At 35.8% G+C, this 72089-nt stretch overlaps 2 protein-coding genes and 1 non-coding gene across 4 annotated transcripts; 1 reads left to right on the plus strand and 2 right to left on the minus strand.

Moving 5' to 3' along the window:
• The first annotated feature begins 15294 nt into the window (after positions 1–15294).
• Positions 15295–15401, plus strand: LOC127108597 (small nucleolar RNA R71). The gene has a single exon (XR_007796123.1). It is a non-coding gene; the product is annotated as a small nucleolar RNA R71 (small nucleolar RNA).
• Positions 15402–28589: 13188 nt separating this feature from the next.
• LOC127100753 (phenylacetaldehyde reductase) lies at positions 28590–44937 on the minus strand. 2 transcript variants are annotated; one of them, XM_051038022.1, is made up of 7 exons: positions 44701–44937; positions 44437–44606; positions 44179–44370; positions 43924–44086; positions 43639–43825; positions 43402–43530; positions 28590–28771 (listed from the first exon to the last, which is right to left on the minus strand). In XM_051038022.1, the coding sequence occupies exons 1-7, from the start codon at positions 44825–44827 to the stop codon at positions 28756–28758; spliced, it is 984 nt and encodes a 327-aa protein (XP_050893979.1). In that variant the 5' UTR covers positions 44828–44937; the 3' UTR covers positions 28590–28755. The 2 variants fall into 2 exon arrangements, with proteins under 2 accessions (XP_050893979.1, XP_050893980.1); XM_051038023.1 differs by lacking the exon at positions 28590–28771 and adding an exon at positions 31719–31737 and having other exon boundaries at positions 44701–44936.
• Positions 44938–45411: 474 nt separating this feature from the next.
• Positions 45412–45858, minus strand: LOC127103339 (secreted RxLR effector protein 161-like). Its single transcript, XM_051040603.1, has one exon. It carries the CDS (start codon positions 45856–45858, stop codon positions 45412–45414), a length of 447 nt encoding a protein of 148 aa, XP_050896560.1.
• Between the last annotated feature and the right edge of the window lie 26231 nt (positions 45859–72089).

Here is a 72089-nt window from a genome sequence, read left to right on the forward strand (position 1 = left end):
TCAGAGGGTAACAAAGTGGCATTTCAAGTTTGAAATCATTCTTTTAGTACAATTGAAGTGATGATGGTTTTAAAATTCTTTGGCATGAAAGTACATTCAGTAATAGTGCAAGCACACATCATTATAACAATTTAATTGTGATGGATGGTCTTATGGCATAGATCAAAGACCGGAGAAGTACTAGTACATTCAGAATTTAGAATTCACAGTTTGGTGCAGCCACATTTATGCCTTGGTTATTCTCAAATTCATGAATTTAATTTTTTCAAAACCTAAATCATACTTGAGTCACTATTATAAACAAATTTATCATATATAAATTTAATATATTAACGGTCAAATATATCAAAAATTTAATTTATTTATAATAATATCTATAAGATATATGAATTTTTATAGAATAATGTTAACTTATGCAATATAAAACTTAGATTTTTTTTAAATAATCATTTTTTTTAAATTAAAAAAATAATCAACAATTAAAAAAAAACCAAAATAATTGGATTTTTCACTCAAAATCATCTCCTAATACCATAATTTCTCTAGTTCAACCACCATCACCTTCAAATTTCTCTGTTTTAACAATGTCTGCATACATTCAGAAACGAAATGTTGATGTAATATTTTCCGCCGTTGCGGCTCCGATACAAATTCGACTTTGGAACACAGATACGTTTGAACGTCTTAATCAGACGTTGTACAGTTGATTAGAGGGAGAAATTGGATAGGGTGAAAGGATTAGAAGAATACAATGACTTGTGTCCACGTTCAACCAAAACAGAGAAGTGCACGAATGGGTGGATATTAAGACCGACCAAGACGCCTGTAGGATGATGCATTACATGTTCAAAATTGTGTTTAATGGTTGTAATCGCATAGTTCTTATATTGTATTTGTTATAATTATTTGTGTTACTGTTTATGTAATGGTATTTGATGGATCCACGCCAACTTGCTTCGTCGTCGTACGCCCCACAACAATTCCCCACCCAAACCCAACGACCAACCACACAACATCAACCTACCACCTACACATAACAACCAAACACCCAACCTCGCAACACGTTCATGTCATCCACCCAACAACCAACCATTCAACGTCGCAATTCATTCATACCACCCACCAAAACACAATACCAAGAATCAAACCCCGCAACCACAACCGTCCGTAGCCCAGATGATTGATATGAGTCACTTCATCGTAGCCCCCACCAATGACCACTCAAACATCTCATCAACATAACATCCAATAATTGTTTAACTATAGCACGTCCCAAGAACCATTGCTTCGTTTCCAAAATGACTCAATGATCCAATTTGGACAACTATACCGTCCATAATCCACTCAACCCCAACGACCTAACTACGATGACATGGGCACCGAACTCCATTACGGAAGCGCCGTTAGCTAGAGCCCCTCCAGATATTGGGAACAAATGGTGACACATCTGTCAAATACCGCTGGAACTTCCGCCGGACCTTCCCACCAACCATCGCTCGATCAGGTCACCACACAAAGACCTCAAACACCTTAAGAAAATCGTGGGAGACCTCGGAGACAAACTAACGCATCTGGATGTGGAACATGAGGACGTTATAATCGGGTCGGTCATTAGTTTATTGTCAGTCCAATATAACCAATTATTACATCATCAATAAATTTATTTTTTTCCATTACTATTTTTTATTTATTAAATAAACAAAATTAAAATTTCAAAAAATTAAAAAAATAAAAAATAAAAAATTACAAGGGTGTATGCGCCAGATGAATTGGCGCATACATCATCCATTGCACCTAGGCGCCAGGAGCATTGGCGCCTCCTCATGAGGGTCAATGCATGCGCCAATAACATTGACTCCTCCTCATGAGGAGTCCAATGCATGCGCCAATGCTATTGGCGTCTCCTCTTAATACTTTGGGGGTGCGCCAATTCATCTGACACATCCTCTTCAAAATTTGATTATTTTGTTTTTTTTAATTATTGGTTATTTTCGATTTTTTTAAAAAAAATATTTTTAAAAAAAATTCCAAAACTTATATATAAAAAATTTATATTAAAAATAAAATAAAATCATTAATTATAAACATGTATATTAAATTCAACATATAATTTTTTTAATTTTTTATTATATTTATCTCATGACATATATTCAAAATCACATTTTAGTTTAAAAATGGCTTCTTTTAACTGGTGAGGATAGTAAAATTCAGAATCATCCTGTATGTTTGAAAATCGTGTGTCAGTTGAATGTCCTATAATTTATCTTTTCCAAAAACTATTTTATAAAAATCGAATTTTAAAAAATTATGGAAGTTGTTGTAAAAACAATTGGAGCTTCAAATTTGAAACCATTTGGACAAACGTGTGAGGCAAATGTTTTGAATGGTTAACAAATGCGCTTATAATACCTACTCTTGTTCAACAATAATTTTGAACTCAAACCATTTGTGAGGGGACAGTGAAAAAAACATCTAACGAGAATCTCAGTATGACGTATCAACTCAATTGCAATAGTATTTTCATACAAAGAATTGTAAATCTTAGCTTATTTAGTTTTAAAATTGATATTCCTCCGTTCTCTTTTATAAATAAATTTTATTTTTAAACTTTAATAAATAAATTATGTATTTGACTATATAAACTAAATATAACAATTATAAAAAATAAAAATTGTTTGCAGATGAAATATTTTATACTCTCTTTTGTCTCATAAAAAATATCTTATTTGTATTTTTTTTCGGTCTCAAAATAATCGTCATTTTAGAATATCAATCCAGCATTTATTATTATTTTTTCACTGTCATATTCCAATTTATTTGGTAACTTTCATTTTATCCGAACACTATTTTAATTATAATTAATAGAAATATTCTAATAAATAATATTAATTTTATCATCAAAACGAACACATTCAATTATTTCCTTTAATAAAATATTTTTTTTATGAGAAATAAGGAATACTGCTTTAGAAGTCATTACATAAGTAATGAATTAAAGTCAAAGATAGTTTTCAATTAATGATATCGGAAGGCTCTACACATTTTTAAAGAAAAAAGAAAACCAAATAGAATAACATTACTACCCAGCCATGTTCTTTAGTTTATTCCATAAGTTCTCATCTTCTTCAGCTGCTGCTTCTTCTTCTTATTTTTAGTTTTTCTTGTGACTCTTGCTAATGGATTATAGTAACTGATTTTTAGTTTTTCTTGTGAATATTACTAATGCCACAATGGCCAGTTTATTTCATCTTAAAAAAGAAGAGTTTTTATTTGTATTTTTAAAAATGAATTTTATAAAATCGTTTTTTAAAATATTATAAATTTCTTTACATTAATTTTTTCTCAATTGAAAAATTAATTTTTAAATTCTATAATATAAACATACATCAAAATATAGTCGAAATCGTAATTTTTAAAAAAATTGTATCTCAAAATGATTTTTATCTAAAAATAGTTTTAAAATTAAATGATTTTTTGAAATTTTTTAATATCTAAAAAAAGTTTCAATAAATTGATAAAATATCTAAAATAATATTTTAAATATAACTATTAAACCAAATTTTCATTTAAAGTTTCTATAAAAAGTTTTTAATAAATTTTTTTTATTCAAAATTATGTAACACTATAAAAATAAATTTAAAAAAAGCCAAAATAAACTGTCCCTATATACAACTATAGACCCATTTATTACTATTTTTTAAAACTTTTAAACATTATTATATGTTTTTGTTAAAATAATTAAATTTTAAAAAAAACATTATGAGAAAGTAGTATATAAAAATAGTTTATTAAATTATTTTAAATATTTTATCAAATTGCGATGTTTTTTCTTTTAATATCAAATGATTTTTTTGTCAAGTAGTTTAGTAAGTGAAATTCAATCTTTTAAAGTTGAATAAGTAGAATGTTATGAGTATTCAATTGAGATGGCTTAACGAAGAAAATGGGGTTTTAAATAGCTTGTATTATTGAGGAAGTTTTGATTAAAAAAAATTTTTTTTAACTAAAAATGACATTCATTCATTCAAATTGATAGAATATATAGAATAATGCAAATTCAAAATCACTATAAACTGAAAAAGGAAGAATCTGCGAACAAACTCACGACACCCACGTTAATAGCATATAACGACAAATGCCTACGAATGTGACAAAGCCTACAAATATGATGAAATTGAGTGATCGCGACTTTATGAGTCGAATTTGGGGTACAAACTGCAAGTGCACAGTTCTATCGCGTAGTTTTAAAAGATATCGATCCCACAGGGACTTATGAATCGATATACCGTTATCTAAGGTTACTTCGTAAAGCTAAGGTGGATAATGTTTGATTGTTTGGGGAAAAGCTAGAACTAAAAATAGAATCTAAATTAATATCAAATAAACGGATATCGGTATGTAGTTCGTCATAATTAGGGAATCAATTCTTTGTCGGTTTCTTGGTTTTAAAATAAATCATTTCAGTTGACTTTATTGATTAAATGTTCTATCTCAAACTCTCGCTCTGTTGAATAAACCATGATTTTATGTTAACGTAGCTGTCACTTATAATTAAGTCAAAAACCATTTTTTGAAAGCAATAAAGTCCGTAGAAACTCTCTTTAAGAAAACACTAACCGTTTAAACACCCTTATCTCAAACTCTCGCTCTGTTGATTTAGGTTATACGATTAAATTCGAATGCTTAACTCTCGTCCTCACATTCAATCTTTAAAAATACTTTTTGGAAAAGATTAGAATTTAATTAACTCTAAAAATTGCTCTCGCCCTGATCTAGAATTAATATCCAATTTACACTGTCCAGTTAAAACCTCAAACTTTCGCTCTATTGATTTTAACCTCTTTATGTCCTTTACTCTCGTATAAAAACTTTGTTATTAAACCTGTAAATTGAGACCGTAAAAAGAGTGATTTTAATTTTAAATTTAATTAAACCAACTTAGTTTTGATCCCTTATTCCGCTTACTCTACATACCGATATCTAGGCGAATTAGCCAGACATGCTAAACGAACTTAAATAATTATCGTGCATAAACAGACTCATCTCAAGCAAATAATATAAATGAATAATAAAACAAAGCATTAAACAATAATTAAAGAACCTGAATTAAACAGTAGTCTTGAACACTCCACCACAAGCCGGTAGGATTTGTTCTTGAATTCTTCAATTAACCAACAAATTAAAACGAAGGAATAAAAAAAACTAGATTCTAACGTAAGGTTAGATCCGGTGAAAAAGTACACAATAGTTTCCGGTGTAGAAACTATTATGTGAAAAACTAATTAAGTGCTAGAGAAGAAAATAAAATTGCAAGAGAAAACAATAAAAATTTGCAAAAGAGGTATGTAAAAGGTATGCTTAAACTGCTGAAGAAAAGAAAATTGGAAAATGCCGAAATCTGGAAAAAGCGTGGACGTGTGGAACCTCTGTAGGGTTTGCAAAGTTGCTATTTATATTGATGTTTCCGTAACGGTTTTCAAAGCAGTCCGCGTCAAAAAGTCTTCACGTAACGGATGCATCGCTGTGGGAATAGGATTCAGCGTGTATATAGGACTTAACGTCTCTGAAGGCAGAATTGTAGGGGGATGGTGTGACGTCCGTCACACCATGTGTGACGCTCGTCACATAAGTGTATGCAGCGTGACGTTCGTCACAACATCCGTGGCGGTCGTCACAGGCACGACGCCTGTGTCTTCTTTGGGCTGGGCTTGGCTTTTGCTATTTGTTTCTTTTCATTCCTTTTTGCACATCCTTTTCTTCCTTTTTTACTTGTGCTTCAAATAAGACACCTAAGACAAATAGAAAGGAAATACCGCGTAATATCTAATAAAATGCAGTAAATTGAAATAAATAATAATATAATTTAATTGAATTAAGTCCTAAAATATGATATAATTTCATGTTATCAAACTCCCCCATACTTAGATCTTTGCTTGTCCTCAAGCAAAATTCAGTATAGAACTCGTTAAAGGTTTTAGCCAGATGAAATTTCAAAACACACGTCAATTCGTATTAGGTTGCATGTAAACTTTGTTTAGAGGTAACTTGAGTTAAATCCTGACATCAACAACCACCGTCACAACCTAGATAACCCTGCCTTATGCAAATCAGTTCAAGTACACTATGATAGTTATCCTAGTTCCTTTACTCTTATTTCACCCGTTTTCATTCTAGCGAAATCACATTAAGCCCTTTATCTTTTCGCGCACATAGTGGAGTAACCGGTTAGTGATTCTGATTCCCTTTTTAGCTTGAAGTTCTGGTACATAAGTCGGATAACTTCGTTATTCAGTCCATTGCAAATTGAGGGGGATCGGACCGTAGTCTTACCAAGTTCAGTACCAGATACCTGCTGAACCAACTCATAATGGATCTTTCATCTTATGCTTTTGTATGATCTGCAACCTTTAGATTAAATGATCTGGTAAGGATCACCTAACTTACTTAGTGCATTTCCTGATATATTTATATTTTTTATGTTACTTTGGGAATCATTCACTTATATTCATCGGCCCTCCACGTAGTTTGCTATTAAGATGGTGCTGACTTCTTGTATAAACTACTCGGGGTTACTATAAAACTAAAAGTTCAAGGGATTAGTATAATAGGTACTTATCCTGATCTAACGTGTTGAGGTTTGTTTGGAGTGTTTGGCGGTAGTAGTTTTTGTCTTAATTCGTCTCAAGTTCGATAAAATGAGCAACCTTTATACTTATTGGGTGTTGAATTTTTGTTGTGGCTCGTGAAAATTTGAGGGAATAGATAATAGAAATTGTCCACACTCGGGACTTAACTTAAAATAAATCTATATTATAATAAAAAAAATTGTTTTTTGTTTTTTTATTTTTTATTTTTTTTTATAGGGAAATAACAATGAAAAGAAAAGTACATACTTGAAAAAGAAATGGAAGTTGAAAGAAAAATGGAAGTAGAAAGAACAAGTTTCCCCCCATACTTAAATTAAACATTGTCCCCAATGTTTTTAGGAAATGAAATACAAAAGGGAAAGGGAAAAGAAACTACAACTAAGGCTGCCGTCCGCCTCTTGTTCTTGGGCCTGGTGATCTCTGACGTAAGTCTAAGTTGTCGAGCCTGCTAAATAACTCAGTGAACCGCTGATCGGTTATGTTATTCCTCTCTGCCTGCTGTTGTTGCATTTGGCGCATCATTTGCATCATTTCGAGATTATGTGCTTGCATACCATCAATAGCATCCATGATGTCGTCATTGGTTGCAGGCCTTCGTCGTCGACGACGTGAGGATGGGCCAGCTGCAGCATCAGAGCGGTTGAGCGGGACAGATTGTTGTGCAGGAGAAGGATCACCTTGTTCCATGTCTTCAAACTCGTCTTCGGGCGGGTTTGCTTGTGAAGGCTCGGTGGCTTCGGGAGCATTTAGATCATAGAGGTGGCGGTTGGGATTGGTGACATCGGTTAGGGAAATGTTGGGGAGAACAACGCTTGGAATAGCCTGGTTGTTCACCATAAGATAATATCCTCCGCCTACTCTGTTCTTAATCAGGCGGCTGGATCGACAGTAGGCTATATCCATAAATAGGGGAGATAAAGCTTCTAAAGTTTGGAGGCGGTCCCCTAGGTTTAAGCCTAGTGCTATGGTGGTGATTAATCCGCCAATTACAAAAGGTTGACGGCCTCTAGCACATAAGGTGCGGATATGATGAAATAGGAAGGAGGCGGCATTTACCTTAGCTTGCGGTTCGAAGACACATTCGAGGAAGAAGAGTTCCTTTGCGTTGACCTTGCTGTTGTTTGGTCTTCCAAAAACTGTGTTTTGTAGGATGCGGATAAAATATCGGATGGTTGGGTTATGGATGTGGGAAAGGAGAAGCTCTTCCCAGTTGTAGGCATCTAGACCGGATATTTTCTTAAAAAGGGTGAAAACGGCAACTGTGTTCCAGTTTAGGTCGGGAGGGATTCTGGGGTAGACTTGGCCTTCTGTGGAGAATTGTAGCATGGTACTCAACTGGTTTTGGGTTAAGGAGTACTCGGTGTTGAACATACGGAAGGTTGCGGTACCGGTTAAGAATTCGTCTTCACCGGCGGGAGTGGTGTATGCGTATGAACTTAAGAATTCTAAGGTTAGGGAGGGGTAAGTGGGTTGATTGTGCATGCACAGAAAGGTTAAGTCGGCTTGACGGAGCATCCATTCGATACCTTGGAGTAATCCTAATTGTTGTAAACAAGTAAAATCAGGATACCTGGTGGAGACGACGCCTCGCTGTTGGAAACGCTCGTATTGCTCCCTTTGATAATTTTCATCTTCGGTTCGGAAGATGATATTTCCGAAATTCTGGTTACCCGCCATAATGATGGATGAACTGAAAGAGGTAAATTGGAAAGAGAAGAAAAGTGTTTGATAGAAGAAAGTGGTTTGTGGTGAATGAAGGAAGGTTTGGTGGGTATTTATAGGAAAATTTTGGAAGTTGGAAAAATAGGTGGTTGAAAAGTGAATAATTGTGGGTAAATGTGAATAAATGGGGAAGGTAAAAATTTTAAGGGGGTGTAACGTTCGTCTCCAACGGCTCCTTAACGTTCACCTAGTCTGAAGGGCGTTACGCTCGTTACAGGTGCATGACGGGCGTCACAGGTACTTAGCGTGACGTCCGTGACAGAATGTGTGACGCTCGTCACACTGTCTGTTTGGCAAGGTTTCAGCTAGCGTCCTTCAGAGTGACTGGTAAGTTATTATATATTATTATTATTTTTTTGTTTGTTATGCTACTGATTGATTTATTCTGCAATTTAATTTCTCCTGCATGCTTATTCTACTTTGTATAATAGTGCATATATAATTCAATAAGTCATAGGTAGCAACAGTAGAGAACATAATAGCTATTGCATAATAAAATTAAATAAATAGCTTCAATAAAATGATCATAATGTAATATTGGAAAGAAAAACAAAAAATACGAAAAGGAAACAAATGCGAACATGAATTCAAATAACATTAATGAATAATCTAACTTAAAACTAAATAACTAAGAAAATAATTGCTATCCATCTGCACGATCTCTGGCCGGAGGAGCAAAAGAGTTAACACGGTATAGCAACTCGTGAAACTGATTTGTCATACTGCTCATGTATCCTAGAACTTCGTGTCTCATTTCAGTAAACTCTTCTCTGAGAGCGTCTTGTTCTGACATCAAAGCTTCAATGGCGGTGTTATAATCAGTTCCGGGCATATGATGTCGGAGATCGGATATTGCTGATTCTTCGGTCTGAACAGGCTGAGGAGGAGGGTCAATATCATAATAGCCAGATGGTGTCTGAGGGTCAGATTCAGCATAAGGGATCTGGTCATCACAAATCTCATAGTCCTGGATGGATTCAGTGGATCTAGCAGGAGAGGGTGTTGCGTTCAGATTGTAGAGCCAGTTACTGCGGTTATGAACATTAGTCCTGGGATTGGGTAAGGTGAATAGGCAAAGAACTTGGTTATTAATTATAAGCTCGAACTCGTCAGACCCTTGGTTTGCTATAAACATGGCATTGAAGAGGAAGGGTATACTCATAGTAGTAATGCCACAGAAGGGGCTTAAGTCAAGCATAGGCTGACGTAATCCAATAGCATTACCAATCATGGTTATCAAACCGCCTACTCTAATAGGTGCTCGCTCATCTTGGATAAGGTGGTCTAAATTTGCTAGCATAAAGGTGGCACCGTTTACTGGACGGTTCTGGGAAGCACAGAATATGATGAAGAGTTCATCACGTGAAACTGAAGTACTGTATGGCTTCTGTCCAAATAAGGTGTGGGTCAGGATCCTATGGAAGTAGCGGAAGGCTGGGTTATGTATGTTTCCAGAGAGAAACTCATGTTCCTCGGGATCGTCGTTTCCAGTCAAGCTACCCCAAAAGTGTTCGAGTTCTCTATATTCAAAAAGTTCTTCCTGGCTCACTGTGAATGTATTAAGGGAGGTAGGGAAACCCAAAAGGTTGGTAAAGTCTCTAATATTAAATTGGTACTCCATGTTGAACATTCTGAACTGGATAAAACCTCTGCTAATTCCTTTCCCATGGCTGGGTAGATAGATTAGGGAGATAAGGAATTCTAGTGTTAGTCTCCGGTAGGTGACGAAATGTCGTAGGATAGGAGATGTTTCCCACCCTATCTGATTCAGCAAATACAGGACACTTTCTCTTAGTCCAAGGGCAGTCATAGCCCAGTCATCAGCATATAAACTAGGTAGCATCTCTCTCGTGGCTAGTTCTTCAAATTTTAGTTTGTGAGCCATTCCTCTGAATTTGATACTCATACGGTCAATTTGTCCCATCTGGTTAGTGTTAGCTAGAGAAAAGAAAACATGAGTTTTAGTCAGGATTTGGCCAAATGCCGAAAGAAAAGAAAAGTTTTTAATAAATTAATATAAATTAAGAATGAATACTAAACAGAAATTAAAAGAATGATTAAGGAAAAAATAGAAAAATAATAATAGAATAAGGAAATAATAAAATATTTGTGGGTTGTCTCCCACTAAGCGCTTTGTTTAATGTCGCAAGCTCGACATAAAAACAATCAATTACAATCTATAATTTCTGGAGGCATGTCGTCTAAGTGTAGGATTTGCAAATCTTCGTTGGTTTCCGCACAGTGATAGTGTTTTAGACGTTGCCCGTTTACGGTGAACGGTTCTGTGGATTTTCCTTTAATTTCTACCGCTCCACTGGGAAAGATGTTAGTGATATGAAAAGGACCTGACCATCTGGATCGTAGTTTTCCCGGAAATAACTTTAGCCTAGAGTTAAATAAAAGGACTGTATCGCCTTGCTTGAAGATTTTCCTTGATATGCGCTTGTCATGCCATTGTTTTGTTCTTTCTTTGTAGATTCTGGCATTTTCATAGGCGTCTCTTCTGAGTTCCTTTAATTCGTTTATATCAAGGATTCTCTTTTTGCCGGCGGCCTTATAGTTTAGGTTCAGATTTCTAATAGCCCAATAGGCTTTATGTTCTAATTCTACCGGGAGGTGGCAGGATTTTCCATAAATGAGCTTAAATGGGGTCGTCCCTATGGGGGTTTTATAAGCAGTTCGATATGCCTATCAAGCTTCTGGTAGTTTTAATGACCAATCTTCCCTTGAAGTGGCGACTGTTTTTTCTAATATTTGTTTAATCTCTCTGTTGGACACTTCCACTTGCCCACTGGTTTGCGGGTGGTAAGGTGTCGCTACTCTATGCCTTACGCCATACTTAAACAGTAGTTTTTCGAGTACCTTGGATATGAAATGTGATCCACCATCACTGACTACTATTCTTGGGATGCCAAATCTCGGAAATATTATATTCTTAAAAAGTCTAGTTACTACTCGGGTGTCATTTGTTGGGGAAGCTATAGCTTCGATCCATTTTGAAACGTAGTCTACCGCCACGAGTATGTATTTGTTACCGAAAGAGGATGGAAAAGGTCCCATGAAGTCTATTCCCCACACGTCGAAAATCTCTACTTCCAAAATACCTTTTTGTGGCATCTCGTCACGTCTAGATATGTTTCCTGTGCGTTGACATCTGTCACATTCCTTAATAGCCGCATGTACGTCCTTCCATATACTTGGCCAATAAAAACCGGATTGTAGGATTTTAGAGCAGGTCTTGGATGTACTTGCGTGTCCACCATAAGGAGCGGAGTGGCAGTGTTGGATTATATTTTCTACCTCTTCTTCGGGTATACATCGACGGAAAATACCATCGGGGCCTCTTTTGAAAAGTAAGGGATCATCCCAGTAATAGTGTTTTATGTCGTAGAAGAATCGTTTCTTCTGCTGGTAGGATAAAGTAAGTGGAACTATTCCGGCAGCTAAATAGTTGACGAGATCAGCGTACCATGGCGTAACAGATATAGCTAAGGTGGTTTCTACTTGCTTGTCGGAGTTATTCTCTTCCAAAGTAGCTATAAGTTTATCGTACGAGAAATCATCATTAATTGATGTTCTTTCCGGTTCAAGGTTCTCAAGTCTAGAGAGGTGGTCTGCTACTACGTTTTCAGTTCCTTTCTTGTCTTTGATTTCCAAATCGAACTCTTGTAGCAACAAGATCCATCTTAGGAGTCTAGGTTTAGCATCCTTTTTTGTTAAGAGGTATTTGATAGCAGCGTGGTCAGTGTAAACTATTATTTTGGCTCCGACTAAGTAAGAACGAAATTTATCTAGCGCAAACACAACTGCTAGGAGTTCTTTCTCGGTTATGGCGTAATTCATCTGTGCTTCATCTAGAGTTCTACTTGCGTAATATATAACATGAAGCTTTTTATCCTTTCGTTGTCCTAAAACAGCACCTACAACGTAATCGCTGGCGTCGCACATTATTTCGAATGGTTCATTCCAGTCGGGTGTCTGCATTATGGGTGCTGAGATCAATGCTTGCTTAAGCGTTTGAAATGCTTCTAAACAGTTATTGTCGAATATGAATTCGGCATCTTTCATCAATAGTCCGGTTAAAGGTTTAGTTATTTTAGAGAAGTCTTTGATGAATCGTCGGTAAAAACCGGCGTGTCCTAAGAAGCTTCGTACTTCTCTCACGGTTTTAGGGGGTTGAAAGTTTTCGATTACCTCTATTTTGGCTTTGTCTACTTCAATTCCTCTATTTGATATAATGTGTCCTAAAACAATTCCTTCTTGTACCATAAAGTGGCATTTCTCCCAGTTAAGTACTAAGTTCACTTTTACACATCGCTCAAGAACTCTTTCTAGGTTCTCAAGGCATTCTTCAAAACTTTGTCTGCATACGGAAAAGTCATCCATAAATACTTCCATGATGTTTTCGAGAAAATCGGCGAAAATTGCCATCATGCATCTTTGAAAAGTTGCAGGAGCATTACACAAGCCAAACGACATTCGTCTGTAAGCGAAGGTACCAAAAGGGCACGTGAATGTTGTCTTTTCTTGGTCATCAGGGTGAATTGGTATTTGAAAGAAGCCTGAATAACCGTCTAGATAACAGAAATGTGAATGTTTTGCCAATCGCTCTAGCATCTGGTCAATGAATGGTAAAGGGAAGTGATCTTTTCGGGTTGCTTTGTTTAGTTTCCTATAGTCAATGCACATTCTCCATCCCGATTCGATTCGTTTGGTTATAGTTTCTCCTTTTTCATTTTCAATGACTGTTATACCACCTTTCTTTGGTACTACGTGTACAGGACTAACCCATTTGCTATCAGATATAGGATATATAATACCTGCCTCTAATAACTTGGTTATTTCCTTCTTCACTACCTCACTCAGGATCGGGTTTAGTCTCCTCTAATGTTCCCTAGAAGTTTTACAGTCTTCTTCTAGCATGATGCGGTGCATACAAATAGAAGGACTTATTCCTTTAAGATCGGTGATGTTGTAACCTAGTGCGGTCGGATATTTTCTTAAGATATGTAGGAGTTTTTCTGTTTCGAGTCTTCCTAGGTCAGCATTAACTATCACAGGTCGTTCAAGTTCTAAGTCTAGGAATTCATATCTCAGATTTTTGGGAAGTGTTTTCAGATCTAGGGTTGGTTTCTTAAGGCATTGCGTAGGGTCCGGTGTTATTGCTAAACATTGGTTAAGTTTGTCTTCTACAGGACAGTCGGATGATTTGTCCTTTTCTAACTCTGTTTCTTTTATGCATTCATCGATGATATCCATGAAGTAACATGTATCTTCTATTGCAGGTGCTTTCAAAAATTGGGAAAGAATGAACTCAATTTTCTCTTCTCCTACTTCGAAGGTGAGTCGTCCTCGTTTTACGTCTATGATTGCACCGGCAGTTGCTAAGAACGGTCTTCCCAGTATAATGGGTGTAATATCATCTTCTCTAATGTCCATAATTGTAAAATCAGTTGGGATGTAGAATTGACCTATGCGTACGGGAACGTTTTCAAGAATTCCTACAGGGTATCTAACAGAACGATCTGCTAGTTGCACAGACATTTTGGTTGGTCTTAATTCTCCCATTTCCAGTCTCTTGCATATGGATAAAGGCATAACACTAATTCCGGCTCCTAAATCGCATAAGGCTTTGTCGATGACAAATTTTCCTATGTGACAGGGTATAGAGAAACTACCCGGATCCTTGAGTTTAGGAGGCATGTTCTGGATTATAGCGCTACATTCGGCAGGGAGTGTAACGGTTTCGCTATCTTCAAGTTTCCTTTTATTAGAAAGAATTTCTTTTAAGAACTTGGCGTATGAGGGCATTTGCGTAATAGCTTCTGTAAACGGGATTGTAACGTTTAATTGTTTAAGGAGGTCAACAAATTTTTTAAATTGGCCCGCATCTTTGGTTTTAACAAGCCTTTGAGGGTAAGGGACAAGTGGTTTATAAGGTGGTGGAGGTACATAAGGTTCCTTCTTTTCTACGGTTTCCTTATTACTCTCTTCCTTTTCCTTAGGTCTATTTTCTTCCTCAGTTGACTTTTTAGGGTTTTGGTTTCCTATCCTTGGATCAGATGGTCCTTCCACTTTCGTTCCACTTCTTAATATGATTGCATGAGCGTGGCTTCTCGGGTTAGGTTGGGGCTGTCCAGGAAATGTACCAGTTGGGGCAGCAGTAGGCGCTTGTTGTTGAGCTACTTGTGATATTTGCGTTTCCAGCATTTTGTTATGGGTAGCCAGGGCATCTACTTTACTTGCTAGTTGTTTAATTTGTTCACCAGTGTGTACATTCTGGTTTAAGAAATCTTTATTGGTTTGTTGTTGAGAAGCTATAAAGTTTTCCATCATGATCTCCAAGTTGGATTTCCTAGGGGCGTTATTGTTATGTGTAGATGGGTTCGGTTTCTGATATCCCGGAGGTATAGCTGGGGCTTGATTTGGAGACTGTTCAGGTGCGTACAAAGCATTATTACTCTTATATGAAAAGTTTGGATGGTTCTTCCAATTTGAGTTATAGGTATGCGAGTAGGGGCTTCCTTGAGCATAGTTTACTTGTTCTGCTTGGATTCCTGTCAAGATTTGACAATCCGTAGGAGTGTGACCTTGGATTCCACAGACTTCGCAATTCTGAGTTATAGCAACCACGGCGGTTGGAGGTGATACATTTAAACTTTCAATTTTCTGGACCAGAGCATCCACTTTTGCATTAACATGATCAAGGTTACTTATCTCGTACATGCCGGTTTTCGTTTGAGGTTTTTCCACCATTGTTCGTTCGGTTCCCCACTGATAGTGGTTTTGGGCCATGCTTTCGATAAGCTGGTAAGCATCAGCATAAGGTTTGTTCATTAGTGCACCACCTGCAGCGGCGTCTATTGTTAACCTTGTGTTGTACAAGAGACCATTATAGAATGTGTGAATTACTAACCAGTCTTCTAAACCATGGTGTGGACAAAGTCTCATCATGTCTTTGTATCTTTCCCATGCTTCGAAAAGAGACTCGTTATCTTTCTGTTTAAATCCATTTATCTGGGCTCTTAACATAGTTGTTTTGCTTGGCGGAAAATATCGGGCAAGAAAAACTTTCTTCAACTCATTCCATGTGGTGACAGAGTTGGAAGGGAGAGACTGAAGCCATCTTCTAGCGCTATCTCTTAATGAGAAAGGAAAAAGACGAAGTCGAATTGCCTCTGAAGTGACACCATTAGCTTTAACAGTATCAGCGTATTGGACAAATACGGAGAAATGAAGGTTTGGACCCTCGGTAGGATTTCCAGAGAATTGGTTCTGTTGCACTGCCTGCAACAGTGAAGGTTTGAGTTCGAAGTTGTTTGCTTCGATTGCGGGCGGAGCAATACTTGAATGCGGCTCATCTTGTGATGGAGCGGCGTAATCTCTAAGAGCACGAGCTGGTTCTGCCATCTCGGGTATCGAAGGGAAAATGTTTTTGAAATCAGGAAGTTTGACAGGAGGGAGATTGTTTGCAGCACGATATTCCCGAATTCTTCGTAAGACTCGGAGATATAGTTCGATATCGTTGATTCATAAATAGAGTGGCTCGCCTTGTGAGCGAGTGCGTGGCATACAAATTGACGATAGAAAGAAAAGAAAAAGAAACCTTAGTCTCTACAGCGTAACGGAAGAGTTACGATATCGACTAAACAAAAGTCCCCGGCAACGGCGCCAAAAACTTGATCGCGACTTTATGAGTCGAATTTGGGGTACAAACTGCAAGTGCACAGTTCTATCGCGTAGTTTTAAAAGATATCGATCCCACAGGGACTTATGAATCGATATACCGTTATCTAAGGTTACTTCGTAAAGCTAAGGTGGATAATGTTTGATTGTTTGGGGAAAAGCTAGAACTAAAAATAGAATCTAAATTAATATCAAATAAACGGATATCGGTATGTAGTTCGTCATAATTAGGGAATCAATTCTTTGTCGGTTTCTTGGTTTTAAAATAAATCATTTCAGTTGACTTTATTGATTAAATGTTCTATCTCAAACTCTCGCTCTGTTGAATAAACCATGATTTTATGTTAACGTAGCTGTCACTTATAATTAAGTCAAAAACCATTTTTTGAAAGCAATAAAGTCCGTAGAAACTCTCTTTAAGAAAACACTAACCGTTTAAACACCCTTATCTCAAACTCTCGCTCTGTTGATTTAGGTTATACGATTAAATTCGAATGCTTAACTCTCGTCCTCACATTCAATCTTTAAAAATACTTTTTGGAAAAGATTAGAATTTAATTAACTCTAAAAATTGCTCTCGCCCTGATCTAGAATTAATATCCAATTTACATTGTCCAGTTAAAACCTCAAACTTTCGCTCTATTGATTTTAACCTCTTTATGTCCTTTACTCTCGTATAAAAACTTTGTTATTAAACCTGTAAATTGAGACCGTAAAAAGAGTGATTTTAATTTTAAATTTAATTAAACCAACTTAGTTTTGATCTCTTATTCCGCTTACTCTACATACCGATATCTAGGCGAATTAGCCAGACATGCTAAACGAACTTAAATAATTATCGTGCATAAACAGACTCATCTCAAGCAAATAATATAAATGAATAATAAAACAAAGCATTAAACAATAATTAAAGAACCTGAATTAAACAGTAGTCTTGAACACTCCACCACAAGCCGGTAGGATTTGTTCTTGAATTCTTCAATTAACCAACAAATTAAAACGAAGGAATAAAAAAACTAGATTCTAACGTAAGGTTAGATCCGGTGAAAAAGTACACAATAGTTTCCGGTGTAGAAACTATTATGTGAAAAACTAATTAAGTGCTAGAGAAGAAAATAAAATTGCAAGAGAAAACAATAAAAATTTGCAAAAGCGGTATGTAAAAGGTATGCTTAAACTGCTGAAGAAAAGAAAATTGGAAAATGCCGAAATCTGGAAAAAGCGTGGACGTGTGGAACCTCTGTAGGGTTTGCAAAGTTGCTATTTATATTGATGTTTCCGTAAAGGTTTTCAAAGCAGTCCGCGTCAAAAAGTCTTCACGTAACGGATGCATCGCCGTGGGAATAGGATTCAGCGTGTATATAGGACTCAACGTCTCTGAAGGCAGAATTGTAGGGGGATGGTGTGACGTCCGTCACACCATGTGTGACGCTCGTCACATAAGTGTATGCAGCGTGACGTTCGTCACAGCATCCGTGGCGGTCGTCACAGGCACGACGCCTGTGTCTTCTTTGGGCTGGGCTTGGCTTTTGCTATTTGTTTCTTTTCATTCCTTTTTGCACCTCCTTTTCTTTCTTTTTTACTTGTGCTTCAAATAAGACACCTGAGACAAATAGAAAGGAAATACCGCGTAATATCTAATAAAATGCAGTAAATTGAAATAAATAATAATATAATTTAATTGAATTAAGTCCTAAAATATGATATAATTTCATGTTATCATTGAGATGCTCAAAATAACCATATCTTCGAGTCTGCAGCGTTGATGACGTCAAAATCATTGATTTAATATGGCTGAGTCGAAACTAATATGTCAATCTGAACCAACAAACACTACACCAAGATGGGATAACAAAATAACGCTGCAATAAGACGACGATAAACACAACGTCACACTAAGATGACAAATTCACGAACATAAAAAACTAAAAATATACATGAAACCAATTATTTGAATGAAAAGAAAAGAAAAAAGATTTTAGAGGGGTGATTTTGGATAAAAAATTGACCTAAAACTACCCCTCTTTAGACGGATAAAGAAGAAGAGAAAACTATGGTCGAAGAAAGAAGGGGGAAAATTATGTGTCAAGGTATACGATAAAAACTGTTTTTAAAATAAGAAGAAAAAACTATTTATTTTTTAAAATCTACAAAACCTAGTTTTAGTTAATTAATGAATTGATAATGGAGATTACCACTTGGAGTTGGAGTAGATCGACTTGGATCAAATTATTTGTGGGCTAATAACACGTAAGTCTAGCCTAGGGATGACAATTTGATCCATCCCCAGTGGGTACCCACAAAAATACCCATAATGGGTAGGGTAAAAACCCACATACATGAGTACAAGCATAAGCTCGGGTAATTACCCACTTAAATAAGCGGGGATGTGTGTGGAGATGTGCACCTTAGTACCCAACCCGCCCCATACCCGCATAATATATATTTATATATTTTAATTTATATTATTATATAAAAATAAATGTGTGTCAATTTTTAAAAGTACATCAATATTAAATTACTACATGTTTAATATAAGTGATCATTTATTTCATAATTCAATAGTAAAAAATTTTAAAAAACTTTTTAATGTTGTTAAAAACTTAAAATAATATGATATTTTATACTTGATATATTTATTTTTATTAGAAATACGGATAACGGGTACGGGTACGGGCACTTATATACCCATAGGATACGAGCACTTACATACCCATATGGTACGAGCACGGGTGTCAATATTAGTACCCAAACGGGTATGGGCTCGGGTACAGGGAATTTTTTCAACTACAGATATGAGGACGAGTACTATAATACCCTACTCAAACCCTGCCCATTGTCATCTCTAGTCTAGCCCAACCCCAACTTAAACAAATTGAGTTATAGGTTGATAAATTTTAAAAAGGGCATTACTTTATCCACCACATGGATGTGAGTGAACACACTGAAAAATCAAATTTGTCTTTTTCATATTTTTGATATGCATCTCTAGACGCACCTTAAATGCACACTAAGCTTCATAAATGAGTCATCCCCCTCATATTTGTCAAAAAATGGTTAGAAGATGCATCTTTTGAAGGTTGAGAAAAATAATAAAGGGGGTTTGAATTGTTTTAACTGATAATAAAAACTTTTGAAAATAAAACACACGCGAAAATAAAAGATATCAACTCATAATTTTTATCCTAGTTTGCTTGAAACTCAAAGCTACTCCAGTCCACCCGACCAATGTGATTTCGCCTTCAATAAGGACTTAATCCGCTAATCTTGAAAGATTACAATAATTGATCTTCTAAGAGGATAAAGATCTCTTAGCCCTTTCAAGTTTACAGACTTCACAAGTCACTTGAGGAGAATTCAACAATTAAGTAAAATTACAGTAGTGCTTAGTGCTTCTAGGTAAGCGGAAATTACACAATGTAAGAACAAAAGAAATGTTCACACTTTAGAGCAGCAACTCATGTGAAAGGAGAATGCGTAAGAGATATGAAAGTAGTTTTAGTATTCTCGTGTGTTTCGTTGTTGTCTTAGTGAAGTGATCCATCCTATATATAGGAGTTGATGAGGAGACTGTTGGATGAAAGGATCTTTGGCAATGATGGATGATTAATGTCATTAATCTCTGTGTTTTTTCCAAAGCAGTTTGGGGCGCTATAACTTTCTTCCAAAATTAGATTCTTGCCATAAGTGGAAGTCTTCATAGCTAAGTCTTTGGAGATCGTTTATGAATCTGAATGTTCAAATATCGGAGTTTCTGTTCAGCAAGTACATCTTAAGATAGTTGCTTACAACTGACTGTCTTCAGAGGTTCTTGATGTCTTCCTAATTAATTACGTCAGAGTGTAAAAGCTTCAGATCCTAGAGTGCACTCTTCCGCTTCAGAGTGTCTGATGTCTCTTTATTTGTTACACTTTGTACGCTTCCTTTATTCAGAGTCAGAGCTTCTGCTTGAGTACCTTCTAAGTGGTCATTCTGAACTTGTGCATGTATCTAATGTATGTCTATCTGAATTCTTTTTTATTAAAGTCCTGCACACTTATATACATTTTGTTAGGGTACCATTTTTTTCATCCTTTGTTATCATCAAAATCTTAGAGATGAATTGTAGATACTGAATTTGTTCTTACAATCTCCCCCTTTTTGATGATGACAAAAATTTCAGAGAGATGATGAAACAATGATACTATCAGCAAGAATATAAAATAATATCTATGAGTCAAATGAGAGATGACTCCCCCTGAGATAAATCATAAGGATTTTTCAGAAGTTCTTACCAGATTTTCCTTGTGTGGCAGCTAGTTTTTACCTTAGTTGTATCTTGCATAACTTACAGTTTTCATAAGAGATTTAATGTGCGCAGCACAACAAGAGGCTTAGATATATTTTCATCAGAGCTGTTTATATTCTCCCCCTTTTTATCAAACTCAAAAAGACTTAGCATAAAAGAGTAGGCAAAAGAAAAAGTTCATATATGAAAAAGACAGGTACAGATAGCAGCAATTCAAAATAGAGAACACAAAATACATAGCAGAAAACATAAGGAAAGCAACAAGAGAAGCCTAAGTGCCTAAGGGTTCGGAGGTGGAGGTATCCTTTGGAGCAGCTGAGTCAGCAGGTTCTGAATATTGTTGTTGACAAAGTCCTGGTGATCAGTCTTGCTCACACTATCTGTTCTGCAGCTCTTCTAGAGTCTTCAGGACTAGAGGAGCGAAATCAGAGTTTGATTGCTCCCCTTGAGCCAGAGCATCATTGCTAGTCTTTGCAACTTCTTCTGCAGCTATGCGTGCTACCTCTTTAGAGTCATCTTTTGCTTTTGCTTCAGCTTCAGCAGCATCCGCAGCATCAGTAGCTTCAACAACAACCTTTTCTGCAGCTTCTCTAACATTTTTCTCCTCTTCCAGACGAGCTTTCTTTTCTGCTTCTCTTCTAGCATTTTCCTCTACCTCTTTGACCAGTCGTGCCTGCAGCCTTTCTCTAGCTTCTCTGATAAATTCGTTGCAGACTTGCTCAAAGAGGCCTTTCTGTTTGAAGATGGTTGGGGCAATTTCCTGGGACATGTACTTTGCCCTAGGGTTGATATTATAAATCCTTCTTCCCCCTGTCTTTTCCATGTTCAGAAGGGAGGCGATGGATTTCTCTGTGATGACGATCTTACCCCTAGAACATATGATACGATGTAGTGATAATCTCAGTCTGCAAAACACCCGAATTCTTTTACCAGATAAGTATAGACGGGACCATAGAGCCTTTGAAAGTAGTTTTCCCACCCTTGTTTTCTGAGTTCTTCAGTGAGGTCTATTCCATTTCTCTTCATGTTCTCAAAATCCACCAAAGATTCACACAAAACTTTAAGCTTGTCAAAGGGAGTAGCGAGATGAATGTATGGTTCATAATCCAAGATGTGTGGTTTTTTGTAGATGGGGATGGAGACAACACCAATTGTTGCAGTTATTTGCTGAGAGGAACTGGGAGGTTGTTCCGTTGATTCCATCTGTTGAGAGTAGTTGTAGACGGATTATTGCTGGGAATCCATGAAGAAGATGAAGTTGAAGAAGGTTGAAGAACTTTGATGAGCTTTGAGAAGGAGAGAGGTTTGTGTAGGTTGTGAGTGTAAAGTGTGAAAACGTGAAGTGTGAAAAGTATAAGTACATATAGAAACCATGCAAAACGACAATGTTAGGTAGCAGTTGAATAGTTAAAAAATTAATGATGGCACAGAAAAAGAGTTGACACCCTTAGAAGAGACATGATTATAGCTAATGATGGAAGTCTAATCCCCAAATCAGTACACTGCTCGAGGAGATCTCAAGAGCCTATCTCTTGATTTCTGCTAAACAGTTGTCTAGAAGATCCAAGGTCAGACGCAAGATAACCCACATGTTGATCTACTTGATCTTCAGGAATACCAATGGATTAGATCCTGAGGATTTCTGATTCAGATGACTCATAACTGGTAGAAGTATTAGAGTCAGATCCAGATACCAGATGTTATTTCCAGAGCCTTATTTTGCTATTTCAGAGAAGCACATTAGATTCATTTTGGGCAATTTTCAATTTTTAAGTGTTTCAGAATGAATGAGAATCTATCTTCAGCGGGGGTTTTGTGAAGATATCAGCCAATTGATGGTTTGTATCTATAAAATTTAAAGATATTACCCCTTTCTGAACATAGTCTCTGATAAAATGATGTTTTATTTCTATGTGCTTAACTCTGGAATGCAAAATAGGGTTCTTACTTAAACATATGGCAACAATATTATCGCAGAAGATATGAACGTTACTCTCAAATATCTGAAGGTCTTCTAGTTGATTTTTCATCCAGAGCATCTGAGTAGTGCATAATGAAGCTGATATATATTCTGCTTCTGCAGTAGACAGAGTGATGGTTGACTGTCTTTTGCTAGCCCAAGATATGAGATTGTTTCCCAAGAACTGACAGTTTCCAGATGTGCTTTTACGTTCCATTTTGTCCCCTGCATAATCTGCATCACAATATCCAAAGAGCCTATACTCTGATATTTTCTCATACATCTAGCCAAGGTTAGGGATTCCTTTCAGATACCTTAGGATTCTTTTAACTGATATTAAATGATATTCCCTTGGATCTGATTGAAATCTGGCACAAAGACATACACTAAAAAGAATGTCAGAACGGGTAGCCGTCAGATAGAGAAGAGAGCCTATCATACCACGATAGAGCTTCTGATAAACCTTTTGACTTACTTCTTCTTTCTCCAGAATGCAGGTTGGATGCATGGGTGTCTTTGCTAGTTTGCATTATGACATTTCAAATTTCTTCAGAATGTCTTTTATGTATTTTCTTTGATATACATATGTAGCTTCTGAAGCTTGATTGATTTGAATTCCCAGAAAGAATTTTAGTTCTTGCATCAAACTCATTTCAAATTCTGCCTGCATTAGCTCAGAGAATTCTTGACAAACAGAGGTGTTAGCTGAACCAAAAATTATATCATCAACGTATATCTGACATATCATGAGATAATTTCTAATGTTTTTCCAGAAGAGTGTAGAGTCAACATTTCCTCTAATAAAGTCATGTTCCAGAAGAAAGTTGCTTAATATTTCATACCAAGCTCTAGGAGCTTGTTTTAGACCATACAATAATTTTTTCAGTTTAAAAACATGTTCTGGACATTTAGAGTTTTCAAAACCTGAGGGTTGATGAACATACACTTCTTCTAATATATAACCATTAAGAAATGCGCTATTGACATCCATCTGATATAATTTAATGGAGTGATTTATAGCGAATGATACAAGTAAACGAATGGATTCTAACCTGGCGACTGGAGCAAAGGTTTCGTTGTAGTCAATGCCTTCTTGTTGACTGTAACCTTGTGCCACCAGTCATGCTTTGTTTCTGACTACTTCTCCTTTTTCGTTCAATTTGTTTTTGAATATCCATCTTGTTCCAATAATATGAGTTCCTTTAGGCTTTGGGACAATATCCCAGACACCATTCTTTGAAAATTGATTAAGTTCTTCTTTCATTGCCAAAATCCAGTCATTGTCTTGAAGTGCCTCATCACATGAAGTAGGCTCAATCAGAGATACTAATCCCAGAGGAGTTTCTTCAGATACTTTGAATGTCGACCTTGTTCTGACAGATTCATCCTTGTTTCCCAGAATCAATTCTTTAGAGATGTTTGGACGATTTCTTGATCTTTTCTGGATAGTTGAGATTTCAGTTACTTTTGGACTTTGCTTCTCAACTTCCTCTGATGCTTTAGTCTTTTCGTCAGAACCTGCAAGAGTTATCTCAAAATCTGCAAGTTTTTCAACTAGCTTTGACTTTTCAGAGTCAAGCTTGTCATCAAATCTGGCATGTATCGATTCTTCCATAATTTTGGTTTCTGTGTTGTATACTCTGTAGCCTTTAGAGAGTTCTGAGTATCTTAACATAATACCTTTTTGTGATTTTGAATCAAACTTGTTCAATTGTTCTTTAGTGTTAAGAATAAAACATGAGCATCCAAAAGGATGGAAGTAAGAAATGTTGGGTTTTCTTCCCTTGCACAGTTCATAGGGAGTCTTCTCCATAATAGGTCTTACTGAGATTCTATTATGAATATAGCACATTGTATTTACTGCTTCAGCCCAAAAGTGCTTAGCCACATTTGTTTCATTAATCATGGTTCTGGCTATTTCTTGGAGTGTCCTATTCTTCCTCTCTACAACTCCAATTTTTTGTAGAGTTCTAGGGCAGGAGAAATCATGGGATATTCCATTTGAATCAAACAGTTCTTCAAAGAACTTATTTTCGAATTCGCCACCATGATCACTTATGACTTGATGATTTTAGAGTCAAATTCGTTTGCACTTTAGAACAGAAGCTAGTGAATACAGAGTGAGACTCACTCTTGTGCTTTAGAAATTTTACCCATGTCCAGCGACTAAAATCATCAACAATGACCAGTCCATACTTCTTTCCATTGACTGACGCTGTCTTAACATGTCCAAATAGGTCAATGTGGAGAAGTTCCAGAGGCTTAGAGGTGGAAACAACATTTTTCTTTTGAAAGGATGTTTTTGAAAATTTTCCTTTCTGACATGCCTCACACAGAGCATCTGAAGAGAACTTCAGCTTAGGTAGACCTCTGACTAACTCGAGTTTATTTACCTGAGAGAGTCTTCTCATGCTAATATGGCCCAAGCGTCTATGCCATACCCATTGCTCTTCGTTTATAGACATTAAGCATTTTACATTTTGATCTTTTAGATTTGACAAATTTATTTTGTAAATGTTGTTTTTCCTCTTGCTAGTGAATAAAACTGTTCCATTGTTCTGATTTATTGCTTTACATGTTTTTTGATTAAAGATTATATCATAACCGTTATCACTTAATTGGCTTATTGATAACAGGTTATGCATTAATCCTTCTACATAGAGAACATCAGATATAGAGGGAAGAGATCCATTACCAATAGTTTCGGAGCCTCTGATTCTTCCTTTCTGATTTCCTCTAAAACCTACGAAGCCAGCATCCTTAAGTTCCAGGCTTTGGAACATATGCTTTCTTTCCGTCATGTGTCGCGAGCATCCAGAGTCCAGGTACCATGATTGGTGTCTTAACTCTCCTACATATGATATCTACTACATAAACTATCTTATCCTTTGGTACCCATAATTTTTTGGGTCCTTTGTGATTAGTTCTCCTAGAGTTTCTTAAGACTTTGGGTTTTCTAGCATTAGTAAAACGTTGTGTTTGTGCATGTGTGTAATGATAAGAAAATTGGGATTTAGGTTTGTCATCTGCAGAAGATATGTGTTTGTCTTCATTAATCATATCCTATTCCTCTTTTCTTATTTTGTCTGACTCCATAAATCATAGAAGCCATTCTACTTCTTTCTATCCCATTTTTCAGAAACTTTTGAAAAGCTTTTTCATATTCATATATAATTGTGTTGGAAGTTTGTGGGGCTTGAGATAAAGCTTCTTCAAGTTTTAAACATTGTTTATTTGTGGATTCTTTTTCTCTTGTCAGAATCAGAATATCATCCTTTAATTTAGAAATTGTTATCTCAAGTTTATCACATTCTTCAATGGTTCCATCAAGGACCCTTTTTAATGCTTTAAATTTTTGTTTAAGTTTCTGATATGAGTTTAGAGATTCAGAAAGGCATGACTCAAGGTCAGATCGGGAAATATCAGAAAATACCTCTTGAGAATCAGGTTCTCTTTCTGATGAGTTTCCAGATGTGGTAGCCATAAGTGCCATATTTTCCTGTTATTTAGAGTCTGATTCAGAGGAATCGGATTCAGTATCATCCCAGGTGGCCATGAGTCCCTTCTTAGTTTTGAAAGAATTTTTATTGAAACCTTCTCTTCTGGAGCTTTCTTTCTTGGGCTTTGGGCATTCGTTTCTATAATGACATGTTTCTTTACATTCATAACATGTTACCTCTTTGTTTGATTTTCTTCTGGAAGTTGACTCTGAGCGATCTCCCTTGGGTCTTGGTCTTCTGAAGTTGTTGTTCCTTTTTCTCCAAAGTTGTTTCACTCTTCTGGTCAGAAGGGATAACTCTTCTTCATCGTCAGAGTCTTCCTTTTTAGAGTCATCATTATCTTCTTCTTCAGCTTGGAGGGTTTTGTTCCTTTTTGGTTTACGTCTCTCAGATCTGGATTTCAGGGCTACAAATTTGTTCTTCTTTTGGGGCTCATCTTCCTCAAGTTCTATCTCGTCACTTCTGAGGGAGCTGACGAGTTCTTCTAGGCTTATGTTGTTCAGATCCTTTGATAATTTTAATGCAGTGACCATGGGTCTCCACTTCTTTGGCAGGCTTCTAACAATCTTGTTGACATGATCTGCAGTTGTGTAGCTTTTGTCCAGAACCCCGAGTCCTACAATTAAAGTTTGAAATCTAGAAAACATTACCTTTATAGCTTCATAGTCCTCCATCTTAAAGGCTTCATACTTATGAATTAGAGCCAGAGCCTTTGTCTCTTTGACTCGTGAATTTCCTTCGTGAGTTATCCTCAGGGAGTCAAGTATTTCTTTGGCAGTTTCCCTGTTGGTGATCTTTTCATATTCATTGTAGGAAATGGCATTCAGAAATATTGTTCTGGCTTTGTGATGATTCTTGAAGTCACGCTTCTGATCATCTACCATCTTGTTTCTGGCAATAGCAATACCAACATCAGATACAGGAGGTATATAGCCAATAATAACTATCCCCCATAGATCAACGTCATAACCCAGAAAGAAACTTTCGATTCTGTCTTTCTAGTAATAAAATTTTTCTCCATCAAAGATTGGAGGTTTAGCATTGTAACTATCTCTTTCATTAGTGTTGGCCATAATGTTTTTCTCACGCTAGATCTCTCTACATTGTTAAGTGCTTGATTAGAAAATCAATAACAGAGCCGAAACTCTGATACCAATTGAAGGTTGAGAAAAACAAGAAAGGGTGGTTTGAATTGTTTTAACTGATAATAAAAACTTTTGAAAATAAAACACACGTGAAAATAAAAGATATCAACACAAATTTTTTATCCTGGTTCACTTGAAATTCAAAGCTACTCCAGTCCACCCGACCAAGGTGATTTCGCCTTCAATAAGGACTTAATCCACTAATCTTGAAAGATTACAACAATTGATCATCTAAGAGGATAAAGATCTCTTAGCCCTCTCAAGTTTACATACTTCACAAGTCACCTGAGGAGAATTCAATAATGAAGTAAAATTATAGTAGTGTTTAGTGCTTCTAGGTAAGCAGAAATTACACAATGTAAGAGCAAAAAAAATGTTCACACTTTAGAGCAGCAACTCGTGTGAAAGGAGAATGCGTAAGAGATATGAAAGTATTTTTAGTATTCTCGTGTGTTTCGTTGTTGTCTTAGTGAAGTGATCCATCCTATATATAGGATTCGATGAGGAGACCGTTGGATGAAAGGATCTTTGGCAATGATGGATGATTAATGTCATTAATCTCTGTGTTCTTTCCAAAGCAGTTTGGGGAGCTATAAGTTTCTTCCAAAATTAGATTCTTGCCATAAGTGGAAGTCTTCATAGCTAAGTCTTTGGAAATCGTTTCTGAATCAGAATGTTCAGATATCAGAGTTTCTGTTCAGCAAGTACATCTTAAGATAGTTGCTTATAGCTGACTGTCTTCAGAGGTTCTTGATGTCTTCCTGATTGATTATGTCAGAGTGTAAAAGCTTCAGATCCTAGAGTGCGCTCTTCCGCTTCAGAGTGTCTGATGTCTCTTTGTTTGTTATGCTTTGTACGCTTCCTTTGTTCAGAGTCAGAGCTTCTGCTTGAGTACCTTCTTAGTGGTCATTCTGAACTTGTGTCTGTATCTGATGTATGTCTATCTGACTTCTTTTTGATTAGAGTCTTGCGCACTTAGATAAATTTTGTTAGGGTACCATTTTGTTTCATCCTTTGTTATCATCAAAATCTTAGAGATGAATTGTAGATACTGAATTTGTTCTTACATCTTTGTATTATTACAGGGTGTGTCCATAAGTGCATAGGGACTAACCTCTAAAGCATACTAGCTGATGGGAGGGTGTTTTTGCATAACTCATAGGGTATTTCGGAAGTGCATATCTGAAAAATACTCAGAACTAAACACACGGTCACCCGAATTTCACTCGTGGATCCGCTCTAAGTCGATGAAGTATGTCAGGTACATTACATCAACGTAGATTGCACTTTTGTCCACAAATATGGTCATGCCAACTAAGTACATGAGGTATAACCTCAATGCACATTGTTTGTGGTAAAAAACTTATTTATCAACACCTTTGGCCTCCACTTCTGCACCCATGTGGTATTTGTATAGTTGCTCCAGATATGAAAATCTATCATAATGCCTATCGTGACATCAATCTCTATTTGGGCTTCACCTGCGCCAGCTTCCAAATAGGTAACCATCATGTCCAATGCGTCAACTCTAGAGATTATTGAATGGTTTAGTAATTTCCCCTAATTGGAAGATTTAGGAGGCATGAGACGTCATCAAGGGTGATGATGGACATCTCACCAATAGGAATATAAAAATATGACGTCTTCTTGTGCCATCTCTCTATAAAAGCCACCAACATGCCATGGTTAATGATCTTGTACCCAGTCACACATAAACCTTGTAGCCCAGATAGATACAGTACATCCTGAAACCATGCCTCTTTATGCTTTGGTAGATTGAAAATCTTCCTTATGTGGTTTATGCTTTTTATCGTTTCACGGAACTGCAAAAAACAATACAAAAAAAATCAGTTAATTCAATTACTATAAAAACAGATGTAATACAAAAGTAATTAAATATTTATGCTACATCTCCTCTCCAGACATGCCTAACAATATGGTCTATATAGAATGAAAGTAGGGAGGTGTTATAAGGGCCTCTTGGAAAACTATTAGAAATGGGGGCAACAACAGCATGTTCCTCTTGTTGGGCTACATAGGAATTATGGGTAACACACATCCTGAAAGACGATGTTGGAGACACGTGAACTCCGAATGTCCATGCTTCTGGATCGAAATCGCATCAACAAGTGATCGCGAGGTTCAGACTCTCCCATCGCAAACCGATGCATGTAAGGCCACTTGACCATGCCTCAATATGTCTGAGTTTTTAGTCATTATATCTATAATAAAACCAAAAAATCATATCAAAATCAAAATGCTGCGGGAACAAAGGAAAGCAAAATCCAACAAAATCCTGAGATACATCTTTAAAAAAAATTCCGGAGATGCATATCCATGCATATCCGTAAAAAATCACTTATAATACATATTCTTATTCAACAATAATTTTGAAGTCAAACCATTTGTGAGTGGGCTCAACATTGAAATAAACAACCCACGAAATCTCAACTATGAGGTATCAACTTAATTACAATAATATTTTCATATAAAAAATGAAATCTTAATTTATTTAGTTTTAAAACTGATACTTCCTCAATTCTATTTTATAAACAAACTTTATTTTTTAAATTTGTTAAATAAATAATATATTTAAATTATATATAAATTCGATACATCAATTATTTAATAAATTTAAAATATAAAAATTGTTTATAAAAGAGAATAAAGAGAGTCCTTTTTATTTTAAAAGTCATTCTTTGCATAACTAGTGATTAAAGTTAGAGATGATTTTCAATTAATGATAACTGAAAACATTACTACCCAGCCATGTTCTTTAGTGTATTCCATAAGTTCTCATCTTCTTCTACTTCTTCTTCCGATTTTTAGTTTTTCTTGTGACGGTTGCTAATAGATTTTAGTAACTGCCACAATTATATACTACTATAACAATTATATACTACTAGGCCCATTTATTACTATTTTTTAAAACTCTTTAACAGTACTATATATTTTTGTTAAAATAATTAAATTAAAAAAAAATTATATGAGAAATTAGTATATAATAATTTACTAAGTTACTTAAAAAAATTTATCAAGTTGTGGTGATGGCTTTTTTTAATATCATTTTTTTAATTATTAAAATTTAAAGTTATTATGAATAAATATCATAAAAGTTATTTTTAAATATATATTTTTGAAAATTTGTGAGATTATTATTATGTTAAAATTATTAAAAATAAATATTTAAATTATTTAATGTCAAAATTACTTGTTAATTTATAAAAAATGGGTTTTAAATTACTTGTATTATTGTGTGAGGAAGTTCTGATAAAAACTACCTTTTTTTTGTTACAAACTGTTTTTAAATTAAGAAGAAAAAACTAATTTTTTAAAATCTACAAAAGCTAGTTTTAGTTAATTAATGAATTGACAGTGGAGATTACCACTTGAAGTTGGAAGATTTTACTTTAAACCTCTCCCATTATTCCTATATCCTAATATTTATCAAAATATTTTAATTCTACGATTTTTATTTATTAATTAAAATTTTTGAAATTAAATTCTTTAATTTTTAAATTATTTTATCAGAATACTTAATAAATGAATGTCGATAGTTAATTTTTAATTTTTAATATAACGGAATATTGACAAAATAGTTTCGACAATTTTTTTAAACTTTTAATATATATTTCACTTGACAAAAAAATTCGATAATAATTTTTTTTATTATACGGATAATTTAAATAAAGTGTTTGGATAATTTTCAAAATACTAATCAAACAACTTAATTAAAATGTTAACTTAATTAAAGTGTTTTATTAGTTTCCAAACTATTTAACGAATAACTTAATTTAAATAATATGGATTTTTTTTCAAAATTTTAAAATCCGTGGCAGGAAGTGGTGTAATTAAAATTTTCTGCTATTGTGCACTTTGGGCAACCGTTTTGTTGTGTTGTCTATCTTGTATGGCTTAATTAAATTTATTATTTTAGACATGGTTTAAAAATGTTGTTAAAAGACTTTAGAGAACTTGATCATTTGTATTAATTTATTTTATTTTACATTTTTCGGATAATTTATCAAAATTTATTAAGAATGTAACATTTTTTTTTCAAATATAAATTATTTATTTAAGAGTATTTTAGTCTATTGTATATATTGTAGGGATAGGGGAATAATTATTAGGATATGTGGTAAAATTTTGTTGAAGTTGGTGTAGACAGGCTTGGATCAAATTGTTTGTGGGCCAATAACACGTTAGTGTAGCCTAATCCCTACTTTTCATAGGTTAATAAACTTTGAAAAATTGCATTATTTGCACTATTAAAATTCTAGCCACTACAAAATGGATTTTTGTTAAATGAATATTTTGTAAAAAGAAAACATAAAATCTGATCATTAAAATTTGATAATTGCAATAGCAAAGCAAAGTGATGGGTAAGAGCAAATTTTCCATATTGACCTTATTCATCAATAAATAAAATCGTCCTTATGCACTTGTGGAGTTAGTTTAGTAGAAATACATTGTAATTTTGAGGTATGAAATTCAAATATTTTGGAAACTATTGTAAGATGGCAATAACCATTTATTAAGTTAAAAATTAAGGAGGAACTTCCAAAGATCTATTATTTTTAAATTTTCAAAAATAAAAATAGTTTCACAAGCCAATCAAAGTACTCTAAATTTTTTATTCATGTTCACAAAAACTTTGATGTATTGAAATTGATTTTGGTAAGAGTTTACTTGATCACACTTCTCTTGATCACACTTCTTCAAAGGTAAAATTCATAGTCACTCTCATATGCTCTAGTTACTTGAAGTAGAAACACCTTATTGGGATTATCTATAGATAAGAAGAAAATAAAACCACTGGTTCAAGTTAAATGAAAATCAAATAAGCAACAAATTTAAACAAGAATTGATTAATATATATTTAACTCATTAGGAGAAATTATTAAAAAGCACTTGTACTATCTTGAATTACAAACATTTCGTGTTTTCATTGGCCTCCTCGTGATTTTTGGAACTCGTTTGAAGGGTATGGAAAGTTCAATCGCAAAAATTAACATAAGTTTGTAGAACTTTTTGGAGGTGCTGATCGTTCGTGACAATGCATACTCATCATCTTCACTTTGATCAAGCACGCATGGATCATATGGAGAATCAACTTAGTTCGCTACAATCACCATAAAAACCGACGATAAGGGCTTTGTGTCTCAACCACCACCACCACCGCAACAACCATTTCAGACGTGTAATATCAAACTAGATTTTCCTCCGTTTTTACAAATCAGAGATAATGAACATGCTCTTTAAAGATGAGAAGTTTTTTATTTATTTTTACGTGACACCTGACAACCATCGTTTAACCGTCATTGTTGTGTACATTGAAAAAGATGTTGTATTGTGGTTACAAATGATTTGCGTAATCATTTGTTCCAATCCTGGGCATTGTTCACACGAGCTTTAGAAATGGAATTCGGCCTAAACCCTTTGAATCACCCATATTTGCGTTGTTCAAACTAATATAAACCACCATCATTGTTGCTGAGTATTATTATGCTTTTACATTATTAGAAAATCAATCACAAGGCCTTAGCTTAGAAGTCACATTAGATTGCTGGATGTTGTTCACGCACACGCGCACACTCACCAAGCTGCGAACGCACGTGGATGCGCAAATTTTAAATGAACACGCAAAACTAATCTACGCGTAATATAGTTCAATAAAACAATCAAAATTAGAAAATTGAAAGTATCTTCTATCGATTTGTCTAGAAAATTGAAAGTACATTTTGAACAAAAAAAATAAAGTTGGTAGCGTGAAAAATTAAATGTCTGGACAAAATTGGGATATGACAGACAAGATAAGATTTCTTTGAAACATTTCTCCACTTCAAAGTAACTCACCTCAAAATTCAGTCATACTTATTATGTGCATTGGGTGGCCTTCACAAGCACAACATTTTTGTTCAAGTTTATTTGAAATCGAGATTGTTAGTTGTAATTCAGATCCAATTGCATTTGCCTTTAATTTGTTTTGCATTTGAATTTCATTTAGAGGGAACTTGTGTTAATAAGCTAAAGCTTAGTTCAGTTGTAACAAGAATTTTTACTGTAACCGTTTTGCATCTGAGAGTAAAAAGTTAGTTACATATTCTGTTTCTCTTTTCCACCACCACCATCATCATCATCATCATCATTATCATCATCACCTTCTTCTTCTTCTTCTTCTTCTTCTTCTTTCTTCTTCACTTCTTGTGCTTCAACAATTGACATCTAAAACTTCAGTTTAAATTCAAGAACGGGAAACACGAATGTACGTGAGGTGTGATTGATTATGTTCATTCAATTCATAGTGAATTTAATATCAGAATCGAAACAGAATCACATTACTTGATTCTAAGGGATTGGGAAACACGAGTGTTGGTGAGATCTGAGTGAATTTGCACAAGAATGAAGACGAACGGAGAAAATGATAGCTTGAATACGAAACTTCCAGTATTTGATGGAAAGAATTAGAATTAGTGGATGATTCAGTTAGGTGTGTTGTTTGGCTCTCAAGATGATCTTGATATCGTTAATGAGGTTTACAAGGTGGTTGCAACATATGAAACTGAAGCGTAGAGAAGCACACATAGAGAAACAAAGAAGAAGGATCAGAAGACGTTGTTCTATATCCATTTGTGTGTAGATACGAATGTGTTTGATAAGATCGTTGAATCATCAACGACGAAGACTGCATGGGACACAGTGGTACGATGCTACGACAATGATGCATTAGTGAAGAAGGTGAACCTTTAATCTCTATGTAAGCAGTATGGGAATGTCAACATGAAGAACAATGAGAAGGTACATGATTACAACTCTAGAGTGATTCTGATCACAAATGAGATGAAATCTTGTGGACAAACTCTCTCTGAACCAGTAATCATTGAAAACGTACTAAGATGACTTAATCCTCAGTTTAATTACATTGTTGTATCAATTGAAAACTCTAAGGACCTTAACACCATGAGAATTGAAGAGCTTCATAGTAGTCTAGAGGCACAAGAGTTGCGTCTGACTGAGAGAAACTCTGAAAGATAGGTAGCGCAGGCTCTAAAAGCGTCTCCTAGTAAGAAGAATCAAAAGTAGTCTTGGTCAGAGGCCAAGAAGAGACATGGTGGTGGTTATCAGAAGTTAGAAGCCTATAACTTTGAAGAAGAAAAAACATCAGAAGGAAAAGGAGAAGTTTGATAGAAAGAAGGTTCAATGCTACTGCTGTAAGAAGTTTGGCCACTTTGCTGCTGACTGTTGGTCAAACAAGGAAAAGAAATCAGAAGAAGTAAACATAGCAAGAGGAGAGTCTGGTGATGAACCTATGCTATTGATGGCTTCTGAATCTGATGGTGGATATTTGGTAGAGTGGTGGTATATGGACACTAGCTTCTCAAATCACCTAACTGGAAACAAACACTGGCTCATTGATTTTAACTCTAGAAAGAGGACAAAGATCAGATATGCTGATGATAAGTACCTTAATGCTGAAGGAATGAGAGATGTCAAAGTTAGAGAGAAGAATGTCAAAACTTTTCTAATCAAGAATGTTTGGTATGTTCCTAGCATGAAGAACAATATGATGATGTGTATGTCAGCTAATTGAGAAAGGTTTCTCAGTTACTATGAAGGACAATCTCTTGAAGTTGTACGATTCTGATCAGAAGCTGATTATGAAATCTAAACTGGGAAGCAACAGAACATTCAAATTCAATGTGAAAATAACTGAAACTAAATGACTTAGTGTTGAAGGTGTTGAAGGTGATAGTGAGTTGTGGCACAAGAGATTGAGGCATCTGAACTTCAGAAGCTTATGTCATATGAGTTCTAAGAAGCTGGTACATATCATTCCTAAGATTGTGAAGCCTGAGAAGTCATGTGAGATATGCATGAAAGGCAAGCAACCTAGATTTCCATTTGCATCAGAAGTGGCTCCAAGAGCAAAACATGATTTGGGAGTAGTGCATTTTAATGTATGTAGACCATTTGAAGTACCTTCATTTGGAGAAACAAGTACTTTGTGTCATTTGTGGATGAGTTCACGAGAATGACATGGGTAACACTCATCAAGTTTAAGCATGAGGTATTTGCTGAATTTCAGAAGTTCAAAGTGAAGGCTAAAAAACATAGTGGTCAGAAGCTGAAAGTTCTCAGAACTGATGGTAGATGTGAGTAGAACTCATCATAGTCCAGAAGCTTATGTGAAGAGAATGGAGTTGAACATGAGGTGTCTTCTCCATATACTCCACAACACAATGGTCTTATTGAAAGAAGAAACATGAATTTGCTTGATACGACAAGGAGCATGCTAAAGGAGAAGAAGCTCCCTCATACCATGTGGGGATAAGCTATTGCCATGGAAGCATATGTGCTCAATAGATGTCCAACTAAGAAGCTAAAGGAAATTGTTCCTTTTGAGAAGTGGACTGGAGATAAGAAAAGTGTGAGTCATTTCAGAGTATTTGGTTTTGTTTGTTACAAACATGTTCCAGGTGCTACTAGAAAGAAGATGGATGATAAAAGCAAAGTAATGTTATCGTTTGGGTACCACAATACATATGCTTATAAGCTTTATTTGTCTAGTCACTAACAAGGTGGAAATCAGTAGAGATGTCATTGTGAAGGAAACAAAAGCATGGGATTACAACAAAGTCTTAATTCAACTCTAGTGCAGTGTTAACGCCCGAGTTAACTTCTGAAGATATTTCAGACTCTAAAGAAGAATCTTTCTCTGAAGGAGATTCTGCCTTTGAAGATGGGTCAGAGTCTAAAGGTGGATTTGATGCTGAAGTAGAGTCATAAGGGGAGCATGAATCTGAAGGTGACTCTAATGATGAAGTAGAGTATGAAGGCGAGTCTAACTCTGAAGGTGAATCTAATTCTGATAATGATCCATACTCTAGTGTTAATCATGCCTATGAAGGTGGTCATGGTTCTGAAGGTGATCTAACATCTAAAGACAGTCCAACATATGATAGTGTTCAAGCATTTGAAGAATATTCTAAACAAGTTCAAAGGCCACAAAGAATCAAACAAATACCAATTTCTTTTGCAGAGTTTTACATGTTGCAAGATAACGAGATAAACTCTGAATGGGATGTCATTTAGCGTGCCATGTTAGTATTATTTTAATCCGTTAGTACTGAAGAAACTCTTAAGAAGAAAGTGTGGCTGAAGGCCTTGAAAGAAAAACTTAAGGCCATATAAAGAAACAAGACTTGGGAGTTGACTGAGTTCTAAAGAACAAGAAAACCATTAGTGTGAGACTGGTTTACAATTTGAAACTAAGGCCAGATGGATCAATTGGAAAACACAAAGTAGTGTTAGTAGTTAGAAGATTTATATAGAAATTTGGATTAGATTAATTTGAGGTGTTTTCACTTGTAGCTAGGCATGAAACAATCAGATTGTGATTCCTATAGTTGCTAATAGAAGTTGGCCTCAGATGCATTTAAATGTGAAATCTACATTTCTGAATGGTCCTTTACAAGAGGAAGTTTGAGTGTCATAACCTCTTGGATTTGTGAAAAATAACCAGGAAGGGATGGTGTACAAGTTGCATAAAAGCCTTGTAAGGACTGAAACAAGCTCCTAGAGCTTGGAATCTAAAAATTGATTCAATTTTCAAGATTCAAGAATTCAGAAAATGTGAGATGGAGTATGGTGTTTATGTTCAACATATATCTGATAGCAATATGATTCTGGTGTGTCTCTATGTTGATGACATATAACTAAAAGGGAGCTATTTAGATGAGATAGTCAAGTTCAAGAAGGTGCTGATGAATGAGTTTGAGATGACTGATCTAATGAATATGGTATAATTTGTAGGAATGAAGATTACGTACTATGATAAGGGTATAATTTTGCATCAGCTGAAGTATGAACTTGAGCTTCTAAAGATATTTGAGCTAATAAATTGCAAGTCTGCAATCACACATGCTGAAATAAATCACAAGCTTGATTCTGATGTTAAGGGCGATGATGTAGATGATGTAGATGATGCAACTTTTAAATAGTTGGCGGGCTTATTGAGATATCTCTGTAACACCAGACTTGACATCTGCTATGTATTTGGAATGATGAGTAGGTTTATGAACAAACCAAATTGGTCACATTACCAAACTTCTATCAGGATACTGAGGTATATTAAAGGGACTCTGAGGTATGGAGTTTTGTTCCCCTCTGATGCTAAATCTAATTCAGAGCTGATATTCTATTCATAATCTGATTGATGTGGATACATAGTTGACATAATAAGTACTTATGGATATTTCTTCAAGTATTTGGGAGATCTCATTTCTTGGTGCTCCAAGAAGCAACTAGTGATTACATTGTCAACCATGTGAAGTCGCGTACATTGCAGATGCTTTGTATGCATGTCAAGATGTTTGAATTATGAACTTATTGCAGGATCTGGATATCAAGGTGAGAAAGCCTGTGAGGTTGATGATTGACAACAAATAAGATATAAGCCTTGCTAAGAATCCAATGGTGCATGGAAGGAGCAAGCACATTAACATGAAGTTCCATTTTTTGCGCAATCAAGTTCAGAATGGAGCGCTTGAAGTTATTCACTATAGCACTCAGAAACAACTATCAGATGTGCGGACTAAAGTAATCAAGACAAATCAATTTATTCCTTTAAGGGATGCAATTTGTGTTGTTGATTTTAATTTGCTTAATATGAATTAATCGATGATGTTAGTTATAATTAATATTTAATTTCATTTGCCTTTAACTTGTGTATATAAGATAAAACTTAGTTCAGTTGTAACAAGAATTTTCACTGTAACCGTTTTGCATCTGAGAGTAAAAAGTTAGTTGCATATTCTGTTTCTCTCTTCCATCATCATCATCTTCTTCTTCTTCTTCACTTCTTGTGCTCCAACAGAGATGTCCTTTACCACAAACATCCCTAGAGTGGACATCTCATTCCATACAAAAGATGGAAGTTGGCCAGATAATTTTTGAATAGGATGGAAGAGTTTGCTAAGTTTAGCAAAATAGAAAGAGAATAAAAAAAGGAAATGTCAAAGGAGGAACCACCTATAGATATAAATTTAGACGATGACACATGTTTTGATGCATTTAAGTTTTATTTTACTATGCATTTTAGGCGGTGACATATTTTTTGTATGTAATGTGGATTGATATATTCAATAATGTAATTCAGATACATTTTAATGTGTTTTAATGTATACCTAACATTACTAATATTTAAATTGGGAGGTTTTGTGTGTAAAACTATCTAACTACAAGATTAACTTCTTTACTGAATGACTCTAGATTTTAAAATCCGGACACTCCATAATTATTATTGTATTATTCTTTCATACGTAAAGGAGCACCCCAAAATTTAATATCTAGACAAACCCTTACCTGTATGTAATTGACTCTGGAATTTAATATCTGAAATGACACCTGATATATATATATATATATATATATATATATATATATATATATATATATATATATATATATATATATATATATATATATATATATATATATATATATATATATATTAAGCAAATGTAGCTATGAAAACACCACAAAATATCTTAATACTCGTATCTCGCATTTATTTAATTCAATGACATGAAACCTCCTCTTGAATTTAGGATCACAAATGACATCTTTTTTTAAGTTCTGAAATCTCTTACGCTACCCAGATAATCGAATGGTGGTTAAGATTGAATACCGTTCACCCTCTATTGATAACAAAGGAAATGTGAAGTTCAATAACTTTGAGTTGAAGAAAGATGAGGATTTAAGAGTTATGTGGAGTATATTTCACTGTTATGAAACAAGGTGTTCGATCGAAGTGGATGCGACAATGATGAGATCGATCGATAATATTCTAAAGATTTTGAAACGTCCTCAATCATCTTTAGATCATTAAATGTCATGCTAGATTTTCCGTTAACAAATATCTAAATAATATTACATATTTTATGTATGTAATAACAAATATTTATGTTAATTTGTGTGTTTTCGTCTCTTGTCTGAAATTGCTTTTGTGTCGGATAATACAATATAGTCCAGATTTTACATTCCAGAAAATCTCATATAATGATCTTGTTTTCTTGTTTGAAATTTATTTTGCTTTTTGATTTATATTGTCTTGAATGTATTTGTTGTTTGCTTAAGTAGTAGTAGGAAATAATCCAGATTTTAAACGGGTTCGAATTTTATAATCGAAAATCTAAATATCGTTTTGAAATTTTATTAGGGTATGAGTAACTCATTAGAGTGTGATGAGTAACCCCACAATTTAAACATAAACAACTCTAAACAATACCACTACCCATACCCAGTAGCAATCCCATAATTTTCTCCAACCCTTAATCACCCAAACCCAATATGGTAAAAACATCATTAGATTGGATTTTTTTTATTATATTAGTGTTATGAAATATTATTTATTACTCATTTAGACTTGTTATGTATATTTTTCTTTGTATTTCACCTTTATGAATCTCTGCCCTGATTGGTTTCACTTCTTCATTCATATATTTATTTTGTCTTTTTAAAAAACAAATCACAACAATAATTAAACCTTATTCCGCCATGTGAAATGGACTAGATGAATCAACTTTCAGTGTAATATTCAAATTATTAATCTCAAGATCTTTCTTAATAACTTATATGATAATCTTTATAAGTCTTCTTTTTCTCTAATTGTTTTTCTTCTCTCCACATGTTCTATCCTCCTTACTACATAATCTATCGATCTTCTGTTCAGATGCCCAAACCACCTAAGTCTGTTTTCTATCATCTTCTCCACTATAAGCGTTACCCTGACAATCTTTCTATTGTTTTCATTTTTAATTTTATTCTGTCAAATCTTACCACACATACATCACAATTTCATCTTTATTACACTTCCTAATTTATTTATTTTAAAAAATAAATTAATAATGCAAATTATCACATGTAACCGTAGATTTGTGAATTCACATTTCCAAATTAATATTATTTGAAAATTGCATTAGTTGCCGTATTATTTTTTTGTCAAAATTCTATTGAACTTCTAGTCACAACAAAAATGAGTTCAAAACCGATTATATACTTTGATTGTGGGCTCGTTTATTTTGTTTTTTTTTAAATAATTGTTATAGTGTTATATATTTTAATATCACTCATAAAAGCTTCAAATGAAAATTTGATTTGAATAGTTATTCTTAAAATATTATTTTAGATATTTCATCATTTTATCGAATTTTTTTTGCACTACGCCAAAAACTGGAATAGACAGCGCACCTTAGAGGGCGCTTTATTACAAAAGCGCACTCTAAAGTGAAGCGAAAAAATAAGGAGCGAACAACTGGAATAGACAGCGCACTTTAGAGGACGCTTTTGTAATAAAGCGCCCTCTAAGGTGAAGCGAAAAAATAAGGAGGAGATAGAGGGACAACAATACAGGGCGCTTTTTAGAAAGCGCCCTCTAAGGTTACCCTTAGAGGACGCTTTTAAAAAAGCGCTCTATAAGTCCATGTGCATTTCCAGTTTATAAAGCGCTTTCGGAAAGCCTTAGAGAGCGCTTTCATAAGCGCCCTCTTAGGCCCCCTTTAGAGGGCGCTTTTTTTTTTTCCACAAGCGCCCTCTAAGGTCCCCTTTAGTAAACATTAAAATTATAACATACTGCGCGTTTTGTTATTTCACTCTCTGTTATTTTCGTTCTTTTTCACGTTAGGGTTCTCACTGCTACGATTTTCGCTACTTCTAAGGCGTTCTCCTTCCACCTCTGTTAGATCTACGACGTTTTCTCCTTCTATTAATTCGTTGTTAGCTGTTCGATTTTGACACCATAGGTATTTTTCTAATCTTCATATTACTTGGTTTCTCTTCTGACGTTCGCTATTGTTCATTTTTGGTTTCATTTTTCTTGGTTCATACATTTATTGAGTATTCTCAATAATAATTATTGTGTTGCAATGCTAGCAATGGAGACTAGGCATTATGGGTTAAATTTCACCAACTGTTCCATTTGTTTCTCGATGTAGAAAAAGGAGGCAGCAATATCTAAAACACCTTCTACCAATCAAAGGTACACTATGCAGCTTATGAGTGTACTTATTCTAGCATACATAGCGTAGCTAGTAACTTAAGAAGTTTAGGTATGGATGTTATTTGATAGAGTAAATTAGAGTCGACTATTCTTCTGTTAGCTTTCAGTTAGACCATTATACAATTCTACATATATATTTTCTAGTCAATGTTTATCTTTTGTAAAAACTATATGATGATATATAACTATGCTACAAATTAGTGCATACCACTAATGCTTAATGCATGGTTCATACATTCTCATGCTATTGAAGTCAGAGATATCTGAAAATGTTGAGAAACTAACTCAATAAACCAAAATTGTTTTGGTTTTGGGTTGTTGTTGGAGACATGAATGCCCGCACAGAGACTAACTCAATAAAGCGAAATTGTTTTGTCTCATCCCATTTTTGGTTTCTCTTCTGAAATTGTTTTTTGTTTATTCTAATTAGTAATGGATAATACATGGATGTCTTCCAATCGATTGTCGAGAGAGTACGAGAATGGGGTATCAGAATTCGTTAAGTTTGCCGTTGCGCACGCCGAAGACCACAGTAGAATGATATGTCCTTGCTTGGGTTGTTGTTATGGGAAACGGGTTGACGCAGTTCAGTTGACATCGCATCTAATGAGGCATGGAATTGATCGAAGTTATACATGTTGGAATTTGCATGGTGAGAAAAGTAACGAGAATGTTGAACCGGGGGATAGTACGACCTATGCCTCAAACTATAGTGGCGCAGATACATACGATTGTGATCGAGTTGAAGAGATTGCAGAAGCACTTGAAGGAGATCTTAAGGATTGTCCCGAAATGTTTGAGAGGTTGGTAAGTGATGCAGAGAAACCTTTGTATGATGGTTGCACTAAATTCACAAGATTGTCTGCGGTATTAAAGTTGTACAACTTAAAGGCGGGCAATGGATGGTCAGATAAAAATTTCACAGAGTTATTAGCCCTTTTGAAAGATATGCTTCCTGAGGATAATGTTCTTCCCAATCAAACATATGAGACCAAAAAGATGTTGTGCTCTATTGGCATGAGCTATGATAAGATACATGCATGTCCAAACGATTGCGTTTTGTTTCGAAATGAGTATGCATCGTTAAATGACATGTAGAACATATTCCAACCAAGAAAAGAAAGAGAACTTAGTGAAAAAGGTACAGGTCAAATGATTTTAATTGTTTTCTTTATTACAGGTAAAATGGCTTTTATTACAGCAAATCGAGTCAGTTGCATAAAAAAAAAAGGTATAAACACAATTATATGATATTTATGCATAGAAAATGTTAATTCTTGATCTTATACTTCACCTAACTAATTTTATGATATTTTAGGTTCATGCTATTGATATTGAACAAAAAGAGGTTGTTGATAAGAAGACTGCGGCTAGCAAAAAAACATACATCTCAGAGATGCTTTTGCTACTTAGTTTTATTTCTTTTTAAGTTATGAATTGGTTGTATATTTAGAATCTTTAGAAGTTAAACGATTATATATCAGTGGATTGTTGTATATGTATGGATTGTTGTATATAAAGCTTGTTGAATGCAATGTGTGAAAAAGGGCTTCAAATTATACAGTTTTAGGTGTACTGCTTCAATATACAGGTTGTCTAAAATAAATAAAAAAATATAGCGCTTTTTAAAAAAAAAAATTTAAATAACCACCCACTTTAGAGGGCGCTTTCCAAAATAAGCGCCCTCTAAACCCTTTAAATTTCCACTTTAGAGGGCGCTTTCCAGTAAAAGCGTCCTCTAAACCCTTAAAAGTTTCCACTTTAGAGGGCGCTTTCTTTAAAAAGCGCCCTCTAAAGTGACCCTTAAAGGGCTTAAAGAGCCACTTTAGAGAGCGCTTTCACCAGGAAAAAAAGCGCTGTCTTTACCTATGCCAGCGCCAGATTAGAGGGCGTTTTAAAGTGTTGTTATAGGCCAAAAAAAGCGCCCTCTTTTACCTTATTTGGCGTAGTGTTGGGATATTAAAATTTCAAAAAATCACTTAATTTTAAAACTATTTCAAATGACTTTTCATAAAAATTATTTTTAAAATACAACTTTTTGAAAAAATTGTGATTTTGACTATGTTTTGATCTTCAAAAATATATATTTATGTTATAGAATGAACAATTCAATCTTTTAATTTTTAAAAATAATTTTTAAAAAATTTATAATATTTTAAAAATCATTTTTATAAAATTATTTTTAAAATAATTTTTTTTTTAAAGATAAAACAAACAGCTCTTATTGCAAAGCAAAGTGGGGTGTAAAAATCAAATTAAAAAAAAAAAATATCTCATCCTTATATCCAAAAAGAAAAAGCTCATCCTTATACTTAGTTCCTAAATCCAAAGCGAAAATTATGATTATCACTAATTTTTTCTCACTGAAATATCATAAACTATAACTTAGCAAACCTTTTCTCTTTCAAACTTTCCACAATCTCTTTAAGGCTCACTTCCAGAGGAATAAATTCAACTCCCAATTTCTTTGCCTTTTCTTTTGAAACTTGAAATATTTGTTTCAAAGGCTTATCATCAGCACACCTAATAACATAGTTTATTCACAACATAAAAATACTAGTTAGAAAAGATAGAAGAAAAAACATTTTTTTAATAATATATCATAGTATTGAATTGAATAATAAAACTCACTTGTTCGGAATTTGCAATGTTGGATACATATGACCTAAAATCTTAGTAAGTTCAGAGAAATGTATCACTCTTTCAGACAAACAGTATCTTCCACTAGCCGAAGAATCCTCGTATGCCAGAATATGTGCGATTGCAACATCCTTCACATTGATCCATGCGACCGCAGCATTGGTGAATGTTTCTGAACCTGTGCGCCAAGCAATTGAAAGCAAGCATGTCTTTGTAATTTTCACATTCAAATTTATTGTTTAATTCATCAGAAAAGAAAATAAAAGTTACTAGTACCATTTATTAAGTCAAGAATTAAAGTGGAACTTTCGTTAATCTCAGGTTGCAAGAGAGGCCCAATCGTCATAGCTGGATTCATAACAATGCAGTCAATATTGTTTTCTGTTAGAAATTTTGTGGCAACTTCCTCGGCTAAAGTCTTTGCAAATTGATACCACATCTGAAATACAATAAATAAACACTCACAATTGCGTTATTGCTCAATAGCTGTATAGTGAATGGAAAAGAGGCACTTTACATGATAGATAGTACCTTTTTGTTACGTAAGAAATCTGGATTTGAAAACCATGTCTCATCAACTACAGCTTCTGGGTTTCGAGGTTTTCCGCTATATAAAGCTGTGACAATAGAAGAAGTAAAAACAAACCGTTTCACAGATGGTGATTTCGCACATGATTTCAAAACATTCATAGTTCCCTTCACTGCTGGATCAATTATTTCTTTCTGAAACCAGGAAAACATAATGTTATTTTTGTTATTATTTACTCTATGGAATGAAGGTGACTTCACCTGAGGGTCGTCGACACCAAACTGAACAGGTGAAGCAGTGTGAAAGACACCATGGCAACCTTGAATAGCAGAATCAAAGGAACCGTCTTCTAATAGATCAGCCTTAAAGAGTTGCAATCTTTCCTTTGCACCATCGAGTTTAAGCAAGTGATTAACCTTATTTGGATTACCTATATATATATGAAGAGAAAAAGAATGACTCGTTGAAATTGAATGAAAACCAAATGAAATTAGAAGAGATTATTAAGAGGCAGCAATACTAACTTGGGTCACGAACAGTGGCTTTAACGGTGTAACCGCGTTGCAGGAGAAACTTAACAATCCATGAAGCAATGTAACCTGAAGCACCGGTGACACATACAACCTTTGCTTCTTCACTAATATTCATCATTTCTCTCAATTATTTCTTTCTTATCTTATCTGTAGGCAATATAGATTGATGTTTTTGACAGAAGGAAGCAAGTTCTATTGTAACTTTTGTGTTTAATTAGAGTGCATCCTTGATCTTTATATAGACTCAAAAACTTACAATTATTAGTACATACTATTAATAAGCCATTATCTCTTGACCTTCTAACTACAACTGACTCTTAATCTCTTCACTAACTTATTAATAAAAACCCACTAACATTAAAGTTTATTCAACAAAACTCCTCTGTAAACTTAAATGTTTCTTCTATTCATCATGCCTATCAATTTCTTGTCTCTGTCGAAGATTTCTTTTGATAGTGGTTTTGTGAAAATGTCTGCTGCTTGATCCTTACTTGCTACATGCTTTAATTCGACATTTCCTTCCTTCACGTGTTCTCGAATGAAGTGGAAGCGAACATCAACGTGTTTGCTCCTTTCATGGTTTACTAGATTCTTTGCTAACTCAATTGCTGACCTGTTGTCAACTTGTATTGTTGTTGCACCTTTCTGTTTTAGCTCCATTTTACTCATCAATCTTCTGAGCCATATTGCATGACAAACGCATCAGGATGCTGCTACATATTCTGCTTCACATGTCGAAAGTGTTACTATTGGCTGTTTTTTAGAAAGCCAAGTGAATACAGTATTTCCCATGAAGAACACATATCCAGAAGTGCTTTTCCGATCGTTTATGTCTCCGCACCAGTCACTGTCAGAGTAACCAACCAACTTGTATTTGTCTGAATTCGAGTAGAACATCCCAAGTGACACTGTTCCTTGGATGTACATCAGAATTCGCTTCAATGCTTTCCAATGTGTGTAAACTGGCTCCTCCATGAATCGACTTACAATGCCTATACTTAATGAGATATCTGGTCTTGTGCATGTGAGATAGCGAAGACTTCCTACCAAACTTCGATATTTGCCTGCTTCGACACGTTCTCCTCCATCAAATTTCGACAACTTTGTTCCTGGTTCCATTGGCGTCGAAGCCGGATTACAACTTTCCATCTTATATCTTTTCAAGATTTCTTTTGCTTATTTTTCTTGTGAGATGAAGATTCCTGTTTCTTCTTGTCGAATTTCCAGACCAAGAAAGAATCTCATCAGGCCTAAGTCTGTCATCTCGAATTCACATGTCATTGTGCTTTTGAATTCTTTTATCATCTGACCATTACTGCCCAGAAAAATAAGATCATCGACATAGAGAGCAACAAGTAATACATTCCTTCCATTTTCTTCATGTAGAGGGCATGTTCGTACGAACATTGCTCAAACCCGTTCTCCTTGAAATATGTGTCGATACGTGTGTTCCATGCCCGCGGTGCTTGCTTCAGCCCATATAGCGCTTTCTTCAATTTCAGTACCTTCTTCTCTTCTCCAACTTTCATGTACCCGAGTGACTGTTCAACATAGACTTCTTCTTCGAGTACACAATTCAGAAAATCTGTTTTGACATCCATTTGAAATATTGACCATTTGAATTGAGCAGCTTATGATATAAGTAATCGAATTGTCTCCATTCTTGCAACAGGTGCAAATACTTCGTCATAATCAACTCCTGCTTTTTGTTTGTATCCCTTCGCAACAAGTCTCGCTTTGTATCGTTCTATTTCTCCTTGAGAGTTCATCTTTTTCTTGAATACCCACTTTACACCAATGGGTTGACTACCTTTTGGCAATTCAACTAGCTCCCAAGTGTTGTTGTGGTTAATCGCCCTGATCTCTTCGTCAATGGCACTTTTCCACTTCTTGTCTCGTACTGCTTCTTCAAAACTGATGTTTTCAGCATCTGCCAAGTGACATACAAGGTGCACTTCACTATCACCTTCTTTCTTATGGATCGAATAGCTTGTACCCTTTTGTTTTCTCATCATACCCAATGAGTATGTATTTCTAACTTTTGTCTTCAAGCTTCGTTCTTCACTGATCTAGTACGTGTGCATAAGCCACACTACCAAATACTTTGAGATGAGAAACTGTTGGCTTCTGTCCGCTCCACGCTTCTTGTGGTGTTTGATCTTCTAACTTCGAACGTGGACATCAATTCTGAACATAAATGGCACATTGTACATCTTCTGCCCAAAATTCCTTTGGCATGTTCTTGCTTTTAAGCATTGAACGAACCATGTCAAGGACTGTTCGATTCTTCCTTTCAGCCACCCCATTTTGTAGAGGTGAGTATGCTACAGTTAGAAATCTCCTTATGCCCTGCTCTTCACAATACTTCATAAAGGTTGTCGAAGTATACTCACCACCTCTATCAGATCGAACTGCTTTAATGTGTCTGTCGGTTGCCTTCTCCACCATTACTTTGAACCTTTTGAATACCTCGAATGCTTCAGACTTTTCTTTCAAGAAATAAACCCATGTCTTCCGTGAGTAATCGTCGATAAAGGAAATAAAGTATCTTTTGCTACTGAAAGATTCTGGCGTGATTGACCCACATATGTCGGTGTGAATCAATTCAAGGATATGCTTAGCTTGATATTCTGCCTTCTTTTGAAATGAAGTTCTTGTTTGTTTGCTAAGCACACATTCTTCACAGAACTTTCCTTCATAATCCATATCTGGTAGTCCATGCACCATGTTCTTTCTCGCCAACCTTTTTAAACCAGCATGATGTAGATGACCAAAACGTAGATGCCATAGTGACACTTTGTCTTCGACATTTACTTGTAAACATTTTTCTCGAACGTTTATCAGATTCAGTTTGTACATTCGATTTCTCTCCATTTCGACACGAGCAATCAGATGTCCCAGCTCGTCCTTCAAATGCAGTATCCGTTCTTTCATAAGTATCGAATAACCTTTTTCTGTAAGTTGTCCCAAACTCAAGATGTTGGTCTTAAGATTTGGTACATAATAAACATCTTCAATTGATCCAATCAACCCATCCTTCTGCAAGTAACGAATCGTTCCCTTGCCTCCGACCTTCACTTTCGATGCATCTCCGAAAGACACATTTCCATCTTCAATCTTTCTCATTTCTTTAAACAAGTGTTTATGACCACACATATGGTTACTTGCTCCTAAGTCAAGATACCAAACATTGTCATTTGAGTTGATCTCATTTTGAGCCATCAAGAGAAAACCTTCATTTGCTTCAGCTTCCAAAGTTAGATTGGTTGTTTCTTCTACCTTCTTTTCGATTCGATAATCTTTTGCAAGATGTCCCACTTTATAACAGTTATAGCATTTGAATGAGTTGCAATCCTTCGCATAGTGACCATACTTCCCACACTTGTAGCATTCAAAGTTGGAATGATTCGACCTACCACCTCTTTGACCACGCCCTCTGCCACGCCAATTTTGCTGACTCGACTGTCCTCTCTCGAAGTTGCTGCCTCTACCACTTCGACCACTGTCACGTCCTCCACGACCACGTCCTCTTCCTTGAAATTTTTGAGAAAAGAGTACCTTTTCGTCTTTGATTTGCTCCTTGGTTTGATTTGCGTCCTCTACTCCTTCTTCCTTCTTTTTCATCTTACGTTGTTCGTGTGCTTCGAGGGAACCAGCGAGCTCTTCGACTGAGAGCGTCGAAAGGTCCTTCGACTCTTCAATTGCACACACAATATTCTCAAATTTATCTTTTAAAGATCTCAAAATCTTTTCAACAACTCGTGCATCAGTTACTGTTTCGCCATTTCTGGTGAGTTGGTTCACCACCTTTTGTACACGCGTGATGTAGTCAGATACATTTTCTGACTCCTTCATCTGCATCCTCTCCAATTCGCCACGAAGTGTTTGGAGTCAAACTTGCTTTACTCGATCTGCTCCTCTGAACACTTTCTCTAGCGTGTCCCACGCTTCTTTCGACGTAGTCGAACCGACAATCTTTTCGAAGCCTGATTCATCAACAACCCTAAACAGCATGTATAATGTCGTTTTATCCTTCGATCGCGTCTCTTTCAACGCCCTGTTTTGAGCTGTCGTATATCCCACAATATTTGTTGGTTCTTCAAACCCATCTTTGGTCACCTCCCACGCGTCTAGAGATCTGAGAAGAGCTTTCATTTGGATACTCCAGTTTTCGTAATTTAACTTCGTTAGCCGTGGCAACGACATTTGATTCAACATGTTTGCCATTAGCTCTGATGCCAATTTGACAGAAGGAAACAAGTTCTATTGTAACTTCTGTGTTTAATTAGAGTACATCCTTGGTCTTTATATAGACTCAGAAACTTACAATTATTAGTAAATACTATTAATAAGTCATTATCTCTTGACCTTCCAACTACTGACTCTTAATCTTTTTATTAATTTATTAATAAATACCCACTAACATTAAAGTTTATTCAACAGTTTTATTATTATACCCCAATAATACAACTCAAAGAGGCAAGTTGAGTTACTCATCTGAGAGTATTATAAAACTTCTTAGGATTGTGTGCAATGTTCATGTCTACAGTCAGGATTTGTTCTGGTCTTGTTTAGAGCGTATCATGCTTGTCAAAATTGTATCTTAACACGTATAATCGTGTAGATGTTACGTGTCTAAGCATTAGTGCATTTCTTTCTTTTCAGTTACCATACATTTGAGAGATCCGCTACCATATTCATCTAACATCTAGGCATTTCTTTTTGTTTTAAAATTATAAAAAATAAAAGAAAAATAGTTTCGTAAGATTAACTTTGTTTTTAAATAAAAATACATAATAAAAGTAATTTTATGAATAAAAAATTAATGATTTAATTAATAAATAAAAATGAAATTGTATGTTTGTTATTTTTTTATTTAATGATGTGACATCACATACTCACACTCACAGGACTATATCAAAAAAAAATTATGTCCCATAAAAATATGGAGAGGGAAAAAAACTCAACAAAAATTTAATAGAAGGATTAAAAATTAAATTTTTTAAAAATAAATTAAAATTTTAAAAATTAAAATGAACTTATTTTTAATTTACTTGTTATGAAAAGGAGAGATTACAAATAACATATCATGTTAATGCTATTCATATATCATAATCATATACTAATATTTATATTGTATATATTTGCTGTATTTATAAGGTAAATAATATTTTATTTTAATAAAAAAATATATTTATGAACAATGTCATAAATTCGTAAACAGTTCATTTGAATAATAAATAAAGTTGGTTAATTTTATTTTTTTAAATTGACTAATAAACGATCAACTATTTAAAATAATTTTTAGTAAATAAAATTGATTAATAAAAAATAAAAAAATTAGTTAATAAAATTATAAAATTGATTAATAAATATTCGGATATTAAAAATATTTTTTAACCGTAAATAAAGTTGATTAATAAAATATAAAATGTTGGTTAATGAAATTGGTTAATCACATAATTTTTTATATAAATATTATTTGATTTAAAAATAAAAATATATGTATTTTAAAAAATTAATATTATAATATTTTATTATTTATTGTATTGATGAGCAGTGCAAAATATTATTATTTTTATTTTCAATCCAACCTTTATTCTTACTTAACTTTTTTGAGATTACTCTATATTTTAGTTTATGATTTTATATAAAAGATTCATTTAGATAGAATAAATTTGTAAATTTAAATACTATAACTAAACTTATAACGTACACAAAACCATAGACTAAGATATCACTAAGCCATGAATGGAGCAAATCAATTCTTATTGCTGTAGGTAAGAATAAAATCACACACCACAGTATAGATTAGTTTCCAAGATATATGGGCGACAACTTAATATAGAAAGACTTACAAGAAAATAATTTTTATAACCTCATTTTTATCTTTTCCATTTATGCTTGGGTATAAGTAGTATAATTTAAGTTTGTATGACTAAGTAGACATCTATATATAAATAATATAATGCAAACTAAGTGGTGATTTATTATATTCTCTTTATTACTAAGTTGATATACTCGAATATATATATATATATATATATATATATATATATATATATATATATATATATATATATATAATATATATATATATATATATATATATATATATATATATATATATATATATATATATATATATATATATATATATATATATATATATATATATATATATATATATATATATATATATATATATATATGCCATGAATATAATTATTTAATTTTTTTAAACTCTTACAATCTTATGAATGGAGTTTACAAGTCAATTTTACCTAACTAAAATGAGTTGAAGTGAAAATTCGAGTATACTACTTAAACGAACACCATATAAAATTCAAAATATTTATAGGGTTTTATATTAAATGTGTGTTTCCAAATCATTACTCCACATATTAAAAGTGTAGTAGATTATAAATCAAAATTTATATAATTAAATTGTGATTAAATAAAATCTCATAATAAATCTTTTATAATTAAAAAGAACTAATTAAACCTATAGTTATTTTGTCAAGATAAAACCCTAACTGATATATACAAAATCTTCAAAAACATAAAATGAACTCTGATATCTTAGTTGAAAGTTATATATTTGAAACAAAATTTGTAGTGGTATAATCTAATGTCAAATTGCTACTACTAGTAGGTAAGGTTTACTTGGATCAAGAATGAGTGACTTTTGCTTTTGATGAATTTGGTAATTTTTCCTCTATATATCCCACTAAATTATTATTCTTTCAATAAATAATTTATTTTAATTGTTCATTAATCTATTAAAAACACTAAAATTACAAAGTCATAAAAACAGTAAAAACACTCCATCCTCTTCCGATTACTAAGCTCACCAACCAACAAATTGCTTCTTACTAAAAAAAAATATTTTCCTCTTATCTCTCTGTCTGCATTTTCTGCACTTATGACTCATTGGTATTCACAGTGATAAGATATAAGTTGTTTATTATATTAAACTTTCATATATGAAAATCTTAGATAATTTTGTAGTAAATGAGTACCCCATACTATAGGACAGTCAAGAGAGAAAACCAAGACGTTTAAAATGGGCCATCAAACATGTGCTCCACTAATGAATCAAAATTACAATTCAATATATTTTATAGATTTTTTTACAAAAATAACCCACTTTTTCAAGGAAATTCCCAAAATACCCCTGATTTCAAAAAAATTCCCAAAATACCCCACTTTTAGGAGGAGTTTCCAATTGAATTGGCGACTCCTCTTAAAACTTGAATGGAGGCGCCAATTGGATTGGCTAGGGCAGGTGCCCTAACCAATCCAATTGGCGCCCCTGTGTAGGTTTTAAGAGGAGTCGCCAATTCAATTGGAGACTCCTCATAAAATGTATTTTTTGTCTTATACATAGATGCGTTGTGTGACTAATTGTTCCACATCTCATATAATCATTTGGCTATCATGTTTGGTGTTCGTCGCCGATACGGAAATGTGATTTATGCGAGAGACAAACCTCAAATGTTGATGCTGTTTTGGAACATCACCACGTTCGATCAACTGAAGAGGGAGTTGGTTCGTTGGTTAGATGGGAAAATACCAGAAGGGGAAAAAAATCAGAAGTAATGAGAGACTTGACAGTATCTTTGGTTGGATGCGAATGAAGACTGATAAGGATGCTAGGAAAATGATGTTCGATCGAGACGACATCAATTTGATTGTTGTAATCAGTTAGAAATATATATGTTTTCAGATGTTTTGTACTGATGTTTGTTGTGAACCTCGTTGTAACAAGAACTTAATGATATATAATGATTGAAGGTTACAGAAATACAATGTTACAAAAAGCTTAAGACCTAGATGATGCTCCTCGATTGGGACAGTTGTTCTTGTTGTGTCCTGGTTGACGACAAATACTACATAATCTTATCATTTTATCTGTGGAATCCATCTCTGTTCTGATACGTGTGCTGTTTAGCCTTCCTTTCTTCTTTCTACGCATCTCGTCATTGTGCCAAACAATATCACTTTCATATGGAGGCCAGTAATCCTCCATTGGTAGTACTGAGAAGCTTTGAGTATATACATTCATGATGGTGTTGGCCTTGTACACATCAGATAAATGGCTGTAAGCGTCTTGACGAGTATAAACGCATGCTGCTATGACATGGGAGCAAGGTATGCGGAAGGCCTGGAATTTTTCACAATCGCACCAACTTCTGTTTAGTCTAACAGCGTAGGCTAAATTTGGTCTCCCCTCGTTGTGGTCCATTGTTTCCTGGACGCTGAAATTTTGTTTATGACGGTCAAAGACTGTTACAGCGTGTGTGCTAGCTTTGATGCTCTCCTTTTTCATGACCTTCATGCAACACTCACTGAATACTTGCCCGGACATTAACACCGCACTCCATCTTTCACCTCTGGTTACGAACATAGAAGCCAACCTATAATAGGTTGATCTTACCAAGGCAGTTATCGACAAATTTCAAATTCCTTTGAATACCCCGTTCATGCATTCCACAATGTTTGTTGTCATATGGCCCCATCGACAATCTCTGTCAAATGCCCTTGTCCACTACTCTACTGGTATGTTATTTAGCCACCTCCCTGCGTCTTCATTAGACAGTCTAATTTCATCACGATAATATTGAAATGACGGCTGAGTTAAAGCATACTCAACATTCACCACCTTCTTGCGAAGATTCTTATCTTTTATAGCACGCATGAAGTTTTGTGCAATGTGTCTGATACAGTAGACATGTGTAGAAGGAGGATCATGCCATCCGTTGTCATGTTTGTTGTAGGCACTCTCAATGGCAGCATGTCTATCAGAAATCAAACTGAGATTGGCTTGTGGAGCCACATGCGTTCTGAGATGTCGAAGAAAGAAACCCCATCCACTAGCCGTTTCACCTTCAACAAGAGCAAATGCAATGGGAAAGACATTGTTGTTGCCGTCTTGTGCAACCTCCATGAGCAAAGTACCCTTGTATTTTTCATATAACCAAGTGCCATAAATTTGAATAATAGGTTTGCAGAATGCGAAACCTTTGATGCACGGGTCAAATGCCCAAAAGAGACGGTGAAATATTCTATTACCTGTAGCACAAGTTCCGTCTGGCATCATCGCTGACAGTGTCTCCATAATTGCCATAGTTCCTGGGACATATGTTTTTAGTGCCCATAAAAACCGTGGCAATTCCTTGTATGAATCCTCCCAGTTGCCGAAAACTTGTTCAACAACCTTTGTCCTGGCAATCCAGGCTTTCTTGTAAGATGGAGTATAATTATATGTTGTTCTGATATGGGATATAATTATACTCACTTTCACTGATGGGTCTTTATTAACCAACGGCAGAATGTCTTGACATATCAAAACTGCGCTTAGTTTACGGTGATCTTGTTCAACGTTAGTTGCAATGCAACTGTGCGGTGGGTCTATTGAAGCGATCTCCCAAGAATCGTTTTTCTTCTTGTAAGACGCAGCCAAACGAAACTTACAAAGCATGTTACGGCATTCGATAACATGCCTTCTAGAATCAATGTGTTTCACTGTAAAGTCAGCAGAGTTGTTCATGTGGAATTTTTTTATTTCCAGAACACATTCTTCTTTGGTACGAAACATGTCTCCCACCTTTAATTCGCCTTCTGATCTCGGATACGGATTATAGAAAACACTGTTGGATGTTTCATCGTCGTGAAGATCCATATTTGTCATATGTTAAGGCGGATTGTAGACATGACTAGGAGGTATTGGTGGTGGTTGATCATCATCTTCATCGTCGTTGTTCAGCATGTGATCAACCTGTATCTCGGTCTCCTCTTCTTCTTCATCAACAACGTCCACTTCTGCTTCTGCTTCTGGGTTGACGTCATCTGACCATTGTCGATCATCTTCACCAGATTCATCCTAACCGGTTAGTTGAGACTGTTGAGATGGTATACATTGGTGAAGAGTAATGTACAACTCAATACAGTTGCAACCTGAATGTTCATGACTAACAAACATGTATTCAACATCTTCATCGTCTCGTACCTTAAGGGGGAAATACTTGCATTGACCATTCTAAAAAAATATTGAATTTTGATATGTGATCTTTGACACAATACCCGATCCTATAAAGGATTGTATTCTTTTTTTCAAATGCAAGAAGGTTGCATTTCTCTTGATCGTGAGTCTAATGGTATCGGTGTTTCGAAAATAAAAACCATGTAGCTCAGACTCGTAGGTTTCACCGTTGCAGTGAACGCTGACACTGTATAATGATGAAGTTGACATTGTGCAGATGAAAACTATTTTCTTACTGCAGATGAATGTGAGTGAAGTGTCTTGGATGTTGATAGTAAGACACTTAAATAGAGGAGTGAAGTGTCTCACATGCTAGCTAGTTCGGAGTGACGTGTTGCACATGCAAGCTACTCCAAAATGACGCGTCGCACATGCAAGATACTCCAAAATGATGTGTCAACCATGCAAGCTACTAAGAAGTGACATGTTCAGCATGCAAGAGACAAGACAACCACGTGTCAGACATGCAGACACACACTCCAAATGGATTGGCGTCCCCACTCATTCCTTGCACATGGGCGCCAATTCAAGTGGAGACACCATGCATTCAGACCTAGAAACCAAGCAATCAGACCTAGGTCTTGCATGCATGTCCCTATGGAGGCGCCAATTTGAATGGCCACCCCTCTTAAAGGTTGTACATGGTCTCCAATTCAAATGGAGACACCATGCAAGCACAACTTTTCTTGCTCCCATCCATTTGCCTATAAATACATCCACTCCCTCGACACTTCTTCCACACCATCACTCTCACTACTTCTTCTACAATTTCATCTGCAACAACTTCTTGTAGTTTCATCTACACCAACCCCCCGACAAAATGTCTATCCTCACAATGGGCGAAGCACATAGAGGAACGATTGCAAACATTGCAACATGTGTAAGTTTTTTCCTTTGATAAAACTTTTTATCTTTCATCTTCACTGTCATACCCCAAAATTTGCCCGTCAATATTACAAGGCATTTTTCAAGGCACTCCAACTTATTTTTCAAGGCATTGATCTTAAGGGAACAAAGACCCAGCTCACAGATGGCCCAATCCAGAAAATGGTCCAAACTGGCATGCTCGCTAGGCGAGCAATTCCTTCGCCTAGCGAACCCTTCGCTACGCCACTCGCTTAGCGAAGCTTGCGAACATCAGAAATTCTGGGCTTCATTCTGAGCCCATTAGGTCACAAAAAGAGCATTATAAATACTACCACTTCAGTCAGAAAAAGGGAGGAGGAGAGGAGAACGAAAAGGGCGGGGACGAATTGGAACCCTAGCAATCAAACCTTGGAGGTTAACCAAAAGAATTCAGAGCAACCCTAAAGGAAACCCTGAAGTCAATTCATCTGCACAGAGATTATCTCCGCCCAACTCAATCCGATACCAAAAGTGATCTGCCAATTCAACGTTGCAATTCAATTGCAAACAGGTTTGCGCATCACTACTGTTTTATGCTTCCAATCTGTAATCTCTAAATACACAATGCATCATGATTGAATTTTTGGATATGTAATTAAATTTTGCATATGAGTTTAAGTATGCCTGAATATCCTGAATATTTGACCATGTTATTTCTGTAATTGAATGCCATAGGGCGTGCAGCAGGCTGAGATTGTATTGTTCTGAAATTCGAAACCCGCAGTCGCTCGCTAGCACATCGCTAAGCGAGCATGTAGCGAGCATTCGCTAAGCCTTCGTTAGGCGAGGAAGAGGCGAATGTGACAGTCGCTAATGTTTTGGTTGTTATGTCCTATGCTTATCTGATTTGTTCTATGTTAATCATGCGTTATTTTGCCTGACATTCATACTGCTGTGTTTCTTTTGCGGTGTAATCCTCGATTGCACCCTGATGTAGTATTCTGACCTGTTTGCTGAATATTGTAAGGACTCGCATACTCCCGAAGAGGGCAGCTGGCTAGGTATTCCACTTTATTTGTGGGATACCCTTGTGAAGATTCATCCCGATTACTTAATCGATTTTAATGTGGACCTAATTACTTAATTGATTTTAATGTATTAATTTTAATGTGGAGATTCATCCTAATTACATAGTTGATTGTAAAATATGGCCTTTGAATACGTGATCTTGGACCTCTCTTTGTTACCCTACGGTATTACGGTATTACGGTATTACGGTCATGTCCCGCGAACGTGGGGATACACTTAGCAAAGACCCTTCGAATAAATCATCATGTCCCGATAAATCATAGTCCCTCGGATGTTGCCTTCGAACATATGATTTTGTCCCTCGATGACCCTTCGGTGTAGCCTACGGTTAAATGATGATCGTCCCTCCGAATGCTAAGGTATCCTTACGAATGTTGCCTTCAATGACCGATCGATGACCCTACGGTGACCCTTTTACATCCAAAGGATAAAACTACTTACTTCTCAATAGTAAGGACAGTTCTACCCTCCTAAGGATAGGAAATACCCATAAAGACCTTGGGTAGGTATAACTCTTAATTGCTGGCTCACGACTTAAAAGACTTTTCACACCTCACACCTTTCAAAACATCTTTTGGAAAATCACCACTTGGTATACATTCATACTAGAATCATTATCGAGTTATATTTTTCTAAACAACTTTCAAAACTAAACGAGATAACCACTTTGTATACATTCATACGAGAATCATTACAAAGTTAAATTCTCTTTTCAAAACATTTTCTAAACAATTCACTTTTTCAGACAAGAAAAATAACATAAGTGATCAAGCAATTAAGAGCCCATGGATAACCATGGATACAAAGGGTGCTAACACATTCCCTTTGTATAATGTACCTCCCGAACCCAAAATCTAATCAAGGTCTTTCCTGTTCTTTTCCACCTTTCCTTATTGGATAAAAGAAAAGTCGGTGGCGACTCTTGCTATCCGCGACATTGCGATTAAAAGCAAAACACCCCAAGTCAGTTCACCGTATGACAGAATTGGCGACTCTGCTGGGGACTAACAAAGAGAGGTTACCTTAAAAAACAAGATCACCTATTTGATTTGTCTGATTTACTTTTAAGGGATTGCTTGGGTATCCTACACTTGAGTGAAAGATCCTACACCCGGATCTAGTGTACCTTAGGTAAGTAGCAATAGATCATCGCGACTATCCGGCGTATACTGGAATGGTTAAAATGATGGCTACGGTTAATGTGACACTTTGGATGTCCTGATGTTCCTCATGTTTACTTGAGGAAAAATTTGGCATCTGCGTGGTGTCATCAAAGCATTAACCAGACCTTTAGAACCCTAATTGACTCATCCTAGCCATTAGAAAGTAGTGAGATAACTGACTTCGGTTCCGACCGGGGTTGGTTGAGACTCGATACTACACTCCTTGAGACTGGACTTTAGGGAAGCTTCGGTCAACCACTTGGTGTTGCACTGAAGTGGACTTAAAGGAAGGTCAATGATTGGAGATCCTTATAGAACCCGGTTACTATTCTAGGACAGGTTGAACCAACCAAACTTCAGTGGGGAGGGTACTTACCTATGGAACTCATGCAAGCCTTTAAACTTAGGAATGACTGTTGTGTGACTTGCTTGTGCTTGGTATTTACATAACATCATAACATCATGACATCGTGGCATTGTACTAACCATTTCAAGGACTTTAAACATTGAAAACATTTCATACATTGCATAGCATAACATTGCATAACAGGTATTCTAAGGGATCAGTGTTCTCACGGTTTTCCTCCAAACAGAAAAATGGCTCTCGAACAAACTGTCAAGGATCTCCAGGCTCAGAATGCTCAACTCCAGGAGATGATCTTGAACTTATCCAAGGGGCAGGAGGAACTGAAGGCTCTCTTGCTCGAGAAAAAGAAAGACAAGAAACCTGTGAGTTACATCAACCCGGGAAGAAGGCTCAAATGACAGGCCGCAGGAGTCGAGATTAGAATTCTGAAGGATCAAGAAGAGGAAACAGAGACAGATTCAGAAGATGAGAATGTTGATCTCTTCAACCCTGAGGACGACAATGAAGATTATGAGAATGAACAGTACTCTCCAAAAGATGATAAGTACAAATTGCTAGAAGAACGTATGCTAGCTATGGAGGGTCAGAAGGCGCACGGTCTGGATTTCGAAAGCTTGGGACTGGTCTCCGATGTGGTCATTCCTCGCAAGTTCAAGATCCCCACGTTCACTAAATACGATGGGGCATCTTGTCCTCAAATGCATCTGAGAGCTTATGTGAGAAAGATTCAGCTGTATACCACCAATAGGAAACTATGGATCCATTTCTTCCAAGAGAGTCTATCTGGCACACAATTAGAATGGTACTATCAGCTCGAGAGCTCTAACATCCGCACCTGGACTGATTTAGCAACAGCTTTCTACAAGCAGTACCAGTATAATTCTGAACTAGCGCCTACTCGACTACAGTTGCAGAATATGACAATGGGATCTAAAGAAAGCTTCAAAGAATATGCTCAAAAATGGAGAGATTTGGCTGGCAGAGTCAAACCCCCTATGACTGATCGAGAATTAGTAGACATGTTCATGAGCACATTGACTGGCCCATTCTACAGCCATCTATTGAGGAGTTCCTCATTGGGTTTCACTGAACTTATATTAACAGGTGAACATGTTGAAAGCGGCATTCGAAGTGGAAAAATACAGGCGGCTACCTCTGATCCTCCGGAGACTCCTGATGTCATCACTGCTCCTCTACCAAATCATGACGAGATTGTCAATGCTGTAGAAGATGCTGATAACGATTGTGACTTAGATAGCTAGATTTTCCCAACAATTGGTGACAGACTCGACAATTGGAAGGCTGAAGACACTATCCTGATTTCCTTTAGTCAGGAGTAATTGTTATTGCTGTTTTAACATTTTTAGGCATTGTGTCTATGCCCGGGGCACAATAGCTAATTTTTCAAGGGTTTTGTTATTTTCATAAGCATATTCACATTCAATAAATCAATGGACCTTTTTGCATTCAAATATTGCGCTCTTTATCTTTCATGTCATCTTTCAAACAAGCTATGCTTTCTTGCACACACTCACGTAACAAATTGCTGATCCATATCCATTCTGGATCCTGTTGATAATAATTCTACTACTGTTCATTATGACTTCGAAAATCCGATCTACCAAGCCGAGGATGGAAGTGAGGAAGATTGGGAAGTACCTGGAGAGCTTGTCAGACTACTGCAAGAAGAAAAGACTATTCAGCCGCATGAGGCATCGATCGAAATTGTAAATCTGGACCACGTCGCCCGATTTATCTCCCATTTGACCGCTACTTGCAAATCTATCTTCAAATTACTGAGACAAAATCAAGAAGTATCTCCAAGAACCTCCAATTCTGATGCCACCAGTTGAAGGAAGAGCTCTAACCATGTATTTGACCGTGTTAGAAAATTCAATGGGGTGTGTATTGTCACAACATGACGAGTCTGGTCGAAAAGAGCATACAATATACCACCTTAGCAAAAGGTACCGACTGTGAAACAAGATACTCACAGCTCGAGAAAGCTTGTTGCGCTTTGGCCTGGGCTGCTCGCCGACTAAGACAGTACATGTTGAACCATACCGCTTTATTGATTTCTAAGGTGGATTCTGTCAAATATCTATTTGAGAAACCTGCTGTCTCCTGAAAGAGCTATCACTGACAATGGTGCTAATCCGAACAACAAGATGATTACTGAACTCTACACGCAGTTCAAAATAAAACACCATAATTCCGAAGTGGCGACTTGGTAATAAAGCGTATCATTCTACCACAATGTGTTTCTAGAGGCAAATGGACTCCCACATACGAAGGGCCATTTGTAGTTAAGAAGGTATTCTCTGGTGGAGCCATGATGCTTGCTACAATGGATGACGAAGAATCCCCGCATCCCGTGACACGGACATAGTTAAAAAATACTACGCATGTACACCCGGCAAGTCGAAAACCTGAAAAGGCGGCTTGGGCAAAAAAGGGTATCCTGGTGGACTGAAAACCTGAAAAGGCGGTCTAGGCAAAAATTAGGGATTAAAGCGTATGACTATGTCCCGTTCTCGGCCAGCTTCACCCAAGTTCAAGGGATTGAACAAACCAATCACTTTTATCCGACAGCAGGAGATGAGAGGCTTGAAGACATAACGACAGTAGTGGAATTAAAATCAATAGGACTTTTTCTGCATAGCTTTCTCTTTGTTTTCTTGACAATTTCCTCTTACTAGGATTTCTGTCTCCTTGTACACAAATTGCCTGTTTATAGGCCCTCTTTCAAAATCAATACAATTTTGTTTCAAAAAAAAATGCTTTCGTTTTACTTTCTCTGTTTTGTTTGCATAAACGTCCATTGATTTAGATTGAATTGGTATATGCATTTGAATATGATCGATGTTTATCAAAAACACATACATAAAATAGCAATAGCAGTTACTAAAGGACTTTAGGATCAAGGAGAAGGTCTAACCATGCGTTCCAATGAATCCGGTTGCTAATTCCTTTCCCCAACAAAAACCAGCTATTTCCCAGAAGAGGTCGGCATCACCAGACAGACTAGTCATCTCTTCCACCCCCAGCCAGGCTTCTATTGAACATTTCTACCATCAGACAGAAATCAAATACCCCCAGCTGAGAAAGGGTCATCAATACAAATATCTCCGACCAGAAGACTGAGATTTATTTCCCCAGTAGAGTCCCCTGGAAGAACTTTTCAGACGCATAATCCATTCATGCATCATTTCGCATCATATACATGCATACAATGTTCGCATTTATTTTCAGACGCATAATTCATTCATTACATCATTTCACAACATACACATGCATACATTGTTCGTATTTAGTTTCAGAAGCATAAAACATCTCATGACATGGCATAAAGCTAACCTTATTTTTCAGGTTAACTATCCTCCTGATACAGTTAAAACAAAGGTCCATTCAGACGGACATCTTTATCAATTACATTCAAGATTCAACTACATCTCTCAGATACAATCCATATGAGCATTCACTCTGACAAGCACTCTGATATCCATCCAATGGTGGCATCTTTAAGCCCACCCCAGATATTCATTGCAAATACAACATATACAAATACTATCAGATGTAGCCTAGCGTACGGTTCATTCTGATTCAGCTCAACATATGACTCCTTCAACTCAGATACGATCTAACGTACGACCCATTCTGACCTTCAACTACTCCAATACGGTCTAGCGTACGACCCATTTGGATCTTAAGCTCGGATACAGCCTAACGTACGGTTCATTCTGATTCAGTCCAACATATGATTCCTTCAACTATTTCAAGACGGTCTAGCATACGACCCATTTGGATGTTCATTCCCTCAGATGCTACCTAGCGTACGGTACATTTCTGAAGTGTAGTCTACCGTACGACTACCCCTTTCATCAGATGCAGCCTAACGGACGACTCATTCTGCTGCTCAAGACGGTCTAGCATACGACCCATTTGGATGTTCATTCCTTCAGATGCTACCTAGCGTACGGTACATTTCTGAAGTGTAGTCTAGCGTACGACTACCCCTTTCATCAGATGCAGCCTAACGGACGGCTCATTCTGCTGCTCAAGACGGTCTGGCATACGACCCATTTGGATGTTCATTCCCTCAGATGCTACCTAGCGTACGGTACATTTCTGAAGTGTAGTCTAGCGTACGACTACCCCTTTCATCAGATGCAGCCTAACGGACGGCTCATTCTGCTGCTCAAGACGGTCTGGCATACGACCCATTTGGATGTTCATTCCCTCAGATGCTACCTAGCGTACGGTACATTTCTGAAGTGTAGTCTAGCGTACGACTACCCCCTTTCATCATCAGACACAGCCTAACGGACGACTCATTCTGCTCAGAGACGATCTAGCGTACCATCCATTCTGACCTTTATTTCTCCAGACACAGCCTAACGGACGACTCCTTCTGCTACTCAGATACGATCTAGCGTACGATCCGGTCTGATCTTCCATCCCCAGTGAAGTCACCCACTTAATGGACGACTCATTCGGTTACTCAGATACGATCTAGCGTACGACCCATTCTGATCTTTACCTCTCCAGAGGCGGCTTAATAGACAACTCACTCCGCTATTCAGATACGATCTAGCGTGTGATCCATTCTGATCCCTTATCCCCCAGCAACGTATAACACACTCTGACTCCCCAGCGAAGTCGACAGCCTAATAGATGACTCACTATACGGTCTAGCGTATGACCCGGTATGACACCCATATCTTCAGATATCGTCTAATGTACGACGCACTCTGAAGTTCTCATCATCAAACTTCCTGGATGGCATCTTTAAGCCCATCTCCATCAAGAATAACTGCTGATTAACAAGTGCAAATTTTTGGGGCATTCTAGTGTTTAATATTCTTCCACCTCCAGACCACGAATGACATACATACCATTCTAACTCTCTCGGTTCAAGAATATTAAACAGGGGCATTCACCAACCCCCTTTTATTTTAACATACCAACTTAGTCAAGCTTTTTATTCTTTCTTTTATAGGATGTATCAAGGTTCCATGTTCTCTTTGCATTCCTTAAAATTAGTCCCAATAAGGACCGAAAAATAACTCAAATTAGCAGATATTGATGCAATTGAAGCTGAAAATAGAACAAGAATAAATACTATAAATATACTCATAACAACAAAAATAAACCAAATATTTAATATGTTCAAATTACAACATAACCTATCTCAAGATACCTAGTGCACTCTCAATATCAAGTCATTGGATAATAATATTGATTTCTAGTGGTACTCTTGTTGGAATGATCAAACATTGATAATAAAAACATATCAAATAATAAACCTCTCTTTGGATTGATGTATCATTCACATGTGAAACCTTATAACTATCACATGTTTACCATCATAGGTATGTATGATATCCGGTGAAACATCAATTGTCATTTGGGTCAATTGACACTCGCATGGATAAACAAGCACACAATATTTTTTTTTTTTAAACATTTCTCATGAGTAATCTCCATAAAAGAGGTCACTTTTGTGACTTTTTATTTTAATGGACTTGTTTAAAATATTAAACTATTGCATAAAATAAAAAATATATCCAAAATATAAACATAAATGTATCAAAATCAATGGATAAAATAGCTAAGGGCACAACCATGCAAACCACCACGACCTAACCGTGTTCCAATTCGTGTCTGCGTTGTCATGCGAAGCACGACAAAACACCACAATTCCAAATTATAAAAAGGGAAAAAATATATATAAGAAAATTGACATTAAATCACATATATTATTAATTATAATAATAAACAACATAATTAATATATATTATCAAACACTTTTACAACAAATGTAACAGTGTAGCCTAATGTGAATATTGACATAAACTTATGATACTCATGTTATCATTGTCATGGTCTTAAAAAACATGTTACCTTAATTGTAGCATGTGGTACCACATGAAACTTATTTCTAAGCATACCGGTTCATGCACAATTACGATTTCACTTGACAAAAATTATTGACGGCAACATGGTTAAAAATTATAAATACATTTTAACTAATTAAGACCAAAAATCACAAATTATGATAAAAAGACATGAACCTTACATAAAACAGGAAGATCAAATGGGATCATAATTTTGAAACCCCAATATAAAAAAAATCTCAAATTCAAATTGAATCAGATAAAGGTGACCCTAATACCACTTGTTGGATTTATTCATAATCTTATGATTCCTACTTATATAGAAATCAAAAGCAGAACTCAAATCCCTATGAGTTGATAACCCATCAACTCATTTCCCTTAAGCCCATACTAAAATTCAATCATGGAATGAAAGCAGAAACTTACCCGTGTTTATCGTTGGAATTCCCTCATGTTTACGAATATGAGGTCTTCTGATTTTAGAGTTCTTTATGGTTTCTTGAATCTCTTCTAACGGGGATGAAGAGAGAATTCTGATGAACCCGTGTTTTTTTATTTGCTCTACAAATGGAGACCATAAACACTATAAATAACCTTAGGGTTATGTCTTAGTTTTCAATATTCTAATTTGACCCCTCATTAAATTAGATAATGATCTATGGTATATACACAATAACCTTATCTTTCATGACATTTATGCTTTTACCCACAGACTTAATAATAATTAGACCATTATAACTTTGGCTAATTAAATAATAGTCATAGCACATGTAATATTACATTTGTGACCCAAAATTCTAACGAGTGGGGGATCACTTCTCTTCATAAAGATTTATATGAGGTGTTATTCTCAACTATTGGGAACCTCACAAATGTTCAATCTACCATTTGGAATCTCTTTCATGGTCATATGAAACTTTTTTTGGAGCAAATATTTTAACTTCCAATATACAAAAGCAAATTGGTCTATTATAGAACCATAATTGATTAGAGAACAGAGGTTGTGGTGTGCAACGATGTACCTGAGTTTCTGCTACGGTGAAAGAGGGGCTGGCCTACAAGGTTAGAACTCAAACGTTCAAGTTAGTATATGAGAGAAATGAGTGAATGAAGTTTGAATTTTAAATTATGTACCTGAAATTGTTGCGAGTGATATTTATATAATGGAGCCGTTATAACAACCCAATATTCTCTAAGCGTAGGATGCGAGGATCTGTTGAATGTATCATGGGCCTGGATCTCCTATCCTCTTCCCCGTGATAATTACCAAATATTGAAAGCAATTGAACAAATTATTGTCTTCTCTAGACCGCAACCGATAGCCCTTCGGGTCCGCCTAGAGCAGTTTCCCCCAAATGTTGAACATGTGACTCCATACACAAGAGGGGCTGAATTGTGGAGGTTTAAAAAATGATGGTTTAAAACAAGTATTTTCTAAATCAGATTCTGAAATATTTTTTCTACAAAGGTTTAAATATTCAGTGGAAAGTAAGGATAACTAAAATAAGTGGAAAGTATCCAATAATGTTTGAGATATTTTAGAAGTGCATAATCCTCTTCTCAAGAGTTGCTCGTGAAAGTATCCAATAATTCTTGAGAGCTTTTAGAAGGTTAAGACCAAGATACTCCTCATACAAGGAAAACTAATTTTTAGGCTAACTTTCAACCAAACAACAAACAATAGAATGAAGCGGTTAGTCTTCTATCCAAATAATGAAAAAAGCTTCAAGCGGTTATTCTGTAAGCCAAAGTGAGATTTTGCACAGGCTGATCTAGAACCAAGTTGTAGTGTTGAGTTGGTTATACTCCCAACCGAACCAAATTTTTACATGGGCTAACCAAGAACCGAACCGAGATTTTTACTTGGCTGACCATGAACCAAACCGATATTTTACCAGGTTGATTTCAAATGTAATGTCAGGTCTGCTTGCTGTGAGATATAGCAGACTGCCTATCATGCTTCTGTATAGACTTTGATCTACACTGACACCATTTTCATCTTTGGAGATTTTTACATGTGTAGGAGCAGGAGTTATTTTATGGCTAGCATTCTCCATGCCAAACTTCTTCACAATGTTCTTGGCATACTTGCTTTGAGATAAAAAGATAGAGTCTTCCATCTGTTTAACTTGTAGCCTAAGAAAGTAAGTCAGTTCTCCAACAAGGCTCATCTCAAACTCAGATTGCATTTGTCCAACAAAATGTTCAACCACCTGCTCTGACATTCCATCAAATACTATGTCATCTACATATATTTGTGCCACCATGAGCTTCCCTCCTTCATTCTTCACAAATAGAGTTTTGTCAATACCTCATTTCCTGTATCCATTGTCAGTGAGGAACACTGTGAGCCTCTCATACCAAGCCCTGGGAGCTTGTTTTAACCCATAGAGGGCTTTCTTCAATCTGTACACATGTTTTGGAAGGTTTGGATCTGTGAAACCTTTAGGTTGTTCAACATATACTTCTTCATTTAGATAGCCATTTAGAAAGGCACTTTTTACATCCATCTGAAACAGTTTGAATTTCAGAATACATGCCACTCCAAGCAGTAATCTAATGGACTCAAGGCGAGCTATAGGAGCAAAAGTTTCATCAAAGTCAACTCCTTCAACTTGAGTATATCCTTGAGCTACCAATCTAGCTTTGTTTTTAGTAATAACCCCTTGTTCATCAGATTTATTCTTGTATACCCACTTTGTACCTATGACATTTACTCCTTCAGGTCTAGGAACCAATTCCCATACTTCATTCCTTTTGAATTAACCTAACTCTTCTTGCATGGCATTGATCCAGAACTCATTAGTCAAGGCTTCCTTGATATTTCTAGGTTCAATTTTTGACACAAAGCAGCCATGTGAGATTACTTCTCTTGATCTAGTAGTGACTCCTTTATCTGGGTCTCCTATGATAAGGTCTTTGGGATGATCTTTCTGAATTCTGATAGAGGGTCCCTTGTTGATTTTGTCATCTTCAGGTTCAGCTTGAGGTGGTTCTTCTTCCTTATTCTTATATGAGGAGTCAGCTGGAGAATCATTCAGAGATGTCTCGACATCGTCTGTGACATTAGTCTGTTGACCATCAACCATTACATTAATGGATTCCATCAACACATTAGTTCTGGAATTGAAGACCCTGTAGGCTATGTTGTTTGTTGAGTAGCCCAAAAATATTCCTTCATCACTTTTGGGATCCATCTTCCTTCTTTGCTCACGATCAACTAAGATATAGCATTTGCTACCAAATACATGGAAGTATTTTACTGTAGGTTTTCTTCCTTTCCAGACTTCATAGAGAGTTGTGGGAGTCCCTTTCTTTAATGTCACTCTGTTGTGGACATAGCAGGCTGTGTTCATGGCTTCAGCCCAAAAGTGATAGGGTAACTTCTTAGCATGAATCATAGCTCTGGCTGATTCTTGCAGAGTCCTATTTTTTCTTTCCACCACACCATTTTGCTGGGGAGTGATGGGAGATGAGAACTCATGATGAATTCCTTCTGAAGAACAAAATTCAGCAAATTTTCTGTTCTCAAACTCCTTTCCATGATCACTTATAATTTTGATAACATGACTTTCTTTTTCCCTTTGAAGTTTTAGACATAGCTCCTTAAATACTTCAAACACATCAAATTTTTCTCTTATAAAATTGATCCAGGTGTATTTGGAGAAATCATCCACCACCACATATGCATATTTCTTACCACCAAGGCTTTCTACCTGCATGGGTCCCATTAAGTCCATATGAAGTAGTTCCAGGACTTTGGTAGTTGTGTCATGTCTGAGCTTCTGGTGTGACATCCTTGTCTGTTTTCCAATCTGACATTCTCCACAGATTTTTCCCTCATCAATCTTTAAGTTGGGAATCCCTCTAACTGCTTCTACTGATATGATTCTCTTCATACCTTTCAAGTGCAGATGGCCCAATCTTTGATGCCATATTTTTACTTCTTCTTCTTTGGCTAAGGTACACATTGAAGAGTATCCAGTTTCTTGAGAGTTCCATATGTAGCAGTTGTCTTTGGACCTAACTCCCTTCATGATTACTTTATTTTCTTTGTTAGTAATCAGACATTCAGTTTTTGTGAAGTTTACATTCAGACCTTGATCACATAGTTGACTGATGCTTATAAGATTCGCAGTTAATCCCTTAACAAGTAGAACATCATCAAGGTCAGGAACTCCAGGGCAATCCAGCCTACCCATTCCCTTGATTTCACCTTTTGCACCATCACCAAATGTAACATAACTCATGGCATGAGGATGAAGTTCAGTCAACAGGTTTTTGTTCCCAGTCATATGTCTGGAGCAACCACTTTCAAAATATCAATCTTCTTTGGCTGAAACTCTGAGGGAAGTGTGGGCTATTAGACTTGTGACCTTTGTCTTGAGAGCCCATTGCTTTCTGCTGACAGTCCTGTGATGTTTGGACCTAGATTGGTGTTGAGACTGAACAGGACCAGGATAGCCATATAGCTTATAACAGAAGGGTTTCAGGTGGCCAAATTTTCCACAGTATTGGCATTTCCATCTTTGATGGTTCCCTTTCTGGTGTTGTGACATCTGATGTGACATCTCAGGTTTGCTTTTACCATGGTTGCTCTTAGATTTGGATTTTGATTTGCAACTGCACTCAGCCTTGAATCCAATGCCAAATTTGTTTCCAGTTATTTGCCCAGTCTGGAGAATCTTGTCTAGGGTGGCAGATCCATTGTTAAGCATTTTTACATACTTAGCCATCTCATCTAGTTTGGAATTCAAGAATACAGCCTTAGTTTCCAATTTTGAGAAGGTTTCCATATACTCTTTCTTCTCATTTTTCAGCTGAGCTATCACTTGTTTCTGTTTTTCAACTTGTCTGCACACTCCTGCCCTTCTGTGGCACCACTCTTTGTAGGTAGTGTCCAGCTCTTCAAAGGATCTTTCATCATCAATTGACTCTTCCTCAGACCCCCATCTTCCTGTCAAAGCATTCACATGATTTGTAGCTTCTTCAGTTTCACTTCCATCAGACCAAGAGGCTACAAGGCTCCTCATTTGTTTCCTGAGGTAGATCCCACATTCAGTTTTAATGTGACCATATCCATTACACTCATAGCACTGAACTTCTTTGGGCTTTTCTTCAGACTTTGTGGTCTTACCAAAGCTGTTGGATTTATTGATGTCAGATGTGATGTTTTTGACATTGCCCTTAGCTCTGACATCTACCTTTTTCATTAGTCTGTTGAACTGTCTTCCCAGCATTGCTATCTCATTTTCCAGGTCTCCATCAATGTCGTGATCACCTACCTCATCTTTCTCTTCGGTGTTTGACATAAAAGCTATGCTCTTGGCCTTCTTTTCAGCTCCCTCACATATTCCCATCTCAAATGTTTGGAGGGACCCAATTAGCTCATCCACTCTCATATTTGAGATGTCTTGAGATTCTTCTATGGCTGTGACTTTCATAGAAAATCTCTTGGGGAGTGATCTTAATATTTTTCTTACCAGCTTTTCATCTAACATCTTCTCTCCCAAGGCTCCAGAGGCATTGGCAATTTCAAGAATGCTCATGTAAAATTCATGAATACTTTCATCTTCTTTCATTCTTAGGTTTTCAAACTTGGAGGTGAGCAGCTGAAGTCTAGACATCTTTACCCTAGATGTGCCTTCATGAGTGGTCTTGAGAATGTCCCAAGCTTCTTTGGCTATTTCACAGTTATTTATCAGCCTGAAAATATTCTTGTCCACTCCATTGAAGATGGCATTCAAGGCTTTAGAGTTTCCAAGAGCCAGATCATCCTCTTCCTTGGACCATTGTTCTTCAGACTTTTTCTCAGTAATGGCTTCTCCTTCTTTAGTAACAACAGGATGCACCCAGCCTGTCAAGACAGCTTTCCAAGCCTTGCTATCAAGGGATTTTAAAAAGGCTACCATTCTTGGTTTCCAATAGTCATAGTTAGAACCATCCAAAATTGGTGGCCTATGAACAGATCCTCCATCCCTCTCCATTGTACCAGAAAGTATTCTCCCTAGATCTCACCCAGAGCCAGAGCAGGATGCCTGCTCTGATACCAATTGAAATTCTGGTATCAGATATAAGATGTCGAAGGTAATGTCACGACACTGATATCTGGTTATAAACAATGGATAAACAAAAACAGAATTGTAAAGCAAATCACACAAGCAATTGTTAACCCAGTTCGGTGCAACTCACCTACGTTTGGGGGCTACCAAGCCAGGAAGGAAATTCACTATAATATAATTAGTTCAAAGACTATCCGTACACTTCACCAAGTTACAGTCTTTCTCACCTAATCTCTACCCGTGCAATTTCTACCTAATCACTCTTAGATATGAGAACCCACTCACTTCCCTTACAATCACACACCCGTGATTTTAAACAACAATCCCTTGTGAAAAGAAAATACTTTTCAATTACAAACTCTTGATTTTACTTCACAGTTTCAATCAAGAAGACACACTCTTGATCTTGCTTCAAAGCTTTGATCAAGAAGACAAATCAGTCCAATTCAATCATCAATGGATGAGTTGAATGACCTACAGACACAAACCCTAGCTCTCTCTCTAAATTTCGCTCAGTCTTGGTTGTGTATTCAAACAGGTTTTTTGAGTCCCCTTTTATAGAAACATTGGACATCTTGAAAACCCTAAATCTATTTTCCAATCAAATCTTTTTATAACAGCTGTATAGATCTCCCTAGAAAATAAGTAAATCTGGTTGAAATCCCTGATAGAATGCGCCAGCTAGCCATATCTTCAATCAACCAATGATTTCCATTAATTGTGCAATCACAAAACACCAGACATTCATACTGAATGTTCTGTGTACAGGATGTCATGACATCGGGTCTGACATCTGGAAAAATCCTGCATAATCCATATTTCTTTTTATAGCAGGTACAGCCATATCAGATACCATGACATTGTGTTATGTCATATGAAACAATCCTGCATGAACATGTCTTCCATTTAAGCTCCAGCAGGTACAACTAATATCAGAAGCCTTGTCATTGTATATGGCATTCTGAAACAATCCTGCTTGCACATGTTCTTTAACTCCAGCAGGTACATAGGATATCTTATGTTAAGACATCACACATGACATCTTGTGAACACTCTTTGTTTTACCAAAATTGCTGCCAACACTTAGAATCAACACTTCACAAACCCAAACAAATAGCTTTTCTCAAATGAATGATCTCACAAACCAAACAAAGACATATACTAATCCCCTAAAGATATTTTATACTAGTTTAGCTCAAACCGAAATAACTAGATCCTTAAGGAAGAATATTTTACTCAAGAGGAAAAAAACTCTTGGTAAATTTAAGATATTTCCCTTTTCCCAAACAACTTCCTCACTAAATTCAAGAACGTTTCTCAAAGCGTTATGGCTAAAAAAATATGTGAGAGAAACAAAAATAATTTATAGAGAGATTGAGAGAGGGATGTGAGATATCTCACATCTTTGGATGAAAATAAATAAAGGTAAAGTCCTCTATTTATATGCCAAGGATGGCTCAATTTAGGAAACCATCCATGAACAAAATTAATTACTAATGGATTAACTAATAATTTAGGAACATGAAATAGATGATTATTGATGCCCAAATGGGAAGGTTTTGATATAAAGTCGCTACCATTCATTAAGATACTGACATAATCGATTATGGACTTATTTCAACTTCACCTGATGGATTATGCATCTATTCTAATCGGTTAGACAAATCAGAAAGTTTGTCTTAATCTATTTGACAATTTCCAATTCATTTGGCTAGGTTTCTAAATTTTTTAATGATCTTATTTGAAAAAGATAGAGATTTCAAAAATAGTTTTCTCTCCCTGTGTGCGTGTGTGTGTGTGGGGGGGGGGGGGGGGGGATAGTATGCGCGTGCGCGTGTGTGTGATTTAGCCATACTACTTATCAAAAGCGCTTATGTGTTTTTATAAAACATTAACCACTTCAACTACTTT

The sequence above is a fragment of the Lathyrus oleraceus genome, chromosome 7 (genome assembly GCF_024323335.1).
Source record: "Lathyrus oleraceus cultivar Zhongwan6 chromosome 7, CAAS_Psat_ZW6_1.0, whole genome shotgun sequence".
NCBI classification, from domain to species: Eukaryota; Viridiplantae; Streptophyta; class Magnoliopsida; order Fabales; family Fabaceae; genus Lathyrus; species Lathyrus oleraceus.

Excerpts from the sequence above, each read along its gene's own strand:
- LOC127100753 (XM_051038022.1), bottom strand. The coding sequence starts at position 44,827 with ATGATGAATATTAGTGAAGAAGCAAAGGTTGTATGTGTCACCGGTGCT. Across the intron at positions 44,371-44,436 it reads TTGGTGTCGACGACCCTCAG|AAAGAAATAATTGATCCAGC; the intron begins GTGAAGTCACCT and ends TCCTGGTTTCAG. Across the intron at positions 43,531-43,638 it reads ACATTGCAAATTCCGAACAA|GTGTGCTGATGATAAGCCTT; the intron begins GTGAGTTTTATT and ends CTATGTTATTAG.
- LOC127103339 (XM_051040603.1), bottom strand. The coding sequence starts at position 45,858 with ATGGAAAGTTGTAATCCGGCTTCGACGCCAATGGAACCAGGAACAAAG.